Raw genomic sequence first — 56,262 nt, 5'->3', positions numbered from 1 at the left:
GATAAATCCTTGAGAGGCCCGATCAGCAGCAAGGAGAGACTGTATCAACCAGGATCCACTTCTGACTCCATGAGATCAGAACACAGTTGCTTAGCTGTGGACGTTTAGCTGTGTTTAGGGGTGAGATGTTTCTTATTTTTCCCCAGATCATCATTCAGCAAGGGTGGTGGAGGCCCCAGGGTGTGGCCACAGGGTCTCCACTCCCAGGTTCCTGCAGTTTGCTTTCAGCCTCACAACAGAGACCAGTTGTTCCTCCTCAGAGCTCATTTCTGTGTTCCAAGGAGGAAAGCAAAACATTCCCCCAGCTCCCCTAGAACTTGGTCACATGGCCACACCTGCCACAGGGAGGCCAGGAGTTCCAGCTGACACACTGTTGTTCCAAACACAACCAGGCTGTCACTCAGGACCGCGAGCCGTGGCTGCCTCGGAGGGAAAACACAAGTACAGCACATTAAGAAAGGAAAAAGAACACTAACCAAGCCTCAGGGAAGATTTTACAAACTTAGAAAACACCATGAATGTCAACTGCAAGGTCTGGAGAAACGGATGTATCAAGACTTAAACGATCAGAGTTGACCCGAGAAACGGGAGCAGACAAGAAGAGACCAATAGCACTGACTCTAAACTGCTAAAGGGGACACAGACTCTGACAGCCTATCCAGTCTATCCAGTCTGCAGACAGCACGTGTCGCCTGTCAAGGGATGTCGGTGTCCTTGACTCAGCTTGCCAGGCTAAAACGCCAAATCTGATGAAAAGAAACCACAAGACACCGTGGATGGGTTTCATCAACAAACGTAAGCTGCAGACTTTGTTGATGGCCTGACCCCATCCACGTGCCCCACCCATCATTGTCGTTGCCAAATCTCGTGTGACCACCTCGTTAGTGAAGCCACGTGCTCCACGGAAAGATGGCCAGTCTCAGCCCCAGAAGGTGTAGACCACTGGTGTATAGACGAAGGGTACTGGAACCATGGCGGTGGGGGAGACACTGTCAGAGGCTGGGGACGTTAAATGTCCTGCAATGCCTGTGCACACCAGTACAGACTCACTGTCCCAAATGCCAGAACATAGTGATCTGCAGAGGTCACCCTAGGACTTCAGCCAGTGATTGATCTGCGCCCATAGGCTTAGGATGCAGTTTTGCCCAGTTGGTCAAGAGGGGAGTCTTCAGGGTACTCCCTGGAGAGGCCCATAGGAGGAAGCTGTCATTACCGGGTGCAACGCCCAGAACCGTGTGGCCATCTTGCGACCGTATGTCCGCAGACATACTGAGGGTGGCAGAGAACTGGGGCCCTGAGACTCCTCTGGTTTCTGATTTGCTGAAATAACCAATCTTCTTTTCAACCCAGTTGCCGCAAGTTGGGCTTCTGGATATTTAAAGCCAAAGGTGTCCTAACTCAACACAGATATACAACTTGAATATAAATAACAGCACATCAGGTCTGGCAGTGTGTTCATGCTTAATGCTCCATGACCAAGTAGGTCCCACATTAGGAACCCACCAGCCGGGGTGATCTCACCAACAGATGAGCAGAAGAAAAGCTGTGCAGTAATCTCCATGTGGCCCCTTAAACATCTGAACAATTCAGCCACTACTCTACAAAAAATTCTAAGTAAAACGGGAATGAAAGGGACCGCCTAAATTTGATAGGCAATGCATCAAATGCAGATAATGAGTACATTACATATTGAAATCTTGAAACCATCGACATTTAAATCAGGAACAAGATATGAATGCCTGCTACTACCCCCATTCATCTGAGGTTTTTTGAGTTCTCAGTCAAGGAAATAATGCAGTAAAACAAAATCTTAGAGAAAGGAGACACAATTATCTTTATATTCAGAGAACATGGTTGTGTAATTTGAAATACCAAGAAAATCAACTAAAAGAACTATTAAAACTGATTAGAGAATTTGGTAAGGTGGCTAGTTTTTTAAATTTAAGTTTATTTATTTTGAGAGAGCGAGTGTGAGCACGGGAAGGGCAGAGAGAGAGAAAGAGAATCCCAAGTGGACTCGATCTCATGAACCTCGAGATCAGGACCTGGGCTGAAATCAGGGTCAATTGCTCGACTGACTGAGCCACCCAGGTGCCCCGGTGAGATATCTAGTTTTAAGCTAACTGTATGTTATGGACTGAATTGTGCCCCCCCCCCCCCATTCATATGTTGAGGCCTGAGCCCCAATGTGACAGTGTTTAGAAGAGGGGTTTGGGGGAGGTGATTAGGGTCAGGTGAGGTTGTGAGGGTGGGGTCCCACAGCAGGATAAGTGCCCTTATAAGAAGAGAGACCAGGGGTGCCTGGATGGCTCTGTCGGTTGAGTGTCTGACTTCGGCTCAGGTCATGATCTCACAGCTCGTGAGTTCGAGCCCCACGTCGGGCTCTGTGCTGACAGATCAGAGCCTGGAGCCTGCTTCGGATTCTGTGCCTCCCTCTCTTTCCCCCAACCCACTCGCATTCTGTCTCTGTGTCTCTCAAAAATAAACATTAAGAAGAGACACCAGAGTTTGCCCGCTTTCTCCAGAAGGCAGGCACACGGTGAGAAGGCAGTTGTGTGCAAACCAGGGAGAGAGCCCTCACCAGGAACTGAATCAGCCAGCACCTTGATCTCAGACTTCCAGCCTCCTCCAGAACTGTGAGAAAATAAACTTCTATTGTTTAAACCCCCCAGGTTGTGGTATTTTGTTATAGCAGCCTGAGCAGATTAAGACACTATATAAGGACCAATTGCTTAAAACACATACACACATACAAACACACGCAGCTAGAAATAGAAATCAGGAATATTTTCAGTCACAAATGTGACAAGACTATATGATGTCTAGGAACAAATTTAGTAAGAAAATTACATGATCTACAAGATGTATACAATTTTTACTCAGCAACTTAGAACCAGACTTCAATAGTGGTTGGACATACTGTGCACCTTGATGAAAATACGCACTACTGTAAAAATGTCCCTCTCCCTAAAGGTGGCTTAAAGATTCAGTGTGAACAAGTAAAGTACCAACGATGTTAGAAGAAAAGGGGGATAATTTTAATAATCTCAGGGTTGAAGGAACATTTTACATCAAAACAGAAAATCCAGATACCATAGAGGAGAAGATTCGAACATGGGACAATTTAAGACTTAATATTTCTATATAACAAAAGACATCAGGAAAAAGTGAACAAAGAAGAGATTTAAAAAAAAAAAAACGATCCACGTGTGACAAATGGAAGTGAGAGCCCCAAGTAAAACAGTTCCTAAAAACTGCTTCCGAAAGAGTCAAAGGTAACCGCAGGCAAAGTGAGGAAAGGTTATGCGTCCGTCCGTGTCCAAACAGGCGAGCGGACGCCACCCTGGGTATTTCAAAAAGAAGAGACTGAACACAGCCACCAGTCCGCAGCTATGGGACAGAGTGGGGGCGATGAGGTGGAAGGTGGGGCGCCCCAGAGCCCACAGGCCACGGGTTCCAGGACCCCATGTCCAGCCGATGACTCACCAAAACAAACCGCAGCGTAACACGTCTGTGGGGGGAAAACCCCACATTAGCATTTAAAAAAGAAAGACAAGGAAGAACGCTCCAAATACACCTCTTTGGGGAGCCGGCAGAATCGGCAGCTGAGTCTGGCTTCCTCAGGCCCCCGGGCTCAGGGAGATGATGGGTCTTCTCCTTACACACGTCTGTATTATTGGACTTCTCTCAGCAAGAATGTACTACTGTGCTTTTGAAGTTAAAAAAAAAAAGATGGGGCGCCTGGGTGGCTCAGTGGGTTAGTCGTCTTGACTTTAGCTGAGGTCATGATCTCATGGCTCATGAGTTCGAGCCCTGCGTCAGGCTCTGCACGGACAGCTGGGAGCCTGGAGCCTGCTTCGGATTCTGTGCCTCCCTCTCTCTCTGCCCCTCCCCTGCTCGCACTCCGTGTGTGTGTCTCTCTCTCTCTCAAAAATTTAAAAAAAAAAAAAAAAAAAAAAGACTAGAAGGTAAATGAAAGAATGGAAAGTGAGGAAGTGGAAACTTTTGGTGTGAAAAGGCAGGCAAATGGCGTTGGTCATTAGCGGAGGGGGACGCGGGCCACCACAGGGGTTTTCCACGGACGGGGGCAGGAAGTGCTGAGGGAGTCTGCCTCACACCCAGGTACAGATACTTGGCAAATACGAGCCCAGTGGACTCTTGATGTGAACATGAACGTTCGGACTCGCAGGCCGGGAGGAAACTCAGGCTCCTTCGCGAGCTTCTGCAAGTCCCAAATGAGGACCAGGCTGTCCAGAAACGCAACGGCCCTGCAGCAGGGAGTTGAAGGCTGGACCCTCGCAGGGTCTGGCACCTTCTGCACACACCAGCCCGTCTCCTGGGAGGGCCTGGCCATGGGAAATGCCGTAAGTGAACTACAAATGCGATCGGGATGTAGTGGAGAAATCAGCCAGCTTCGATGACTGTCTCTCCCCTAGCAGGTGCTGAAAATTTTGGGTTTGGGTTTTTTTGGTTCGATCTCGAATGACAAACAAGTGGTGGCACTTAAGTGACTTTCTTTCCTGTCCCCAAGTCTCAATTAGGTGGCAGTGCTGCCGCTGTTTGTTTACATTTGCATTTTTCCAGAATGGGAGGCGGAGGAGTCAGGCTTTGGAGGCACAGGATTAGGCAGAGCTGGATAGTTTAATTACGCGTGTATGTGTTCGCAGTCGTGGCCGAGACTCTGGAGTGTGGGTGCGCACCTGTACTCGGAGAGCACACGACATAAATTGAAAAACAAATAACAGTAAAGCACGAAAAGAACATGATATACTGCCGTGCGTGTGCCGCTTGTCTGTGACAAATGAAGTAACAGGCTGCGTGGGACCACAGGAAGCCTTAATCAATGGCAGTAATAGCCACCGATGCATCAGCGGTGGGGGGGTCGCCGAGGGAGGCTGGCGAAGAATCAACAGAACGTGAAAAATGAATTGTTTGTAAATACTATCAACAATTTTGTGTTTGTGAGAGAGCCATTCATCATTTGGAAACCACCCTTAGTAAAAGATGCACCTGGCTTCCTGGTGAGACGGTGCCATCAATCCCACCCGAGTCACGGGGCCAGCTCAGGGTTGTCAAAGGCCCCAGAGAACAGACACACGTATTTATTCTTATTTGAAGACACGTTGAGAGGCGGTGGAGGGGAGCGGGAAGAGCCACTGAGGACCGGCTTGCAGTGGGCACAGTATAAAAAGCCCTTTGGGAACCGAGAGAACTGAAAGTCCCCTTCTTCGGGGTGCCTTGGTGAGAGGGGGCTCTGTGGGCACTGAATGCCCACCACACTCTAGGATCTTCACAGGCCACGTCTCTGCCCTTTCCCTTCTGGACATAAAGGTGCTGGGCACGCACATGGGGAGGGAGGGAGAAGTCATGTTCTGGGCAAGGAAGGTGGCTTGCCTGCCGGCCTCTGAGGAACGGGCACTTTTGGGGGATGAGGCCCAAGGAAAGAGGGGCGACAAATTATTGTTCTCGTAAACTTGGCAGAGCGGCCTGGCTCCACGGGCATTGTTCTCACCACTGTGGGGAACTTTCGTCCTCAGAACAGCGCAAGCGAGACCCCCGGGGCTGGCCCCGAGCACTGCCGTAGGTAGTTGGCATTTACTGGTCTGACCACAGGCCGGCAGCGGGAAGCACCTGTAGGTCTCCCGCCACTGAGCCCTCGCCATAACCCTCTGCAGGGGATCCTACTGCTGAAGAGCCGCCTTGGGCCGGGAGGAGCTCTGGAGGGGCAGAGGACAGGAGGGGGGCAGGCTGCTGAGCTGGAGCCTGGGGGCGAGGCTGCGGGCAAGCCCCGTGTGGGCATCTGTGCCCACCAGAGAACAGTCCTGGGCAGAGGGCCGGCTGGTTCACCACAGGGTCAGCAAGAGGGGCTGCCGGGACCGAGCCCAAAGTCAGCCAGCGACGGACGCCTCGTCTCATGCGGGTTGAGGGATGAGGCCAGTGGAGACCTTGCCAGGAGACCTCCAAGAGGGGTGTGGACAAAAGGCTGCTCTGAGCGAGATCAAAAGCGAGCTGAAGGAGAGGAAGTGGACACAGGGAATGAACACATGTCCGGGAGTTCTACTGTAGCGGGAGCACAGGACTGGCGTGACACCGGGTCATAGGGTCGGGGTGGGCCATATGGCCGGCCGGCCTTTCCCACAAGCACCGACAGTCTAACCACAGCACAGAAGGCAGAGGAAAGGGGGACACAGGCCTGGCGTGTGCGGGGTTGGGAGGGTACAGGGGCTCCCCGTGGACTGTTTCTATGTGTTGCTGGTAGAGGGAGCAAGGTCCCCCACTGACCGTGGGCTGGGGCGGGGCGGGGGGAGGCAGAGGAGTAGCAGGGGGTAGGGCTCTGTGGGTGGGTGGTTTGCAGGGGTGAGAGGGCACGGGCCGGCCAAACGTTGCCCTGGATAATGACTGTGCCACACTGATAACTCGTGATAGGTAGGGAAAAAACCCTTAATTCCAAAAACCGTGATTCATTTTGTGACCTAAGCCAGAAAGATTCACATTCTAGACGGAGCTTACTCTCCTGTCACTGCTGAATACCTCATCGTCAGATAGTTTGGGAAATAATTTATACAATATTTTTGACATCTGCCCAGCCAGTCAACTGACAGCAAGGCGTTTACCCCAAACCTGGGACCACCGAGACATAGCTACCCTCAAAAATATTCATCATCAGAAAATATGCATCATTTATTTACCAAGCAAAAAAGGGGGCATTATTCAGTGGAACCAAAGCTTCCTTCTCCCTGAAAACCTGTTTCTATTTTCCACGTATGACTAATTTTTAATCTTAGTGACTGAGCGGTAATGCCATTGTCACTGATGCTGACAATGGGGTTTTTTAAGAAGCATATGATAGATGTTGCCTTCATGGTATCCTTTTTTGGTTATTGTTCCTGTGGCGCTCTGAATAGAATGAGTTCAGCCTCCGTGGGGCCCGAGCGAATCCAGGCACAATTGTCGATTAGATGCCATCTTTATGCAAAGCTTTGGGGGCACATACTCGGCCGGCAGCGTGAGGCCAGCTACACACGACAGAAGGCTTCTGTCTGGCCATTACTCACCAAAGCAGGAAAACAGCTATTTACTTAACGTCCATTTGTTCAGAAGGCAGGAAAACTGCATCTTTAATCATCTCAAACAAAGGCACTAGAACCTATAAAACAATCAAACTGTAACGCAAAAGAAACCTGTCCCAGCCTCCTCCGTATTTTTTCAGGTGGTTTCCCGTGACGGGGGTCTCAGGGTCAGAAGACCGCCCTAGTCTGCCAGCCGCGCAACCGGAACCCTGCGCAGCGCCCTCAGCTCCTAGTTTCCACCTCCTCCTTCCATCCTGGGCTGGCCACCTCGCTTCGGTCTCCCAGGGGACCTCAGCTTCCTGCAGGCCTCCCTGCCCGGTGCGCCGTCTGTCCACTAAGGCCCAGTGACCTCTCAAATGCTAACGTTAGGATACTGTTATATGCTCCCGGACCCGCTGGTGCGCCCATACTCCTACACAGACACACACGCCACCCCGCGCAACCCTTCCCCTGCAGGCACGTACAGGTGCACCCGCCCAGGCCGCGCATTTTTAGCACCGGCTGTTCCCCTGCGCGCCTTCCTTCCACAGTCACGTGTGAGCGCCTTCGCTAGGGCCCCTCTGGGCCCAGGAGTCCGTGCCCCATCGGAGGGTGAGTGGGGGCCAGCTAACCCTGGGGGCGTCGTCTCCGTCCTCCCCAAGCCCCCTGCACCGACCAGCTCGTCAATACCCCGGGGCCTGGCCTCGCCGCCTCCGGGGCTGCTCCCTTGCCCGTGCTTCCCGGGCCCACCTCCCAAACCAAGCATTTGCACAAAGGCCGTGCTCCTGAGGGAACCCGGCCTCCGCTTGCACGCCCGGCGCGTGGGCGCACCCACAAGAATCACCCCATCATCCGCCGGCCCTGGCTGTGCCCTGTGCACACAGCTCCCCGTCCGCCAGGCGTCCGCCGTCGCCTCTCCGGGCGGCCTCCCCACACTCAGTCGACCCCGCTGTGTGTTTGGGGTGCTCCCCTCCTCCCAAACCCCGCAGAACACGCTCATCTGCCTCCCCGCCCCAGCTGGAGGCCCGGCGCCCAGCACACCTCGCTCCTGTCACGCGCCCACCGCACCACGTGGGCCCTGGCCACCGACAGCGCCTCTGTGAGCTTTTCTCCAACACTTTCCCATTTGGCCTTCAATCGGCCAAAGCCCCGCGTCGTCTGCGCTCCTTGAGTGTCCGGAGCCGAGCGCGCCCGGGGCGGAAGGCGTGAGGCTCCACCGCAGGCCTCTCCCGTGCCGCCCACCGACGCGCGCATGCGCCCGCCCGCCTTCCCAGAGGCCCCCCGCGGCAGCGCGAGGCGTGGCACGTGGCGGCGGTAGGGGGCGGGGGATGGCAGCTGCGCACGCGCAGAGCTGAACGTCGTGGCTGCGCTGCCCCGGGAGTGTGTCCGGTCGTTTTGGGGGGCGGGGGGGGGGTGTCCGGGAACCCGGAAGAGCCGCAGGGGCGGTGGGACCCGGTCCGTGGGCGCAAAGGGGCCCAGAGGAGGCCCGGCCATGGCCTCAGCGAGCTGTTCCTGTTGCTGACCTCGTTCCTCTCGGTGACCCCGGCCGTGCCCTCCGTGACCGTGCTCCCCTCTCGCACGTGCTCCTTCTGTTCTGCGAGCTGCCCTGCCCGCCGGCCTCCTGCTCCGGCCCGGCCCTTGCCCCGCGCCACGCCCACCGCGCAGGGAAAGCGCCTGGGCCAGCCCTGGTGGGGTGGGGGGAGGGACATCCCGCTTGTCCCCAAGGGCTGTCCTCCCTCTTGGGGAGATGCTGTGGATGTGCTCACCCCTCCCCCCCCACCCCATTCCTCTACGCTAAAGGCTTCCTGCCCAGCTCCCGGCCTACCTTAGGGGGCTCCTCACCGCCTGCCTTCAGACCTGCCCTCCTCTTCGTCACTTTGCTGGTAACACCCCGTAATCTTGTAACACCTTGAGTTTACAGGGTTTTTTTCCCTTTTCTTTCAGTCTGATGCGTCTAAATCGGTAAGTTCTCCGCTAGAGTTGGCAAACGGGCTCTTCGCAGTGGAGTGTATGCCTGCGTTCCCAGGACTTGGTTGTAATATGTCTTTAAAAAAAAATTTTTTTTAAACATTCATTTTTGAGAGTGAGAGGGACAGAGCATGAGCGGGGGAGGGGCAGAGAGAGAGAGAGAGGGAGACAGAATCCGAAGCAGACTGCGGGCTCTGAGCTGTCAGTACAGAGCCCGGCGCGAGGCTTGAACTCACAGACTGTGAGAGCATGACCTGAGCTGAAGTCAGACACTTAACCGACTGAGCCACACAGGCTCCCCAAGACTTGGTTGCAATATTTAAAACTACAAGCGTGAGGGGGCCCTTGGGCGGCTGAGTCGGTTAAGCGTCCAACTTCGGCTCAGGTCATCAACTCGCTTTCGTGGGTTTGAGCCCCATTGGGCTCTGTGCTGACAGCTCAGAGCCTGGAGTCTGCTTGGGATTCTGTGTCTCCCTCTCTCTCTGCCCCTCCCCCACTCGCTGGCTCTTGCTCGCGCACTCTCTCTCTCTCTCCCAAAAATAAACGTTAAAAAATTTTAAGCAAAACATGAGCATGAAGACATATAACCCCCCAGGAAAATGCTCAGGACCTGTTAACTGAAACTGTTCCTAGAGAGATTAATGTAGTAACGGGGGTCAAGATCGAATGCCATCCGTGGACTGTCAGGTCCAATACAGACCTTGTGGGCGGCGTGTCTTTGCTCTTCTTTTGGCTGCGGGCCGACGTGAGGTTGCTGTTGCTGTGTTTTAGGTGTAAACTCAGCTGTACACACCATGGGCTCCGGGCATGACAGGTCATCGGACGTCAGGGCCACGTCAGCTGGCCCTCAGAGTCGACCTGTTGCTTGCCCTGGGGCCTTACACGATGCAGCCCAGCCTTGTGTGTTTTCTTACAGTTACAGATGAAGGCGGGGCCATGGGAGATGGTCACGATTCCAAGCTGTCCGGGTGAAAGATAAAGTTGCCCTCGTGAGATAACAGAATAGTTTTGGGAAGAAAAGGTGGCCTTTGCTGGGCAGGTTGTGATTTTTGTTCACAAGCTGGCTTGGCTCTGGTAGTAGTTTAGTCTGATCGACCCCCCCCCCCCCCCCCGCAGTGTTGAGAATGGGACCGGGGCAGCGTGTGCGCACAGACACGCACAGGCCGCCTGGAGCAAGGGCTTTGGTGTCAGACTGGAGAAGGAGCCGGAGGAGGTGATCTTATCGCTTCTCCGTGCAGTTTCAGTTTCTTCCCATCAAAGACATTGTTTCAACGTTGGCTTTGCGTTTCTCCCCCTGGGAGTCACGTTGAAAGATTTCTTTGATTAAAGGAAGGAGAGAATACTGAACAGATGAAGCTAGAAACTCAAAGAAGTAGAAAGAAAAGGAACCAAACCCCCCAAATCAGGGAAGATGGGGGGAACACCAGGTTTGAGTCTTTTATTTGCTGTTACTATTTCATTTTTAAAGGCACAGTCTTCAGTATGTTACATTTTTTTATTTGGGTAACCCCTGGGCCTTTCTTAGTTTGCATGTCATTTTGATCAATCTAAAACTAGGTACTTTGTGTTCGCTTAAAGTTCGTTTATTTCAAATTTCATAAGGTGCACTGCTTTTCTGTGTTGTGGGTTGGGATTGGAATCAGTCCTAGGAGGGGTGGGTGTGGTTATTTGCCAGTGTGAACCCTTTTGGTGAGTTCTGAGGACCGGCAGCCGCGGGCTGGGGGTGTCAGGGCCACCTGGACCTGATCTCACGTCCCAGGCGCCATATTTGGTCTTCCCAGGGGCCACATTGGTGATGGTCCGCTTAGTGTTTTAACAGAAGTTCTAACTATTTATCATGATCCGGAAATGTTCCCAGTAAATGAATGTTATCTGTGGCTTGTAGCAGTGCTTGGAAAAAAGTACATTCTAGGGGCGCCTGGGTGGCTCAGTCGGTTGAGCATCCGACTTCAGCTCAGGTCATGATCTCACGGTTTGTGAGTTTAAGCCCCTCATCGGGCTCTGTGCTGACAGCTCGGAGCCTGGAGCCTGCTTCGGATTCTGTGTCTCCCTCTCTCTGCCCCTACCCCACTAGTGCTCTCCTTCTCTCTGTCTCTCTTTCACTCTCTGTCTCGCTCTCTCAAAAATAAACATTAAAAATAAACTTTTTTTTAAACTAAAAAAAAGAAACTACGTTCTCCATTTGGAAAGAAAATCCAGGCCAAGAAAATGGTATTATCAGGTAGGGTTTGTTCTCAGTCCCTTTCCTCTGTGGAGGGGGGCTACAGGGATTGTGAGGGGAATGAGGTGGGTGCAGTCAAAGGGGTCCTCAGTGTGGCCTTGGCAATGGAGTTGAGACCTGCACTCCCTGAGTTTGCTGAGGCCTTGCTTTGACTCAAGCAGAAGTCAGAATCCAGTGGGATACAGAACAGTTGGTAAAGAGCACTGCTTGGGGACTGGGTGTCAGTGCCTTGCACATTCACGTGACAGCTGAGACAGAGGCCTGAGGTCCAGCCCTCTCTTGGCTGCCCTTGGCCCTTTGTAGGGTTTTTGTTTTAAATAAATGATGTTGTCACAGTTTAATTGTGAACTTGGCAACAATGTAGCCACATCTTTTTCAAGACTAAAACCAAAAATGGTTTAAAAGGCACTAGGTGTCCTTGTCGCTGGCTTTCCTTTACCTCTCCTATCTGTTTTCTCCCTCTTTCCTGTGTCGGATGATGGTGTAAATAGCTCCCTTTGTCCAGTGGAACAAAGAAAAAAACCTGATGGAAAAGACTGAGGTAGGTTTTGCTTTTGAAAAGCGTGGTGCTATAATGAATACAGGGCTCCGTGACGGGATTTGTGTATCGCTTCATGGGGAAGGGAGTGATGTTTTATATTTTTTATTTATTTTTTTAACGTTATTTTTGAGAGAGAGAGAGAGGGAGACAGAGAGAGAGACAGGCATGAGTGGGGGAGGGGCAGAGAGAGGGAGACACAGAATCCGAAGCAGGCTCCAAGCTCTGAGCTGTCAGCACAGAACCCGACACGGGGCTCGAACCCACAAACCATGAGATCATGACCTGAGCTGAAGTCTGACACTTAACTGACTGAGCCCTTCAGGCACCCCTGGAATGAAGTTTTAGAATCAGGTAGTTTGACTTGTGTTGTTCTAAATACATTTCCATTTTTTAAAAATCATTTTTATGATTTTTATGATTTTAAAATCATTTTAAATGATTTTAAATGTTTATTTTTTAGACAGAAGGAGACAGTGCGAGTGGGGGAGGGGCAGAGAGAGAGGGAGACACAGAGTCCAAAACAGGCTCCAGGCTCCGAGCTGTCAGCACAGAGCGGGGCTTCAACCCACGAACCGCGAGATCGTGACCTGAGCCGAAGTCGGACGCTTAGTCGACTGAGCCACCCGGGCGCCCCAATACATTTCCGTTTTTGAATGCAGCGCCAGGCCTTGGAGTTCAGGAGCTGTTTAACGTGATGTTCTCCCTGAGCAGTGTCAAGTTGCATCTCCTAGGTTTCTGTAATCTGTCCTGGGGAGGAGACGGGCCGTTCCCTTCATGGTCTGCCATTTGCTGCTTCAACCGTGTCCACGCCGTGAGCGGCCTGGCCACCTCTCAGAGGACATGCGGGTGTGGTGGCCCGCACGGCCAGGCTGCTGATTTGTCCAGGTTGCAGGAACTGGGATTGTTACGCTGAAATGATCCGAATGCTAAACATTGCTGAAATTGCACAAAGGTGCCTGGCTGGCCAAACAGAAATGCGTGTGGCCCACATGTAGCTCACGGGCCACGGTATTTGGCCGCTTGCTGCGCGTGGACGTGGGATTTCTCTCTGTGCCTCATGTTCTGTCCCGACTCTTCTTGTTCTCTCATGGAAAATGGCAGAAAGTTCTGGAAACCTTCATTTTGTGCTGCTTTTAATTGTGATAAAATTTACATAACAGAAAATTCATCATTTGAACCATCTGAAAGTCTCCAGTTCCGCGGCAGGAAGCACATCTGCAGTCTGGTGTCACGACTGCCTCCGCCTGGTTCCGGAACCCCGTGTTACCCGGAACAGAAACCCCACACTCCTCTCCCCCGCCACCAGCTCCTGACAACCACTTACCAGCTTTCTGTTTCTGTGAGTTTGCCTGTTCTGGATATTTTACAGAGTGGATCGTACGATACTTGTCCTTTCGTGTCCACGTTCTTTCGCTTGCCGTGTGTTCGCGATTCACCCACGGTGCAGCGTAGATCAGTACTCCGTTCCTTTTCGTGGCTGAGAATATACCACTTTTCACGTTCCCGTTCATGTGTTGAGGAGCGTCTGGATCGTTCGTCCTCTGGGCTCTTGTGGACGTTACTGCCGTGAACATTCACGTACAGGTGTTTATTTGGACACCACGAGGTGGAGTTGTGGGTCTCGTGGTGATTCTGCATTTGCCTCATGGAGGAGCTGCCCGGCTGTTTCCTAAAGTGGTTCCACCAGTTTTCATTCCTACCAGCGGTGTGCAAGGAACTGTTTTCTCTACACCCTTGACAGCACTTGTCACTTTCTGTCTTTTTTGTTCCCGCCATCCCACCGGATGTGTAGTTCGGGGAGCGGAGGAGTGGCTGCGTATGCGTGGCTCGTGTTTGGCGGGTGACCTGGTGCCGGGTCTCCCCCGACGCGGCCCCACTGGCGCGCGCGTTTGGGTGGCAGTGAGGTGATGCCCCGTCACCTGCGCAGGCCATTGCACCTGGTCCTCTCTCTGTCTGGTCTGGGGTCTGTTTCTGTATATATTTTCTCACTCTGATTATTTCTTTAAAAGTTACTTTTGAAGGAGCGTTTTCTAAACCGATGCTTTCCTGGCAGGCGTAGTGTTGATGGATCACTTTGCTGTCACTCCTCCTGAAGCCCCAGGAAGCTTTTGTGGCTTCCCTCTCTGTGCTTCGACTGGGGCTGTGCTCATAGATTTGCTCTTTACCAAACATTAGTAAAAAGAGAATAAAGTCCATTGGAAAGATTGGAGACTTCTACAAGATTTTGAATCTTTCCCTCTGGTTTTGAAACGGCAGCTTGCTGAGTGAGCAGCAGATCCATATATTTATGTATCAGTTTGTGTTTTGTTTTTACTTTTTATTTTTGAGAGAGAGAGAGCACGAGTGGGGGAGAGGGGCAGAGGGAGAAAAACAGAATCCCAAACAGGCGTGATGGGAGGCTTGATCCCATGACCCTGGTGCATCACGACCTGAGCCGAGATCAAGAGTCAGACGCTCAACTGAGCCACCCAGGCACCCTCAATTTGTGTTTTCGGTCGGCACAGACCACCAAGCCAGTGAAGATGAAAAGCCATCCGGGAAAAAAAGCCACGTGAGCATCCTGAAGCGTGATTCTCGTGGCCAGCTTTATAAGCGTCACACGGGGCGTGATGGTGATTCTTGCGAGTACGAGAAGGCAGGGGATGAACCTAGTAGAGACTTCTTCGTGAAGTAAATGGGTGGAGCCCGGATGGGGGTAAGGAACGGTGTTGGTGCCGGGGTGGCGGAGCCTGGGGGTGCCGTGCGGATGAAGCCGGAGGTTGGTCGGGCCACTCCTGGCAACGGCCACGGGGGCTCAGACACAAGCCATTTTCCGAGGCCGCAGCAACACACAGCCTCGGCTCGTGTGGCGCGCTGACGGGCGCTGTGTCCCGTCGCGTGCGGTGGGCACTGCGGGGGTGGCGTGTGCTCTCTGGACCCCTGTCCCTCCCTGTGAGCTCCAGCAGGTGGCCCGCCGGTGTGTTCCCTGTGTTCTGGGGCCGGGGTGCAGGAGGCCCTCAGTGGACATGAGGTGGTCCCCGAGGACGGAGCCCTGCAGGCAGTGCCGCACAGCCCCCACGGAGAGAGCACCACGGCAGGTAGACGCAAGGCAGGGATGGGGTGAAAATGAAAAGCAAATGAGAAATCATAGGCCAAGCATCGGGAAGGAAAGGGCCGCAAGGGCTTGAGGAGGAGCCCTGGATCAGGGCCTCGACCTGACGGAGCGGAGGGCAGGGCGGAGGAGGCGCGGTGCGGGGGGGCCTTCTCTGGGAGTGAGGAGCTGACCGCTGCCTGCCGGAAGAGCGTTAGAGATCGCGGGGAGGAGTGAGACAGGTGGGAGGAGGGCGGAGGAGGGGGGCAGGGGCGCTGGGAGGGGAGGTGGGGGCGTGGCGAGGGAGGAGCGCTGGGAGGGGGCGGGGTGGGGCGGTGCGGAGGAGAGGCAGAGCCCACGCCCACCTCAGGCCGTTGCGTGGGTGCGGAGCACTGTCAACGTCCAGTGGAGGGAACCCTACCTGCCGGCGGTAGGGCTGTGGGGAGGCGTGAGGGATAACTACAGAATGTTCTAGTGGAGGCGCAGCTCTTGAAATGAAGGTTTTGTGGCTCTGCTGGGTTGGGTCGGCCTGGTGGCGTGCACCGCCATCCCGCCGTGGCACGTGAGCTCGCAGGAGGGCGACAACAGCATCACCGGCCAGGCGAGGTACAAGGGGCTGTGGATGGACTGCGTCACGCAGGGCACCGGCGTGTTGAGCTGCAAGATCGGCCACACAGGCCACCTGATGGCGGCGTCCCGGGGGCTGGGCTTCCTGGCCACGCTCGGACACGATGGGCACGAGGTGTGCAAGCTGCAGGGGAGAGGACCAAGTGAAGAAGGCCCGGGTAGCCTTGACGGAGGCATTATTTTCATCGTGAAAGGCCCTGCTGCCTCCAACAGGACAACTTGTTCTGGCGTGGCCACCAGATTGTCACAGACTTTTTTTTTTTTTTTTTTTTTTTTTGAGAGAGAGAGAGGGCAGGGGAGGGGCAGAGGGAGAGGAAGAGAGAGAAGCTTAAGCAGGCCCCAAGGCTAACACAGGCTCGATCTCAGGACCATGAGATCATGACCTGAGCTGAAATCAAGAGGCAGGTGCTTAGGGGCACCTGGGTGGCTCAGTCGACTAAGCGTCTGACTTTGGCTCAGGTCATGATCTCGCATTCGAGTCCTGCGTCAGGCCCTGTGCTGACAGCTCAGAGCCTGGAGCCTGCTTCGGATTCTGTGTCTCCCTCTCTCTCTGCCCCTCCCCCCACCCACACTCTGTCTCTCTCTCTCTCAAAAATAAGTAAACACCAAGAAAACCCTTATTTAAAAAAGAGATGATTAAGTGAGTCACCCGAGCACCCCTGTCACAGACTTTTATAAACCGGTGCCCCCCATGAATGTTAGGTACAAGCTTCGTCCCGCTGTCTTCATTGGCTGGGTGGGGTCTGCCCTGGTCATTCTGGGAGGTGCGCTGCTCACTTGCTCCTGTTCCGGGAGTGACAGCAAAGATGGGTACCGGGTACCCCGCTCCTACCCTAAACACAACTCTGCCACGCAGTATGTGTGAGCTGGGACCCCTGGCCCGGCCCGGCAGCCTATGGTGTGCCCAGCGGGTACCTGAAATGACCTGGGGCAGAGCTCAGCCCGTGGGCAGGGTGCGGAGCAGAAGCCTCGTCACCCCTGCCCTGCACACCACGTATAGTGCCCCGGGGGGGTTGGGTGAGGGAGACACAAAGAGGAGAGGCTGTGCTTTTTATACAGGAATAAAAAGGTATGTTTTGGGGGGAAAATGGAGTGTAGGCACCGGCGAACCACCACTGATGCACTTGTTCCGTGGCTGCATTGCCTCTGGCCAGTCCTTGATGAGCTCCGTCCTGTTACGATCTTTCAGTGAGGAAAGCACAGGACACAATTCACAATACAAGAAGAAGGGACTTGCTGAAGGTCACATGGCCACTAAGCAGAGGATCAGACAGTGGCTGCCAGCAGCCACGTGTGGCTTTGAACCCGAGATGTGGCCGGTCCCCATGGAGCTGCGTTGTGGGCGTAAAATGCATGCTGACTTCGAAGACTCACTAGGATACAAAGTATGAACTAATGCATCAGTTTTTTATGTTGATGACACATTGAGATGACATTGTTTTGGGTATATTGTTTAAAGTTAAGCATGTTTTAAAAGTCCCATTCACATTCTTTTGGCTTCTAGACCATTTAGAATCCACATATGGCTTCACGTTTGTGCTGGGCGCACCGACTCACACCCCGTGAAGGTGGGCGGGGGGCCCTAGTGCAGCCGTGGCCTTCGGGGTCCCAGCAGTCTCCGTGTCTCTTGGTATGGGTTCTCGCCTTCAGCAGCTGTTTGGGGGACGTGACGTAAATATCCTGAGCCTTGTTTCTTTCATCTGCGGAGCAGGGTCAAGCGTGAGGGTGCATGTGAAGGGCTGTGGGGGGTGAAGGGTGTCTTTCGGTGTGCGATCGCTTGCCTTTCCCTGACGGCTGAAGACGTTGATCTTTTCGTGAGCTTGTTGGCCATTTGTACATCTTCTTTGGAGAAATGTCTGTTCAGATTCTTTGCCCATTTTTCATCGGCTTATTTGTCATTGTGGAGACGTAATAGTTACATGTTTTGGACGCTAGACTCTTGCCAGATAAGGGATTTGCAAACAAAAGCTCTGTGAGTTCGTTCCTGGACTCAGTTTTACTCCGTTGATCTGTGTGTGTGTGTGTGTCCTGATGTCAGCACCACGCTGCCTCGACTACCGAAGCCTTGTAGTGTGTTGCGAGGTCAGAATGTGTGGGTCCTCCGACTTTTTTTCTCTCAAGATTAGTTTGGCTCTTCTGGGCATCTTGTATCTGGGTTGTCAGTTTCTTCAACGATTTGGGGATTTGGGTGAGGACTGGGTCACATCTGCAGATTGCTTTGGGGAGTGCCGCCCTCTTAGCACAATGAAGTCCTTTCACCCCACGAACGTGGGATGAGTTTCCATTTGTTTAGACCTTCTTTGGTTTCTTTCGCCAGTGTTCTGTAGCTCTCAGTGTGTAAGTCTTTTGCTTCCTTGGTTAAATTGATTCCATTCATAGATATTTTCTTGTTTGGTGATATTGGAAGTTGAACTGGTTCCTAATTTTCTAGTTGGGTTGTTTGTTATAGGCGTAAACAGACAAAACCGACTTTCTTGTGTTGACCTTGTACCCTGAAACTCGGTTGAATTCACTTACTAGCTCTAATAATGTTCTGGTAGATGTTTTTGGGTTTTCCATCATGCCACCTGCAGAGAGAGTTTACTTCTTCCTTTCCAACTTGGATACCTTTTATATCATTGTCTTGCCTATGTGCTCTTTGGTGAGTGTGATTGTTTTTTTATCACGAGTGTGTGGGATTTTGGCAGGTGCCTTTTCTGCGTCTGTTTAGAGATCTTACGGCTTTTGTCCTGCCACACTGTCATTCGTAGTCTGAACTTGAAAGCACAGTGACCTCAGCATTCTGATGATGGAATGGTGGGCCTTTGCTAGAACTGACTTCCGGGTTTTAGAAGGACGGCAGGGGAGAATGTGTGCCAACCTTAAATACGCCTGGCACACGGTGGGCTTGCGTGTCCAGCCAGTGGCTGCATGGCTCCTTCTGAATGGTGACCGCCACCAGGGCCTGCCTAGGTGCTGAGAGGCAGCTGCACAGCCGTGTGCCACAGCTTCCAGCCGATAGGTGTCCATGGGGACGGCAGAGCTGGAGGTCGCTGAGGGTGTGCAGGTAGCCTCGCGTCCACGGTGAGACCGGGCGTGCCGTGCGCTCTTGGCATGGACACCCGCACGTGTGCTCTCGCTGAGGTCAGCTGCCCGGGAGGCTACCGCGCTTTATGGGAAAGCATTGGACCGTGAATGTACAACCAAAGAAGTTTCCCGAAATAACTTCTTCAGCACCTGGCCGAAGGAGGTGGTGCAGGTGGCCGTGGCAGCCGTCCTGGACCCACCGCACCAGGGCTGGGTGCCATCGGCTGCCGCCTCTCGCAGCCTCTTGACCTCTGAGGCCGCCCGGTTTTCTCAGGAAGGCCTAGTGCTCTTTCGACATCCCCCTGCCTGGCCACTGTTTTTCAGGGGCGCTGGAGAGGCAGTCAGAGGGCGTGGGGCCACCTTGCTTCAGGTGCACCTGTGAGGGTGGCCATGGCTGCCACAGAGCGGGGGATCGCAGGAGCCCAGGAGGGGCACTTTCTGGCCCCCGGAAAACGGGAAGCTTTGGTGGGAAGCTCTTTGAAGATAAGGTGCTACGTTAGGGTTTTATTTCTTTTCTCATTAAAAAATATTGAGTTACGCGTGGGTCAGCACTAACCTGGGCATCCAGCTGAATCACATTTTCCATACGTGCTCGCCCATGGGACTCCCCCAGAGAAAGAACATTCCGGGCCTGTTCCCAGGCTTCCTTCGGCAGGACACCTGTGTGGCTCTGTCCCTGGATTGCTGACCACTGCATGGTGGTGTCCTCCGCCGCATGGACACACGTGACTCCGTTTCCCTGTTGGCATTCAGACCACCAGCCTGAACGAGCACCTCAGGACACGGTGGACAGACAGCCTGACCGCCAAAGAGCTCCGTATCCGCAGGGCCAGCGTCTCTCTGCAGGAGCAGCTGTGGGCGCTGAGCAGAGGGGAGCACGTCCCCGCCCGTCAAAGGAGAAGGTGTCCTGGCCGTGCGCTGGTGCACGGCCGCTTGGTCCGGGGGAGGATGCTGCACGGCCGGCGTCCAGGGAAGGAGCGGAGCCTGTCTGGCCTGAGGGGACCGTCCACGATAGAGCCGAGTAGGAAGGGTTGGGATGTGCCTGTCTCAGCTGAGTGGCCAGCGGGACCCTGGGCCCGGTCGCCATGCCTCCCTTGCGGGGCCTGCTGCTCCCGGGCGCCTCTGCTCAGCAGCCCCTCCCTCATCGTGTCAGTCTTGCAGCCGCACAACCTCGCCTCTCAGCACTGTTGTTTCTGAAGCGCTGCCACCCCCTCTGCGCGTCCTTCCCGAGCGCCAGCCGTAATCCAAAGAAGACGGGGCGGCGGGAAGTCCGGGAACGCGTTGGAGAGGACGCAGAGTGCTGGCCTGATGGGTGTGAGGCGGTGTCTCACTGTGGGTTCGATTCGCACCTCCCTGGTGGTTAATGATGCTGGGCATCTTTTCTGTGCCTATTGGCCATTTGTCGGTCTTTTTGGAGAAATGTCTCTTCAGGTTCTTTGTGCATTTTTTTTTTAAGTGTATTTTTTGAGAGAGAGCAGGAGCAGGAGAGGGGCGGAGAGAGAGGGGGACAGAGTTTCTGAAACAGGCTCCAGGCTCCACACTGACAACAGAGAGCCCGACACGGGGCTTGAACCCATGAACCGCGAGATCATGACCTGAGCCGAAGTCAGACGCTTAACCGACTGAGCCCCCCGGGTGCCCCATTTTTGTGCACTTTTCAGCTGGGATGTCATTTCACTGTTGATCTGTAAGGGCTCATTCTTCATTCTGGGTACAAGTCTCTTATCAAACGTATGATTTGAAAATACTTTCTCCCATTCTGTGGGTTGCCTTTTCACTTCCTTGATAGTATCCTTTGGAAGCACAAATTTTTAAAATTTTGATGAGGCCAATTAATCTTTTTTTGTTGTTGCTTATTCTTTTAGGTGTGGTGCTTAATAGCTTTGCCTAACCCAGGGCCGTGAAGATATATCCCCAGTTCCTTACAAGTTTTATAGTTGCAATGCTTACGTGGAAGTTATTGATACATTTCGAGTTAACTTCTGTACGTGGTGTGAGGTAAGGCTCCAGCTCCGTTCTTTTGCACGTGCACGTGCAGCTGTCTCAACTCTGTTTGCCGGAAACACTCTCCTCTCTCCACTGAGGGTCGTGGCCCCTGCTGAGGGCCAGGTGGCTACACGTAGGTGTTTGGGTCACTTCCGGACCCTAGTCCTGTGCATGTTTATCCGTGTGTGTGTCCTCATGCCGGTGCCACAATGTCTTGATTCTTGTAAGTTTTGAAGTCAGTAAGTGTGAGTTCTCCAACTTTGCTTTTCTCTTTAAAGGTTCTTTTGGCTCTTCGGGGTCGCTGAAGTGTCACCTGAACTTGAGGGTTCAGCCAGCTGGGATTCTGATAGGGATTGCCTTGAATCTGATCGATTCGGGAAGTATCGTTAAGTATTTTCATTTTTGCTGCTGTTGTAAATGGAATTGTTTTCTTGATTTCATTTTTTGGGATGTTTGTTGCCAGCTCTGTCGGGGTCCCCAAGACCACCCTAGTTCAGTGACTCACTAGGAGGCCTCCCGGGACCTGGCGCCACTAAGATGGGTTGCGGCGAAAGGAAAAAGGCACGGAGCTCGGAGAGCCCAGCTGTGAGCTTCCGGGGCCCTGGGTTCGCGGGCCGGCCCAGATAACTCCGGTGTAGCTGTTTGGTTTCCGAGATGGTCACGGCCCCCACCCCACGTTCGCTTTCATTGCTACAGGTTTGGAGCTCGTGTTCAGTCATCATGACTTGGCATTTCCTCAGTCACCCTTGTTTCTCCCCCAGACCCTTTCGTCTGGGTTTTGTGCACGGGGGACAAAAGCGTGTCCACAGAAAAACGTTTCCAGGGCTTGGGCAGGACAGAGTGCTCAATTTCCACAGAAGTTCTTTTTTTAAAAATATTTTTTTTTCAACGTTTTTATTTATTTTTGGGACAGAGAGAGACAGAGCATGAACGGGGGAGCGGCAGAGAGAGAGGGAGACACAGAATCGGAAACAGGCTCCAGGCTCTGAGCCATCAGCCCAGAGCCCGACGCGGGGCTCGAACTCACGGACCGTGAGATCGTGACCTGGCTGAAGTCGGATGCTTAACCGACTGCGCCACCCAGGCGCCCCAATTTCCACAGAAGTTCTAAACGTGCATGGGTCTCTTCTTCTGCTGACCCAGGGAGCGGCCGCATCTGACAGTCCCCCGCCCGACTGCGTGTGTGCGGCAGCAGGGGCAGCTGAGATGGAGGCCAGTGCTCCCTCCCCCTCTGCACAGTGCACTTACCTGCAAAGTCCAAGGTCGAAAGGCGAGACGTGTGGAGGCCGTGCCCACCTGCTCTGGCAGATGTGCAAGACTCTGGTGGGGATGCACTCGGGCTGTGTCCTGAGCACACAGCCCGTCACACTTGATCCCTGTTGGCCCCTCCAGAACGCAGGCCTTCTCCTGTGGGCTTGTCCAGCCGCAGCCCTGACGTTTGTGCAGTTTAGCACCCCACGCGCCCGTGGCCTGAATCTGCATCGTCCCCGGGTCTGAGGCCCGCCTGGGGCCTTCTGTCAGCCCTGTCCTGCTGAGGCTGAAACTCCCACAGCCACTAGTGTCTGGTCTCTGCTTGGGGGCCAATCCGGACAAGACCTTTGAATAAGGATCCCAAGCGGACGGGTAGCTTGCCTTCCGCGGCCGCACAGCAGAGACCCTGTGAGTCCAAGCGCAAGGCTTTCCCTGGCCCTCGTTAGCGTCTGTCCTCCGGGTCAGAACCCGCCTGCTCACAGAGACACGCCTCAGGCCAGAGAGTCACCGCCAAGGGCTCATCAGCCGCCCCACCAGCTTGTCAGACTCCAGTGTGTCTCCGTTTGCAGGGAGCACCTGTGTCCCCAGAGGCTCCAGTAGAGGAAACGATGGTAAAAAGCCACCATTTAGGGAGACTCGAGTTTCCAATACTCAGCTTAAATTCTGACCCTCCCAGTGGCTGCACGACACAAGGCTGTGGGGTTCCACTAGTGTTTTTTCTTGGCACTTTTTCTGAGTGGGACGATCCCTTTAGCATTTATGAAGTTACCAGCATTTAACGTTTTGTATCGATATTTTACTACACAGGTGGATGCAGTAGCCACAAAACAAAGCCATTACAAAAATTCCATTTTTTTTCTTTTTTTTTTAACGTTTGTTTATTTTTGAGAGAGAGAGGGAGAGGGCGTGAGCAGGGGAGGGGCAGAGAGAGAGGGAGGCACAGAATCCGAAGCAGGCTCCAGGCTCTGAGCCGTCAGCACAGAGCCCGACGCGGGGCTCGAACTCGGGAATGGCACGATCATGACGTGAGCCGAAGTCGGCATTTAACTGAATGAGCCACCCAGATGCCCCAAAATTCCATTTTTTTCTTACTGAAAATTTCCTCACGCCCCTAACAGTTACGGTCTTTCCAGGGCTAACCCTACGGCTTCTGGGAAGATCCCAGCTGAAATAGGAGGTGGGGGGTGGGTACGCAGCAGCAGTCTTATCTAAGACTTTGTTCCAGGCCAGGGACCTGATCTAACATTCCTTCTCCCACTCGGAGAGAAGGGCAGTGCACACTTTGAACATTTTCGGCCCACGCGAGCCCCACTCTTGCGATTCAGACGCTTCCTCCCACCCACCTGGAGAAGAGGAGCCCAAGCATCACCTGCGTGGCGCTGTCCCCCTCCCGGTAGCCAGGGGACCCAAGCCCGCTCTCCTGGGACTGGATCTGTCATTTCCGGGTCCCACAGGTAACTTGTACCCTCACTACAGACAGCAGCTCAGCTGGTGTTTCACGCCACGGACGATTTCACGGCCACCCGGGCACCAGGGGTACGTCACGCCTCACCCCCTCCTCCTTCCTCCGCAAAATAAGGCTCTCACACGAGTCGGTGCGTCTGAGCGCTAGGGAATCCCGCTTTTACAGCCACCCTGTCAAGGGTCCCCGGGAGCACTTCTCACTGTGCTGATTCTGTAGGAGCCCGGGACTCGGCACAGAGTCACAGCCGTGACTTCACGCAGCGAAACGATACAAAGCAAGCTCAGCAACGGGAAGAGATGTGCCAGCTTGCGGAGTCGCACGGGACGTGCTCTGCAACGACACGCGTGGGACACCGTCCGCCAGGACGCTCGCTAGACGCTCGGCCCCCGGAGCGTTCGCAGGGCGGGGCACATAGGCGCCCTCCGCCTGGCACGCACCCAACTTCCGGACGCCCGGAAGGAAAGCGGGTGTTCGGCGTAAAGTGCGCGCGCGTGGACACTCCGGGCCCGGGGAGCCCCCTTACCAGCCAGGGCGGGGGCGGGGGGGGGGTGCAGCCCTGGGGGCACGGCCTCTCCAGGGCGGTCAGGCCAGCCGTGCTGCCCCCCTGCCCGCCTCGCGGGTCCGGCGGCTGGCAGCGCTGCTTCTCTCCCTTGTTGGCGCTGGTGCTGTTCTAGCGGGTTCCTCGGGACTTAGAAGCACGTCACCTGCGAACGGTTACTTCTTCCTTTCCAGTCTGGTGCCTTTATTCCTTTCTCTCATCTGAGCGCTCTGGCTGGGCCTCCTGCTCGGTGTCCACCCAGGCGGCCGAGTCCCGTTCCGGAGGCCGGTGCCAGCGCTGGCTCTCTCAGGTGATGTTTACCGAGTGGAGGGCGTCCCTTTCTGTTCCTAGTTTGCCCAGATTTAGGATTTCGCGGAAGGGGGCTGGATTTTGGCAGATGTTTTTTGTGCATCTCCTGAGGTGCCGCGTATTTCTCTTTCCCATTGGTAGGGTGCGTTCCGTTTACTGCCTGTCAGGGGCTAAGTCATTCTCGCGTCCTCGGGATGAGTCCTATTTGGTCGTGGTGTGGCCTTTCTTACATAGTGTTGGATTTGGTTTACTAGTGTTGTGTGGAGAATTTTTGCTTCTTATTTACAGCGGATACTGGCCCACGGTTTTCTTGTGATGTCTTTGGTTTTAGTATCAGGGTAATGCTGGTCTCTGAGTTGGGAAGTGTTCTCTCCTTTTCTGTTTCGTGAAAATTTGTGAAGCATTAGTGTTCATTCTTAAAAAATTTTTTAAATGTTTATTTTTGAGAGAGAGAGAGAGAGAGAGAGAGAGCATGCACACAAGTAGGAGAGGGGCAGAGAGAGGGGAAGACACAGAATACGAAGCAGGCTCCAGGCTCCGAGCTGTCAGCACAGAGCCCGATGTGGGGCTTGAACCCACGAACCGCGAGATGATGACCTGAGTTGAAGTTGGATGCCTACCCGACTGAGCCCCCAGGGGTCCTGGTGTTGCTTCTTCTTTAACGTGTTTTGTAGAATTCACCAGTGAAGCCATCTGGGCCTGGGCTTTTCTTCGTGGGAAGTTTCTAAATGGCCGATTCATTCTCCTTACTTGTGATAGGCCTTTTGGATTTTCCATTTCTTCCTGCATCAGTCTTGGTGGTTCGCATCTGTTCAGCTAGTCCCTCTCTCCTGGACCATCTAACTTGTCGGCATACTTGCTCCTGGTTTGCCCTTCTCACCCTTCCTGTTTCTGTACCGAAGTGTTCCCTTTATTCTCCGTTGCCATGGCTGTGGTTCTAGAAGCTTTCTCACTGTGACGAGTGTCCTCACAGGCAGAGGGGAGTTTCTCCTAGTGGGATGTGTGTAAGGGATGCCAAGTGATTAGACCACAGGACATTCATCCGAATAAGGCTGCATGCGCTCCTGACCTCCGGATCCCCAGAGGCAGCTGCTGGAGGCTTCCGGCCTGCCCCCTCCTCGCTCTGTTCTCCCCCCAAAGCCTTCTGTCCTCCCTCTGCCCTCGGGCACCTTGGCATTTTCACCTGTGCTGTCCTGGCAGTCGTCCCAGAGCAGCCCCTGGACACGGAGCCCACACTCCTCGACTGCCTGGGGACAGATGCCCACTTTCCAAGCTGCTCTGCCGCAGCGTCTCTTCACACCGCTCCGGCAGCACGTCCACTCGTACCCACGTCCAGGCGCACTTGAATGTGAGTTCCTGGAAGGAGGACTGGGGTTGAAGCCCGTGTGCACCGCTGTCGTCTGCCCTGTGCCATCCCAGGGCCGCGTGTACCCAGCATCTCTCAAGGAGTGTGGAGCAGGGTAAGGGGGCCTTAGTTGCCACACGTTTGATTTTCTTATAGAAGGTGGAACAGGGTGGGGGGGGTGCCTGGGCGGCTCAGTCGGTTGAGCTCAGGTCACGATTTCGGGGTTCATGTGTTCATGCCCACATCGGGCTGGCTGCTGTCAGTGCAGAGCCTGCTTCAGATTCTCTGTCTCTGTCTCTCTGCACCTCCCCCGCTCAGACTCTCTCTCTCTCTCTCTCAAAAATCACACACACACACACACACACACACACAAGGTGGAAGGGGGCTGAGCATCTTCTCAAGCGTGGAAAGGCTTTTCTGTTTGCCCCTTTGCCTGTCGTGTTTCAGATGCCTGCACTGTCCCTTTCTGTGAAGTCAAGTCTGGAATGACTCTCCCTCCATCCTGTGGAGGGCTCTTTGGTGGCGCAGGCAGTGGCCCTGCGGCCCCGGGGCTTCACCCTCCACTCTGGGAGGGCGGCAGCGAGGGAGGTGCGTGGGCCGACGCCTTACCTGGCCGGTGGGCGGGCCAGGGGCCAGTTTGGGAAGTGTGGCCCTTCTTTCGCCAGATTCCTACAGAAGCTGGGGGAGCGGCTCACAAGACTGAGCGTGCAGGCCACAGACAAGGAGGGAAAGCAGGTGGCCTGGGTCGGCGTCGTCTGGGTTCCTGGGCCCCCACGGTCAGCACAGGCCCTTCGTAGGATGGGCACCTCTCTGACTAGCATGCCTGTGACACCAAGTCCCCTGTCACCTGTTTTCCTTCCCCGAGAACTGTGGAACAGTATAAGGCCAGAAGGGGGACAGGGAGCCCCGTGTGGTGTGGTGACCCCGAGCATCAGGCTGCCTGTGTCCACCCACCCACGAGGCGCTCAGCCCGCTCGCCAGGTGTGAGCATGGCCGGGTCGCCCATGAGGCCCGCATGGTGGATACTTGGGCTGTGTCTGGGGAGGCTGGCCCCAGTAGGCCCCTGTGCACCCCTGGAGGGGTGGCTGTGCTGTAGTGGAGACAGGGAGAGAGAAGTGGGGCTCATCCCATGCAGGGCTCGAACTCACGAACCCTGAGATCATGACCTGAGCTGAAGTCAGACACCCAAACGACTGAACCACCCAGGTGCTTCTATTTATTTATTTTTAAAGTTTATTTTGAGAGAAACAGAGATAGCACAAATGGGGAAGAGTCAGAGAGAGGGGGAGAGAATCCCAAGCAGGCTCTGCACTGTCAGCACAGAGCCTGACGCAGGGCTCGAACTCATGAACCGTGAGATCGTGGCCTGAGCCGAAACCAAGAGTTGGACACTTAACTGACTGAGCCCCCAGGAACCCCTATATTACACATATTTATCAAATATTAGAGTCTTACATCCCTTCCCAACTGTAGGAGGATCTGAGAGCATTTACACCCCCTTCTAGCAGACGTGCTTTGTTGTTTAGTGTTTCAGTCGACATCCCTCTTCGAAACATGTGGTGCTTGGACCTAGTTCATATCAGTCATTTTGTCTGCTCACCGCTCCACCTCGTGTCGAAGACCATTATTCTATCATTTGCCTTCGTTTTGCAGGGTAAACTGGAGAGGCTGTTTCAGTCAAAGCCCCAGTGATAAACTGTCTTATATTTTATGTGTCTGTGAATGTCCATGTTCACCTTCTTTATGAACAATAATTTTGCCGGGCATGCAGTTGTAGGGGTTTCCTCCCAGCACGTCAAAGGCACCAACCGACTGCTGCCTCTGTTGCTTTGAGAACTCGACCGATGGTGTGACCATGGCTGCTTTGTGGGTGATTGAGTCTCTTGGACATAAAGATCTCTTCTTGCTGGTCTGTGCTTTCACGGTGTTGTGTTTAGGTGTGGATTTCTCTTTATTTTGCTGCTTCCTCTACATCATGCTTCCCAGACCTGGGAATTTATGTTTTTCATTAAATAAAGAAAAGCTCATAGGAATACTGTAAATGGGGTTCCAAAACAGTTCAGTCCTGTGAAGCACAGCATCTCGTCCTCATGAAGAATGGAGCGAGCCTGCACACATGCCAGCCCCCTCCAGGCTCTCAGCTGTGGATTGGCACTACTTGTTTGCAGTTGCCTTTTATGACTTAACTATCGAAGGTGATGGTTTTGGGTCTTGAGGGTGGCTGGAACTTCCAGGCTGTTGGTAATGATTTCAATGTCCTTTTCCTATCGTTGATTATTTTGCTGGCCCAATTATGGGGAGACTGGACTGGTTAAAATTGGGAGTGGAAACACTCATCTTCCCCTGGTGGGGTTGGATGACGTCTCCCTGCCTGACCTACCTTCACCTCCATCCTTAACCTTGCACAATATGAGAGCTTGAGCTTGGATGGAGCAGAGGGACCGGGTGGGCTGTGGCAGCCAGCCGCTGATGAAGTTGGAATTTGCCTAATCGTGAGGCTTGTCACTGCAGGCCCTCACTGGGTGTCCTCTCCTTCACTCTCTCCTCCTGGGGCTCCTGTCAGGTCCATGCCAGACCTTCTTATTCTGCTTTACAAATCCTTTAACATTTCCTTTATATTTTCCATCTCCTTGTGTGTGTGGTATTCTGGATTTCCTTGGATGTATCTTCCATTACACTAATGCTTTCTTCAGCAGTGTCTAATCTGATATTTAACCTACCTAGTGAATTCTATCAACAATTATACTTTTAATTTCTAAAAGTTGTCTTTTAAAAACTGTGCCTGCTCATACCTGATAGCCTTTTATTGCTTTCTCATTCCTGTACACACTTCATACAGAACTACTCCCTTGCCTGCATTATCTGGTAATTTCATTATCTGAGTTCTGAGGTTGATGTGCACCGTTTGCTGTTTTCTTTGACCCTCATTCAGTGAGAGCTTTCTGTGTGCCTGCTGATCTCTGTAAGCTCACCGCCTGACTTTATAAACAGGAACACCACAGATCTAAGTAGGGGAAGCTTTCCTCCACTGGTATCTGAGAGGCACCATGAACCTGGGACCCTTCAGCCTATCTGAGGATCTTGGCTCAGCATGGGAGTCCCACGCTCGGTTTCCCACCTCACTGGCCCAAGAGCCAGCAGCTCAATAGCTGTGGTGCCACTGAATACACTCTGAGGGCAATTCTGCCCCTACAGGCTGCACACCCCTGGGCCAAAACTCACATCTTTTTTTTTTTTTAATTTTTTAACATTTATTTATTATATTACTGAGAGAGAGAGACAGAGACAGACAGAGCATGAGTGCGGGAGGGGCAGAGAAAGAGGGAGACACAGAATCCGAAGCAGGCCCCAGGCTCTGAGCTGTCAGCACAGAGCCCAACGTGGGGCTCAAACTCACAAACCAGGAGATCATGACCGGAGCCAAAGTCAGATGCTCAACCGACTGAGCCACCCAGGTGCCCCTAAAACTCACACCTTAAAAGAAATAGGTGGAGGGGCGCCTGGGTGGCTCAGTTGGCTAAGTGACCAACTCAATTTCAGCTCAGGTCACGATCCCACAGTTCATGAGGCTGAGCTCCCTATCGGGCTCTGTGCTGACAGCACAGAGCATGCTTGGGATTTTCTCTCTCTTTCCCCCTCTCTCTGCCCCTCCCCAACTGGCACATGCACACTCTCTCTCTCAAAGAATTCAATAGGTGCCTCAAGAGCCCTAGACTTGTGCGATTTTTGAGGTCCCAGCCAGTAACAGGACCCCAAATGATTCACCATCAGTAGTTAAAGCAGAGCAGACAATTACCATGAGGTGGCACCAAACCACAGCCTGACCAGGATAGATTTGGATCATGAAGCTGGACCCCAGAACTCATGGCCAGGTGACTGCTCAGATTTATCTTCCACGATAAACTTTCAACAACAGGACCTCACTCAATTCATTACGGCAGAGTTCTAGGACATGTGACAAAGACATCTCACCATTCTTACCTGGCAGGTGACACATATATCCACGACGCTGTCACAGTGTGATATGAAAGGTTAAGTCAACAACAGTGAATTCACTTAAATTTTACTTCCTGCCTTTTCTGACTGCAGATTGCGAGGTCCTGTGGGTGAGCACATTTCTCACACCCCTTCACACCCCCTAGTGCACCCTGACCTGCTTTGAACACATTTAGCCCATTTGTTGATTAAAACTCCTGAAGAACCAGCTCAGGCGTCACCTCTCCTGGGAGCCCTTCCCGGCGTCTTCACCTTGTCCCGTCATGGGTGTGTACCTCTGTCCTGTGCTTCGTCCCCTGGAGGAACTTCTGTTCCTGGACTTTTTGTTGGACACCACATGGCTTGTTACCCTGGTCTGTAACCTCTCTAACCTGCGAAGCCCCTGCGTGCAGAGGTCACACGAATCTGTCTCTCCCAGCAGAGTGGCCACAAAGCCTGGACAGGTGTGTGCTGGGGAAACATTTGTTGAAAGTACCGGTATCTTAAACTCCCTTTTCTTGCACTGTGTTTCCGAGGCTGAGCAGAGAGAGCTCTCCAAGCTGCGCCCACCGAAAGCAGAGTTGTGTTCTCGCCGCCTCCCGCCAGCCTGCGCTCTCCTCCGTGTGCCATCTTTCACACACTCCCCTACACGTTTCCCTCTTCCGTGGAGTCTGTTCTGCTTTGGCATTTTCTGTACCAAGGGCTGTACTTGGGTGGAGACACACAGACATAAACACAGCGTTGATACAAAGTCGACAGTGACTCCTGCCTTTTAAAAGAACTAAACAAGAACAAAAACAAACCAAAACACTGATAGACGGATCTCAAAAACCTGGAGTAGAGGGAAAGAAGGAAGACAGAAAAGTAAATATTAAATCATTCTATTTACATCAAGTTCTAGACCGAGCAGAACCATAGTGACAGAAACGAGGTCGCTGCTCGCCTCTGACGCTGACGGCTGAAGGGGGCGACGGAAATGGTCTAGAATCTGGACAGAATGATGGTTCTAAAGGTCAGATCAGATGGTTTGTCCAGTCTCCGGAAACCCGCACGCGAGATCCGTGCGTTTCACCGTACGCGAATCACACCTCCGCAAGAGGCGTGTGGACGCGGGATTAGTTCCGGAGGACCCCCCCACCCCCACCCCCCGCCCCGTCCCCATCGGAGCCCCGTCTTCGGGGAGGCCTGCGTCCCCTCCGGGAAGACCAGCCTCCCCGAAGGCTCCCTTCCTCTTCCGAGCGCGGGCCAGGGTGGCCGCGGGCACAGCACGGAAAGCCCGGAGGCCGCCCCCGCCTCCCCGGCCCGCGGTCTCCCGGCGCTGCGCCCTCCCCCCCCCCCCCCCCCTCCCCGGGCCGCGGCGGGGCGGGGCTCACTCGGCGCCGTGCACGCGCCGGTGCTGGATCAGGTGCGAGCTCAGGCGGAAGGCGCGGCCGCACTCGCCGCAGCGGAAGGGCTTCTCGCCGCTGTGCACCCGCCGGTGCCGGAAGAAGCCGGACAGGGCCCTGAAGGCGCGGCCGCACTCGCCGCAGGCGTACGGCTTCTCGCCGGTGTGGATGCGCCGGTGCTCGCTGAGGAAGGAGCTGCGGCTGAAGGCGCGGCCGCACTCGGGGCAGCCGAAGGGCCTCTCGCCCGTGTGCACGCGCCGGTGCTGCAGCAGGTTGGAGCTCTGGCCGAAGGCCTGGCCGCACTCCCTGCACACGTAGGGGCTGTCCCCGCGGTGCGTGCGCCGGTGGCGGGCCACGTTGGAGCTGTGGACGAAGGCCTTCCCGCACTCGCCGCAGGCGTACGGCCGCTCGCCCGTGTGCGTCCTCCGGTGCTTGGCGGCGTCCGACCTCTGGCCGAAGGCCTTGCCGCACTCGGCGCAGCCGAACGGCTTCTCCCCCGTGTGCGTGCGCCGGTGGCGCACCAGGTTGAAGCTCTGGCCGAAGGCGCGGCCGCACTCCTCGCACACGTAGGGCCGCTCGCCGTGGTGCGTGCGCTGGTGGCGGACCACGTGCGAGCTGTGGATGAAGGCCTTCCCGCAGTCGCTGCAGGCGAACGGCTTCGCCCCGGAGTGAATGCTCCGGTGCTTCGCCGCGTCCGAGTGGCACTGGAAGCTGCGGTCGCACGCGCCGCACTGGTAAGGCCGCCCTTTCCGGGGGCCTCTCCCCCCCGCCGCGGAGCCTGCGTCGGGGGCGGCGACGCCGCCGCTGCTGTCCCGGCCGGCCCCCCCTCCGGGTTTCTCGGAGACGGCTGGTGGCCCGGGGGAGCCTCCGGCCTCCTCGTCCCCACGACCGTCCGGAAGCCGCGGCGCCCGGGCAGGCCCCCGGGCCGGCCCCGGACCGCTCTCCCCGCGGCACCCCCCTTCTTCGGAAGCCTCCTGCTTCGGCGCTGGCACCGTGCTCGGAGCCCCCCGCTCCGCCACTGAAGCGGCACGGCCGCCGGCCGCCGGCGCCAGGGACGCTGGAAAAGAGGGTCAGAGACGTGTGACTTGAGGCCCAAGGAAGCTCTAGGACAGCGCACATGCACGCGAGGGGCGCGGTCACAGCGCAGAGCAGACACCTGCGCGCTGCCGGCGCGGTTCCTGCCAGCTCTCCCCTTCCTTAACAGCCGTGCTCCTAGTAGTGGGCAAGGCCACGAGAGGGCAGATCGGGACCCTCCGCTGTGACTCCAGGGTGGCCTGAGCCTCTACCCACAGTCTCAGGAGGGCAGGGGACAGACGCCTGGGCTCTGCCGTATGGCCTGGGAGGCAGACTAAACGGGCAGCAAGCCAGATCACCAAAGTAGAGATACCGGGAGGAGCGGGCTAAGAGCGCCTGGTGGCCCACGTCCTGGTCCCAGCTCACTTCTACAACCCCAGACTCCCCACAACCCACAGGGCCTCTGGCCCGCACAAGCAACAGAAGGCTTACTCAGAAATCAGTGCCAAGAGTAAGCAACAGCGACGGGGGACAGAGCCGCTGGGCTGAGGAAACCCGCTCCCGCTCCCACTCGGGGCCCGGCTGCCCAGCGGGAGGCTGCTGCCAGCTCTAGGCCCTGCTGGCTCCCGGGCACAGACCATGCACCCACTTAGACAAATGCCTTTAGGGACGTGGTCGCAGAACACCGGGAGGTCACAATGCGGGGCGGTTCTTGCCACCTTCGCAGGGCCTGGAGGGGGTACCTGGGAAGGGGGACAAGGATGCTTCCCTGCAGGTGGCCCAGTGGAGGGCAGTCCCCAGGACAAGCCCATCAGCCTGCAGACCAGCTTTCCGAAGAAAGCTGTGCCTGTATTGCCGGACTGGGGCACTTCCCTTCTCCGCTCTGCCCCCAGAGCTGGGCACAGGTGATAAAGCCCCCTGCGTAGCTGGGGCGGGGGCAAGGCAGGTTAGGGCCCATGGGCACCCACAGCCATTCCCCATGGGTTCCCTAACGAGGGAGCTGTCCAGCTGAGCAAGGGCAGTGGGGCCAGGCCCAAGCACACGGCTAAGAAACAGGAGGCCCCTGGGAAGGCCCCGCCTGACCTGTGGTTTGGCAGACTTAGAAATTCAAGAAAGAGTCTCATAGGCACTGGTTATGAGGCAAGGGTCATTCAGAATTAGAATTGGAGGGAGGGGGCATGAATACCCTTTCCGGTTCCACTTGGTCAGGCCTCCGGTCCTGTGACCTGCTGGCCTCCTGGGGCAGCCCTGTGCAGGGGGCCCTCCCAGTGACAACCTCCCAGGGGTCCCTGAGGACCCCTGAACACAGAGCATTTGTTCTCGCCGGGGGCGGCTTTGCCCCCGGGGCACATCTGGCTTTGTCAGAAAACATCTCTGGTTGTCAAAACTGGGAGGGGGTCATCCTGGCATCCTGTGGGGAGAGGCCAGGGGTGCTGGGGCGTAGCCTAGAACGCACGAACACCCCTACAGAAGGCGTCTTCTGTCCCAGAATGTCTACATGCCAGAGCTGACAGACCCTGCCGGAAGGAAGTCTTCCCGAATGGTTGTAACTGGAGAACTGTCCCCAGCTTGACATGCACGAGGCCCATCCGGGCGGCGCTGGCCTCACGCTCGCCCATATCCCACTCGCAGGCCAGAGATCTCACGGCCTGCGCTCAGGGCCAGCAACCAACACAGGGTGCTCTTTATTCCCTGAAAATGTGTGTTCTGCTGTAACCCGTTTCTCTTCCGCCACTCTGTGTGCGTGGGCATTTGCTAAAATCATTTCATCCCAAAGCGAGGGACTGTGAAGAGCCCTGTGTGGACCGGATCTGGCCAGGGTTAAGGTCAGGTGGGGGAGGGAGAGGCCCAGCCTGGACGTCCGGGACTTGAAGGGCAGCTTCAAGGCAGGGCCCAAAGAAGGGGTGAGTGTTTGTTCGTGGACACTGGGGTTCTTTGATCTCAAGGGAGAATAGAAGCAGGTGTGTGGGGTTCTGCAGAATGCTCTGGCAGCCGTGGCCACACTCCACCCAGGCCCCGCCCCCGACGCAGCAGACAGCGTATGTGGTGGCAGAGCCCGAGGCAGCGCGTGTGTCTGCACGGAGGGGAGACGGTGCTGTCCCGAGCGCCACTTGTCCCACACCGCAGCAACAGCAGTAAACTGGATAGGAGTCCTCAGCTTCGACAGCCCTCAAGCATGGCCTTAAGTCTTCAGGACAGAGGGAGCCCGGAGCCCGAGAGGGCAGTGGGCGGGAGGCTAGCCAGATTCTCCCTCGTCATACTCTTCCGGCCACCTGGTCTGGGCCCAAGCTAGCCTAGCCGGGGTGCTGAGAAACAGGGCCAGAATTAAGAGTCTCATTCTCAGAAGTCTCCAGGCGGGGGGGGGGGGGGGGAAAAACGGGGGGGGGCAGAGCTGGGCCAGGAGAGCAAAGGGATACAGCAGGCAGTGGCGAGGATAGCAGGCAGCGGGGTGGGAACCGGGCCGGGCAGAGGGGATGGGGTGCTGCTGCCCCATCCCAGCTACATCCCTAGCCGCTGGGCAGGTGGCCTCTGGGGGCCCCGATTCCTAAGCTGTCCCCCCCCCCCAGCCCCACCTGCCTGTCCACCCCTCACCTGTGTGTGTGTCCATCAGGGTGGCCGTCTCATTGGTGTGCTGGAGACCAGACCTGGGGGCGCGCCTCGCTGTGCCTTGTGGGAACGCCAGCAGCGGGTACACCTGCCTGAGTAAGAAAGAAGACACGGGGCGGAAAATGCCAGTTTGGAAAGTGGGGACGAGCCCAGAATGCCTTCCGAGAGGTCAGCGCTGCTCCTGGAGACCCTGAAGGAGCCACCTCATGCACTGTGCCTGTTTCTGCCACGAGAAATCAAAGTCGTGACACCCCAGGAACTAGTGTCCCGGAGGATACCCCCTGGGAATGCTGTCTGGACCACGCTGGCTCCCCCGTCCTGTCCCCAGCAGACGGAGAGCGCAGCTGGGTGTGGCAGCCCCTGCTCGCTCGCTCGCTGCCTGCGGTGGCTTCGCTCCATGAGGAACAAGCCCACAAGGCCTCCGGTCAGCGCTCAAACGTCTGGAGACGTGTCTAGGGAATTACTTTTTTCTTGATAATCGTAAAGATTTGAATATAAAAATATGAACCCCCCCAAAATAAAAAGTCATTTGAGGGGCGCCTGGGTGACTCAGGCGGTTAGGCATCCGACTCTGGAGTTCAACTCCGGCCATGATTTCATGGTTCGTGGAATCGAGCCCCACATCAGGCTCTGTGCTGACCGCGCAGAGCCTGCTTGGGATTCTCTCTCTCTCTCTCTCTCTCTCTCTCTCTCTCTCTCTCTCTCTGTGCCCTTCCCACTCTCACATGCTCAACTAAATAAACTTACAAATGTTATTTGACTGGTGCACTTTTGGATTGAGAAGTGACTTTGCTATGCTTGATACTAAAGTCTGACAGATTTAACTACACAAAGAAATTTAGGATAAACAAAGAAATGAAAAAAAAAAAAAAACTGGGTGGGGGTATGTTTGTAACATAAAGATTCATATCCTTAATGTATAAAGACCACTACGTATTAATGAGAAAACGTGAAAATTGGTAAAAGTCACAAACAAGTAACCACAAAAAGAAAGCAGACAAGTGGCCAATATATTTTTTAATATAAGTCCCTCATTTGTCCCACCTCATTTGCAATTGAGAAATGTAATTTAGGAGCGCCTGGGTGGCTCAGTCGGTTCGGCGTCCGACTTCGGCTCAAGTCGTGATCCTGCGGTTTGTGAGTTCGAGCCCCTGCGTCCGGCTCTGTGCTGACAGCTCAAAGCTTGGAACCTGCTTCGGATTCTGTGTCTCCCTCTCTCTCTGCCCCTCCCCTGCTCAAATTCTGTCTCTTAAAAATGAATAAACGTTAAAAAATTTTTTTGAAGAAATAGAATTTAAAATATCACTTTTGACTCTAATGTGGCAGCACCTTGGGGGCGAGGAGAAGGTTGGGGGAGACAGGCACGGTCCTCCACCAACGCTGGAGAGTAAGTGCCCCGCTGGGGGGGGGGGGGGGCGCGCTGGACAACTTACAAAGCAGTCCTACTGTGACTTCGCTTCTGGGGAGTCACCCCAACAGTGAGATCACGGGTGCTGGCAGAGACCTGCCTGTACGGACATTTCGTCTCCAACTTGCTCGGGAAGAAACCTTGGACATGACGCCATTTCGACTAAAAACAAGGGAAGGTTCAAGTGCGTGAGCAGCTGGTAACGAAGCGACCCCTGAGGCCATCTCACTGGTCAGGGGGCTCCCGAGGCCGTCACGCCGGTCCGGGGAGACGCCCCTGAGGCTGTCACTCCCCACGGCGCACGTGCAGCTCCTTCCAAACGAGAGCCCGGCAGACACGCACGTACCCGCCCGGGCGCCAGGTTCCCGCCCCGGCACAGCCCGTAGCCGCCCACCGCCACTCACCTGCAGCCCCGCCGTCCGCCGGAAGCGCCGCCGTCCCCAGCGCCGCGGCGCGGGCACTTCCGGTGACGCTCTAGGCCGCGGGAGGACTGTGCGCTCGGCTGCCCGGGAGGCCGCGGCGCGGGCGGCTCTCGGTGACGCTCTAGGCCGCGGGGCGGGGTGGGGGGACTGTGCGCCCCGGCTGCTCCCCGCGTGGGCTGCGCGCGCAGGACGCTGGCTCCGCTCGCGGCGGTGTCCGGGGGACCTCGCCCGCCCCGCCCGCCTCCCGGAGCCGCGACCCCCTGCGAGCCCTGCCTCCCTCGCCTGCAGCCGGGCCCGGGTGAGGCCAGACGGTGGCCGAGGCGGCCGCGGGGCGAACGAACGAGCCGACGAGGCGCGTGCGGGTGGAGAGCGGTGGCGGCGCCGCGGGGGCAGAGGGCCGTCCGAGGGAGGCCCGGGGGTCCGCTCCCCGGAGAGGGGCCGGGAGCGCCCGCGGCGGGGCGGCTTCGCGATCGCGGCCCTCCTCCCGGCTGCGGAGACCCCCTCTGGCTCCCGGTCTCCCTCGCCAGCGGCTTGCAGTGGGGGCTTCACATTGACGGCGGCGGGCGCCGCCCGAGGACCCACGGGAGGGTCCGCAGGACCGGCCGAGGGGGCTCTAGGCTTCACGCAGGACCGAAATCAAACGCGAGCCGGAGAGAAGTGCAAACGGTGCATTGAGCAGAGGTAGACGGTAGCCGCGAAGCGTCTGGGGGACCCGGGAAGGAGAGGGGTTCTCCCCGTCGCGTGGGGTGAGGGGCTCACACTGGAAAGGGGCCCAGGGCACTGTTGCTTCGGGAATCTAGGCTAGGGTCCGACCAAAGGCCAGGTGGACAACGGGTGTTACTCTATAAATCATCAATACGGATGGCGAACGGTTTTCTTCTTCAGGCGTGTCCGGGTCGCTTCCTGTCCTGCGTGTGCTGCTCCCACAACCGGGTGCCAGAAGAGGGCTTTTTCTTTGCCGGCTAGAACGGTGACTTCATCCTGGGCTGCGGGTTATCTTTCTTTTCCAGCAGGTTCAGGGGTGCATCTGAGGGTGGCTGTTGTTTGTTTCGGCTCAGGATCCCTTCCCTCCTGCGTTCTGATGAGAGCGCAGCACCTTTCCTTCTGGGGAGTGCTCCTCTTCCCTCCGATCCCCCCTAGATCATTCTGGAGCCGAGGCCACACCGAGCCCTGTAGGATGAGAAGTGGAAAGGCGACGGGGGGTCGGGCGCCTGCGTGGCTCAGTCGATTAAGCGTCGGGCTCCTGATATGCTGGGGCCATGATCTCATGGCTCGTGGGATGGAACCCTGATCTCATGGCTCGTAGGATTCTCTCTCCTTTTCTCTCTGCCACCTCCCCCTCCCCTCAAAGATAAATAAACATTTCTTAAAAAGAAGAGGAAAGTGACAGACCTGGTCACATCAAGGGTCTGGTCCCGGCCAGGAAGCCTGGATTCCCTGGGTTGCTGAAGCCGCTCCTGACCGCGTGGGCTGCCCCAGGCCCTTCGAAGCCTGTGCGTGCCCCCGGTGGTGCCAAAGAGCTCCTGCTGCCGACGCTGTTGCTTTGGCGGTTGTCCACTTGACTTCAAGGGTCCAGGCCCTGGGCCCCCAAGAGCTGGCAAGTGCCCTGAGGAGCCAAGGGGCTTCTTCAGTAGGACCGGGCAGGTGCTGAGGGAATGGGCCCAAGCTCACGCCGACTGGCCTGTGGCCCCAGCCAGTGCATGCGACCTGTCCCTCCACTGATGCGGCCCGTCTGTAGCCCCGACTGTGCCAACCACCTCTTCGAGTATTAAGAACCCTGAGAGAGACGCCACTTTGCAGACAAGGAAATCTGGATTCCCAGAGCAAGCTGGCGCACAGAAAAAGGAAGTGACCCGCCTCGCTTGGCCGGGATAATCCCGGCTACTTTCCACCAGCAGACAGGCACCCAGGCTCTGTGGCTGGAAACCATGGCGGCCCACGCGCGTTGCTAGCAGGTGGGCTCTGCTCTGTCGGTCGTTGTCATTCCGGGGCTGGGCCCCCAGCACGGGCGCTGCTGGAACACGGCGGGTCACTAGACGGAGGGCAGAAAGAATTCGGGGGAGGCCTGCGGGCTCTTCGTGGTTCCCTTTTAACGTTTATTTATTTTTTGGGACAGAGAGAGACAGAGCATGAACGGGGGAGGGGCAGAGAGAGAGGGAGACACAGAATCGGAAACAGGCTCCAGGCTCTGAGCCGTCAGCCCAGAGCCCGACGCGGGGCTCGAACTCACAGACCGCGAGATCGTGACCTGGCTGAAGTCGGACGCTCAACCGACTGCGCCACCCAGGCGCCCCTCGTGGTTCCCTTTTAGCACAGGCCTTAGGCACAGCCAGGTCCAGGTGAACTGGGCTGTGCGATCCTACCGTGGCCTGAAGAAAAAATGGCAGTCAAGACCACAGAGGACAGGACTGGCCGGTGGCCAACAGTGGTGCCAGGAGGGAATGAGCCCCGGTGGTCTGAACCCACACTCCCTGCCAGGACAGTTGCCTCTTTTGGCCCCAGAGGAGCTTCAGAATGCAAGAGAAGAGGGCAGGATGGAGATCCCAGGCGGGGAGACCCAGAAGCTCCCTCAGTACCCTGCAGCCCCCCACCTTCCCGCCTCTGGCCTCCCCCAGACTCCGGCTCCCTCGGGCGCCTCTCCTACAAGCCCCAAGTGCAGCAGCCGGCCAGCCCACCCCCCACGTCCTCTGTGCAGAAGCTTTTTCAGGGCAGGCGGCATCGGTAAACACCCACTATATGTTGTGTATATATGTTGTATTATTTATTTGTAAATAATTATTTAAAAAAAACATGTAAAAATTAAAACATTTAAAAGGATGATCTCAATGGAGAAACAGGTTTCCCTCTGCCTTCCAAGGAAATACCTCGGGTGTTCTGGAGAGCTGCTCCTCCCACAGGCGACTTTGCTAACGGCAAGTCCTGCCTCCTGCCCGCGAGCCTTGGCTCCCACCGCCCGCTGGACAGTCCAGCTCGGGCCCCGCCCCGCACACGCCCCTCGCTGTCCCCAGCCTTTCGGGTTCCATCCCGCCTCCCGGCAGGGACTGGGACCGGACGGTAGGGGGCTGAGCCACCCCGACCTAGAGGCCGCCCGGCCCTCACTCCCGCCCTCCCCGCGGCCAAGGGCTACCGAGCTGCCTAGTGGCGGTCCCCGCAGCCATGCCGATGGAGGGACGGGACTGTGTGGGGGACAGGCCCCGGAGCTCAATCCCGCACACTTGGCGTAAGGGGCCAGATGGTACCAGCGATTTGTAATAATCCTTTAAACCTCTTGTAATAATCCTGTAAAGACATCGGTGGCCCGGTGGCCGTACAAAAGCGCCCGTGGGCGCCGGGCCGGCCGGCTGAGCCTCGGTCGAGGGTTCGGCCAGGGGTGGGGAGGAGGGGGCGCCTGTCCGGAGGACCCCAAGCCCCGCGCGGCCGCACTCGGGGCAGCGGGCTCCCGGCCGCCGGCGGCGGGAAGTGCGAGCCGGCACGAAGGCTTTCCCGCACCCGTGCGGATGCTCCACCGCGGCCGGCCTCGGCCCAAAGCCCTCCCGCGCTCAGCGCGCTCGGGAGGCTTCTCCCCGCCGGGAAGCTTCCGGTGCTGGGGGCCGGGTGGGGGGTGGGGGCGCCGGGAGGCCCGGGGGGCGCTCAGCCTGGCGGATCGCTTGATCGCTCAGCTGGATCACCTGCCGGGTTCCGAGGGGCGCCTCCAGCTGGGGTCACAGCTCCGGGGGCTCGCGCCTGTCCAATCTTCTGCGTGGGTCACCAGGTTCGCGGTGAGCCTGGCTTTGCTTCTAGGCTCCTGTCGGTGGTTCCTTTCCTCCCTGGGGGTTGTCTGAGGCCCGCAGGTCTTGTGTGGCAGCCCTGCCCGCCCCTGTGCACCCCCATGGCCTCTGCAGGACCCGGTGGCCCAGGCCTTGGGAGCTCTGCCCCCAGACACCCTGCGGCTCAGTCCCCTCCAGGGTTTCTTGAAGGCGAATCTGCTCCTCATTCTGGGTTCTGTGCTCACGGTCTGAAACCAGAAAGGGAGAAGGCAGATGTCACCAGACTCTAAGCCACAGCACAGAGAGACTTTGGGGACAGCACCATCATCTCATTAGAGACAGTGGGGAGGGAGGAAGGAAGCATGGACAGATTCCCAGGGTGGGAAGGGGTGTGTGGTGGGTGATGCAGGGATTGAGGTGAGGGCGGGGAGGCCAGGCCAGAGGCAGGCGGGGAAGGGCACAGGGCCAGGTGGCAGGGCACGGGAAAGGGCTGGCGGTGCGCATCTGAACATCCCGACTCCCACACGGAAGTCAGTGCAGCTTTAGCATCCCGGAGTTTGGCCTCCCTCCCAGATGCGCCTCCCGTGGGAGATCCATGAGCTGGACGCATGGGTTCCTGCAGGGCTGTGGCAAGAGAGCCGACCCGCCAGGGCTGACCGGCGCGGTCAGGTTGCCAGTGAGAAGGTGCAGCACCCCCTGGAGGCAAGACAAGGAAGCCGCAGAAACAGCTCTGCGCGGCCGGAACGAGGGCCCGCTCCCTGCGCGGCGTGGAGCCCGGCTCTGGGCCCGGCCCAGGGCGCCGGGCAGAACGGCCTGTGTCCCGCGTGCAGACTGAAGAGATGCCCGTGCGGCTTTGTGTTTCGGTGTCTGTCTCTGGCCCTCTCTGTGCTGATGCGACAAAGCAACATCACTAAGAGTATCTAGAATCGGCGTACTTTTCCTAAAATAAACCAGGACTTCTGTTCAAAGATAACTGTGTAGAGACCTTTTACTTCCTTTCCCCCCTCAATCCTAAAGGGATAGTAAAGAATGGGGAGCAGCGAGAGGAAGCCCAGAACCACGGCCCGAGAGGCCCCGCCTCTGGCAGGACTGGCTGAGCGCCGCCCCCCCGAAGTCCCCCCGCCGCGAGGGGCCCAGGGCGCGTGCGTGCGCCAGCATGTGCCTGCGGGCTGCGGGGGACTTCCCCAGGTGAGGGGGGCACAGTATTTCAGATCTGAGGTCACTCCCCCTTGGAGGACAGGTGCCTCCAGCAGGGACACGGCGGAGCAGGCGACAGAGCGATGAGCTGAAGTCAGGGTGGGTTTGACCCAGCTGCCTGATGCCCCTCACCCCTGCCTTCCCCCAGGGCAGACCTAAGGGACTTGGGATGCCCTGAGATCGCTCCTCAAACGAGAATGAAGAAATCACAAGTGGCATCACTAACGAAAATGAAGAGCCCACGCAAAGGAACCTGGTGGCACAGAAGGCGCTGAGTCAGCAGAACGCAGAAAGAAATGGAAGGAGAGGCATCACCAGTGTCCTGGAGGAAGCAGCAGAAGAGGGGAACCCCGGCGAGCTGCCTCCAGGGGCCGAGGGATCAGCCCCACAGCCCCAAGGACCTGAATCCTTCGAGCACCCGAAGAGGTTAGAGCAGGGCTGCAGGTGAGGACGTGCGGCCAGCGGGAAGCCCCAGGCAGCCCCCACCGGACTTCCCACCCGGAGTCTGAGCGATAACAAATGGGCTGGGAGAGAGCTGGGGCGGGGCGTGGGGTGGGGAGACACCCTGGAGGCTTTACAGCAGAAAATTCCAGTTCAGCCGGGGGGCGGGGAGCAGGGGGAGGATTTGCAGCACATTGAGACCTAGCAGCTGCCCAGGCTCATCTCCACCCGCTTGATGCCTGTGGGATCCCGGGGAACCTGCCCCGAGGACTGCTGGGGCAGCTCAACGCCCACCCCTGGGGGCTCACGAAGAAGGGAGACCGTCGGAGGCACAGCGGTGCGTGGAGCCGGTGCCCGGCAGCGGTGCGCAGAGCGCTTCCCCGGCCGCGGAGGCAACGGAGCCACCGACTCCGCAGGGAGAGCCGCCTGCGGGCACCGCCAGAGCGGGTCCTGAAGCGCCCGCAGGAGGTGGCGCTCCGCTGCAGAAGAGAACGTGGGGAAGGGCCCGGGCCTGGTCCCCCAGGGGCGGCCAGCGGGTTCCAGCAAAGAAACCACCTGGAGAAGTAAAAAGGGGTCAAAGCAAACAGGTGTGTGTTGAGAAGCTGTTTAGGATGTAAAGTCCTCTTTGAAGCAGGAGCCAGAATAGCTTCCGGGGCTTCCGTTGCTCCTTGTTAATTTCTTGGCCGTTCTTCCTTTAGACCGCTTTGTGGAAAGGGAAGATGTATTTGATTACTTAATGTCTATTCCTATGAAACGAAAAGGCAGCATCGCAAGTAAAAGCCACGCGAGAAGAAGGAGAGGTTGAATGAACACAACAGAAGGCCAGGCCAGGGGCGTGGACGACGGATCTAAGGAGCCTCGCAAAGTGAGGTGGCAAAGAACAGAAGGACAGCTGGAGAAGACGGGAAGGTGAGGGAGGCAGAGGCGCGCAAGCGGCCTACTTCCACATGGCTTTTCTGAAGAAGACCAGCAAAGGGACCGTGAGACAGCCCTTCCAACACAGAAAGGGAGCCGTGAAGCCGTCTGCCGCAGGCAGGAGCTGCCAGAGGGGTCCTGCCGGGGGGACAAGTGGATCAGAGTCCGGGGAAGCGGTCTGGCCTTTGTGCCAACACGTCGCTCCATCTTGTTCTCGGGCGCTGTTCACCACCCACCATCCTCCGGCCGGTTGCTGCCCTGTAAACCCGTGGGGCACCCTGGGGTCAGGTGTAACAGAGAGGGACAGCCGTGCAGTGGTGCTGCACACGGAATGCAGGGTGGCAGGGGAGGAAGGCCCGAACCCGGGGTCAGGAACACCTGGGTCAGATGCCGGCACCGGCAGGTACTAGCTGCATAATGTGGGCGAATGACTTCACCTGCCCGAGACCTAAGACGGGGCTGAAGCCCTCAGTTACTGTGCCACGGGCACGTACGGACACCTGTCCTCTCTCACTGCCCCGTGCTGTGGGCGGCTGACGAGCCATCAGCACTGTGTGCCAGGCCCCAGGATGGAAAGCTGTGCTCTCTGCCTGGGAGGAGAGCCTACCTGTGATTCTCTCTCTCTGCTTCTCTCTCAAAATAAATAGACATTAAAAAAAATAAATAAATAAAGGCAATTTGAAAAGCGTAGGAAGAATAGAACACCCTCTGCCCCCAAAGAAATCGGTCATCAGCAACCCTAGGGAGCGTTTGCCCAGATTGGCAGCCGCTCATTTAGGCTCTGGGCGGCGGCTTACTGTTACAGCAAACTGTGTGAGGGAGAAGCAGGGCGGGCAGCTGGAAGCACAGTGGGAGAGCGGGGCCTCAGAGTCCCAGATCTGGGTTCAAACTGAGCCTGTGGTGACTCTTCTCTGAGCCTTGGCTTCCTGCCTGTAAATGAGGGCCGCCGGTGCCCGAGACGAAGTGAGGGGGGTGGTGATAGGGTGCATAGGGCTTCTAGCACCGCTCCCGGCCAACCAGAGCGCTTCAAGATGTGAATGTTACTCTAGGATGAGGTTAAGCATTTGGCTCAATTGTTTAAAGAGCTGTAACAGTAAGTCACCACCCCACAGCCTAAATGAGCGGCTGACAATCCATGCAAACCCTCCCTAGATTTGCTGATGACTGATTTCTTTGGGGGCAGAGAGTGTTCTATTCTTCCTACGCTTTCCAAATTGTCTTTATTTATTTAAAAAAAGTTTACTTTGAGAGAGAAAGAGACGTGAGAGCGGGGGGGGAAAAGCAAAGATAGAGAATCACAAGTAGGGCGCTGACAGCACAGAGCCTGACGCAGGGCTCGAACCCAGGAACTGTGAGAACATGACCTGAGCCCAAAACAAGAGTCAGCTGCCTAAACGACTGTGCCCCTCCCCGCCCCCCGCACCACTCCAAATTGTCTTTAAAGAGCAGAAATGACTCTCACCATGAAAACAAACTCCCAAAGGTTATTTAAGAAAAAGAATATTAAAATCTGTGCTCCTTGAAGACTAGACTTAAATTTCCCTTAGATGTGGGGCCTGGCTGACTTCTGGGGTGAGGCGGACAGCCAGGGGACAGGGTGGCTGGGGGCCTCACGGTGAGCACCTGTGGCCCCAGCGACAAGGACTGGTACTTGAGAGGGAAGCATCGCCCCCCACCCCACCCCGGATCCCAGGTTCTGGGAGAGGAGGGCCTGGCCGTGTCTCCTGGGCAGGGGACGCAGGAGCCGAGGTCCCGGAGGCCGCCAGAGAAGCCATCGCGGACGAAGCGGGCCCGCCTGTCCCGAGGTCCCGGCGGGACGGGGACGGCGCCCAGAGCCCTCGGGCTCTCCCTGGGTCGCACCAGCCGGGACTCTGGCAGCTCGCTGCCAGCGCTCCTGGGTGGGGGTGAGGCAGCTCGGTGCCCCCGGGGGCGCGCGGACGGGACTCGGGCAGCTCTGTGCCAGCGCTCCCGGGCGCGCGCTCCCGGAGGGACCCGGCCTGGCCGCGAGTGTCAAGTCCTCCAGCGGAAGAACGCCTTAAAGTGCGCAGGCTGCGGAGCACAGGGCCTTGGGAATCGGCCCGCCCCGGGCTGCGGCTGCGCGGACGCCCCGCCGCGGCTCCAGCCCGGCGGGATCCTGCGGCCCAGCGGCTGCACCGGGCGGTACCGGCGCTGGGGCGTCCGGTCCGAGGAGGCTGCGCGCGCCGCCTCGGAACCACGCCCCCATAGCGCCCCCGACCCCGACGCGGCCGAACCGCGGGCGCGCGCGGCGTTCCCCGGAAGCTCCGCCCCACGCCGCCGGCACTTCCGGGCGCTCTAGGAAGCTCGGAGGACTCGCCCGGGGACCGGCGCGAGGCGGGCTGGCGTCCCTGCAGCGGTCCGAGGGGCAGGGTGCGCGGGGCGAGGGAGCCTCTGGAAGTGGTCGGGGAGGCCGGCGCCAGAAGGGGATGGGCGAGGGGACCTGGCGTGGAGGGGCCTGAAGGCCGTCGGAAGGGCTCTGTGAAGCGAGTGAGGGAGCCCATCCGGCGTGGGACTTCAGAGGACCTCTCGGGTGTGGGGGTGGCTGGGGGTGGGACGCGGAGCGTGTCCTGGGTGGTGGGAGTGGCCTGCGGCGGGGTGGCGAGGGCAGCAGGAAGGGCCTGCAGAGGACGGTGCCTCGCTGCAGCCCGGACTGACACCCGGGTGACCACGAGGTCTTACCGCAGGAGCAGAAGAGGGGCGCGGCGAGGCTGGGCAGAGGGCGGGGCCGGAGCCGCCGCGGGCGTGAGGGCAGGCTCCGCTCCAGGGGCCTGGCCGCCAGGGTCTCCCCTGGACAGCTGCCTGTGTCGGTGCTCCTCCTTTGAGGGCTGATGAGAGCAGAGGTTCCCAACCCTGGGGCGCCGTCACTGGCACTGAGGGTGATGGGACTGAGCCCGGATTCCCAGCTTTACCCCAGGCCCTAGTCTCTCTCCGCTGGGATGGGGCCTGGGCGCCTGTGCTTTTCCGCAGGTTCTCCAGGTGATGTAACTGGTACCTTAGTGGGTTCGCACACCCATGAAAATGCAAGGCAGGGGGTCTCGTGTGAGGCCAGTGCCTCGTAAGAATTTGCTCAGCTCAGCACGAGAGCCCCAAAGCCAAGACAGGCCGTGTATGAAGCCGCTCCAAGGAAGAGGTACAGCTTGAGCAAAAAGGAGGGCGAGGCGGTGAAAGATGGTTGGAAGTGTATCCATTGTCTCAAAAGACTCTGCAAAGAAGCCTCCTTCTCTTGGACTTCTTGGCGGGGCGTGTGGCAGCTACAGGAGACAGTTCTCAGCCCCTCCAAACAAGGTTTACTGGACTCAGCACATGGGTCCGGCACATGGCACTTTCAGGGTGTGAGGATGGAACGGGCTCCATTCTCGATCTTGAGTCCCCGAAATGGGTTTTCCCCGCAATGGGCACACTTGCAGGCTGCGTGCGTGTGGAGATCTCTGTGACCTTGTCAACGCACTGTGTGCACACGATGTCTCAGAAGCTGCTCCAAAAACACCCTACAGACCCAAGTGTCCAAGGAATGTGCCCCCTTTCTAGACCATGACCCCAAGGAAACCCTCTGGCCTGCAGAGTCCTCTCCCACCGGCTCACTGTGGAGTGAACGCCCTGGCTGTGGCTTTGGTGTGAACAGAGAGAAGGAGAGTTTCCCCTCCTGCTGCCCGCCTGGTGAAGGTGCTGTTTCCGAGGAAGCTCTCTGCCTCAGGGCTTTGCTGTGCCGCTGCACTGCAGCGGGGTGGGGTCCTGTCGGTGGTATTTCTCGGATGCTGAACGTGCTCAGTGACAGTGGTATCCTGCATGGTGACCGTGACAAGGTACCTCTCCAGCCCGGATTATATGATGTGTCCACCTGGCCTGCCTCCATAATCCCCTCCTGACTCCGGTGTGCGCCCAGCGGGCTTTTCCACACTCACTACATTCACAGGGTCTCTCTCCATGTGAACTCTGACCTCGACAACTTGACCCTCTACCCAAGGCTGCGCCAGGTCTAGTCCACTCATTGGCTTCTCTGCAGTGTAGATTCTCCGATGCTGAACCTGGCCTGACTGTGCCCGAACCCCTCCCACAGTCACGACGTTCCAGAGGTCTTCGCCCCCCAGCTCTAACGTTTCGTTACATCGAAGGTTCCATCCACCTTGGTTACACGTGCTTACATAGTGCTTCATGACACCAGAGCTCCGCCCGTGCCCTCCACGGTCACCGCATCCCCTTGTCGAGCGCCCCACGGTTTCCAGCTCTGAGCGACGGGCTGTCTGCATCCACGGCCCCGGGTCTTATGAACACCGGCGGGACTTGTGAAACGCTGGCTGCGTGTGGGTGAGCATTTGCCGCAAAATCTTGCCTGAGGCCATCTGAGCACTGAGTGGATTGTGGCCTTTAGAATCTATCTTGTGAATAACACTCAAATGCAGGAGGCCTCTATGCCCTGTGGCACCAGACGTTAGAGTTGGTCCCTCAGCTCCACCCGAGCTCCCCAAACGAGCCCCCTCCACCCGCCTCGGTCCCGCACGCCCCGGTTCCTCTCGCCGGTGCCGCCCTGCGAGGCTCCGCCGCTAGGGGCGCCGGACGCGGCGGGCGGCGCGGGGAGGAGGTAGGGACGCGCTCCTTCCGGTGCACTTCCGGCTTGCTCTTCGCGACTTCCGGTTCGGTGGCGTCCGGGCGCCGCTTTTTGGCTTGGCGGAGGCGCTCCTCTCCGCAACTGCCTGTCTGGCTTGCAGTTTTTCCAGCGTCGCAACTAGTATAATGGAGACCCCGCGAGGGGGTCTGGGCCCAGCCCGGCCCTTCCCCAGCTCCCGAGACCCCGGCCGGAGAAACCCTCTCGGCGGGGTCTGTACCCAGCTCGGCCCTCCTCCAGCCCCCAGATCCCGGCCAGAAGTACTCCTCTACAGGGGTCTCCGGAAGAACAGTTTGCCTGGTTTTTACTAACGTCGGGATCCTGCCAGATGTGCTTTAGTGGAGAGCCTTGGGTTTAGGAGATAGAGCCGGGGGATCCGACCGCTGACACACTTGGGTGACTCCTAGTGACTGTTCAGTCGTGCAGCAGAGGCACACAGCCACCACTGTGCTGCTGCACCCTGAGGACCGAGTTGGATGAAACTTGCCATGTCGTACTCAGTCTCCTAGGTGGGGACACACCCAGCACAGTGCAGGGGCCCAAGAAAGGTTTCTTGAATGAATGAATCAGGAACGCAATGCAACAAACCATCATGGGAGGGAAGATAATTATTTTGCAGATGGTAGGCCATGAGGGTTAGGAACCCATACTTGTTAACTTCTGACTCTGGCCTGTGTCTGCCGGTTCTTCACACAATCTCATTTAGTGCTCACAGAAACCTTGTGATGTGGAGTCACCCCCAATAGACCTGTGCGACCCATATGTACCTTGCCCAAGATGGCCCAGGGCGAGTGGCAGAACTGGGCTACAAAGTAGATCAAATGTTCTTAGAAGCTGGATGCTGGGAGATCCCTCCCCGCCTGCTGAGGGGCACGTGGCACACAGCAGATGGCTCCACAGACCACGTGTTGGTTTTGCCTCTGGGCTCTCCACCATGAACCAGGGTCTCTCAGACTGAAACCCCAGGGGATCTGAGGTAGCCCAATACGGGATGTTGCAGATCAACCGAAAAAGACAAGTGTCTGGATGACACTGGCATTGGAAACGTCCAGGGGACGCTTCTGGTTCCCTCTGCCCATCCCGGCAGCTCTGCCCAGGCAGGTGGCGTGACTGAGGAGTCAGGCTGAAGGCAGTGTCTAAGGCCCATCTCCCTGGTCACAGCCACTGGCCCGGGGATGGATGGTGAATGGCAGGGCCCCCAGCAGAGCCCCCTCCTCAGGATGGTTCCAAGGTGCCTGGGGCTGGGAATAGCCCTTGCCCCTCTGGGAAGGAGTTGGATCTGGGCCTGCTTTAAGCTCTGCTCTGTGTCCTGGTGAGAGAGCACACCTGCAGCAGGAGGCATTGGGCCAACGCTATGGCATCAGGTGCAGTTCTAATCCTTGCTTGTGGCGGTGAGTTCTGTGTGTCAACTTGACTAAGCCACGGGGTGCTTAGAAATTTGGTCAAACGTTATTCTGGGTATGTCTGTGAAGCTGTTTCTGGATGAGATTAACATTTCATTTAGTAGACTGAGTAAAACAGGCTGCCTCTCAGTGTGGGTGGGCCTCATTTAATCAGTTGAAAGACTGACTAGAACAAAAAGGTCCGGTTTGACTCATGCAGGCGCTGCCCCATCCAGTCCTTCTAGACAGGTGTGCAGGGCACAGGCGTCTGTGGGACAGTCTAGGGTGGTGTGGAGGACCGCCAGGCTCTGCTCTTGGGGGCTGTCTGCCGGGTCGGGTCCTGGTGCTGGTGTCCAAGTGCATTCTCCACGTAGAGGCTGCAGGATGACCCTTCCAGCGCTCGGCCTGATGCCTGATGCCACTGCTCCCCGGGACACCCTGGGGTCTATGCGTGCAGGCTCTGCGGCCCGGTTGCTGGAGGGCAGAGGCCCCGCAAACCCTTGCGGTATTAGGGAGGGCAAAGAGTGCGAAGAAGGTCGCCGTCCCTCCTCTCAGGCCACAGCGCCACCAGCAGAGGTGCCTCAGCTGATGTCCTGAGACTGACGTCTACTCCTCTCCCCTAGAGCTGCTCTCACCTGGAGCGGGGGCTCATGGCGAGAGTCCAAAGTGCTTGGTGGCCACGGGGCCCTGGGAGTGGGGCCCAGAGAGGTGAGGCAGCCCAACCGCAGGGCCCTCAGGACAGGGTCCCGGCAGAAAGGCTTGGAGCTGGGGAGGTGAGGCTCGGAGTTGAGCTGGGGGAAGGGCCAGGCAGCCCCTCAGTGTGGGGATGGAGCGGGGTCGCAAGTGGTCAGGAGGGGGCAGGTGCCTGCTTCCCCACCCGGCTGAGCTCTGTCCCTACTGGAAGTCCGAAGGCAAGGCCCGGCTGCCGCTGCAGAGGCCTAGGCCTGTCTGGAGGCGCACGGTCCGGGCCCCACCTTCTGGTGTCTGGAGCACTTGGCGGGTGGCTGCGGCTGCGGGGAACCGACAGGAGGCACCCCGCCTGGGGCAGAGGCAGGGTGAGCCCCGACCTCGCCCGCCCCGCCTTGGCTCTCTGCGTCTGGAAACACCCGGCTGTGGCTCCAGGTCAGTCATGAGGCCTCCAGGCCCGGGTCAGTTAGGACCGCCAGGACGTCCCAGGAGACCAGACGCGGGACTCTCCTCTCCAGGGACAGGCAGGGGCGACTCCTACTTCCGTCAATCAAAAAGCATTTATTCGGGCCACTCGGCCCGCGGGGCTGCCGGTGCCGAGCAGGACGGGGGCAGGAGGCGGGGGCCCTCTCTCCGGAGCCTCCCCCTCCATCGGGGGCCGACCCGCCGCCCCCCACCCCCACCCCCACCCGGGGCCGCAGGCCGCCTGCCGCGCGCTACTCCCGGTAGTGCACCCGCTGGTGCTGGATGAGCTGCGAGCTCTGGCCGAAGGCCTTGCCGCAGGCGCCGCAGGCAAAGGGCTTCTCGCCCGTGTGGGTCCGCAGGTGCCGAAAGAAGTGCGAGCGGCCGCGGAAGGCCTTGCCGCAGTCGGGGCACTCGTACGGCTTCTCGCCCGTGTGGATGCGCTGGTGCTCGATGAGCACGGAGCTCCAGATGAAGGCCTTGCCGCACTGGCTGCAGGCGTACGGCTTCTCGCCCGTGTGCAGCCGCTGGTGCCGCACCAGGTTGGAGCTCTGGCTGAAGGCCTGGCCGCACTCGCCGCACTCGTAGGGCTTCTCGCCGTTGTGGACGCGCAGGTGCTGCGTGAAGTGCGAGCTGTGGCTGAAGGCGCGGCCGCACTGGCCGCACTCGTACGGCTTCTCGCCCGTGTGGATGCGGTGGTGCTGGATGAAGCCCGACCAGCCGCGGAAGCGCTTGCCGCACTCGTGGCAGGCGTACGGCTTCTCGCCCGTGTGGATGCGCTGGTGCTTGAGCAGCAGCGACTTGTACTTGAAGCTCTTGCCGCAGGCCTCGCACCTGTGCGGCTTCCCGGCCCGCGGGCCGCCCTGCCGGACCCCGGGGCCCGGGCCCCTGCCGAAGCCGCCCTCCGGCTCGGCGGCCCGCTCGGGGTCCCCCTCGGTCCCGGAGGCTCCCTGCGGCGGCGGCGTCACGCGCCAGGTGCCCCTCTTCTGGGGGCAGGGCGCGGTCCCCGGCGGCTGGCCCGTGGGCCGCTCCGAGCTGGACTCCTGCCCAAAGCTGTCCCCACACTTGGGTCTACGGGGAAGGCTCCTCAGGGGCCCCCTGTCCTGGTGCACCTCCTCTTCAGGGTCGCGGGGGTGGGGAGAGGAGGGAGCCGGCTCCGACTCCGCCTCGGAATCTGGAATCAGAAACGGAGAGCGGGATGGCACCAGCAGGGGGCGCCACAGTGCTGGGGACCGGGGCGAGGGCAGACCCGGAGTGAGGCAGCCAAGCCCCACCCCCCCCCCCTCCCCCGCTCCCAAAAGTGCTGCCCAGGCTCCTGGCAGAAATGCGGGGTTCGCCCCCTCCCGAGGCTCCGCAGGCCCGTGCCCCTCCGGAGCACTTCCGGGGGCAGCTGTCTCCTGGCCTGGCTCCTCCACGCCCCTCCTGACACTGAGGCAGGGAGGGTCGGCTTCCCAGGGATCCAAGCTCTGAAGCCCCCGGCGTCTCCGGAGAGCTCAGTGTTCGGGACCCAGCCCCCGAAGAGGCATTTTGCCAGCTTCACACGGGGTGGGGGGTGGCAAAGGGCTGAGGGACCAGAGCAGCGGACAAGTGGAGGCCGAGGGCACTACACAGGGGAAAGAGGGGGCCCAGGGCGACACCCCGGCTGCTGGCAGGGGGATGGGAGCGCAGCTGAGCGGAAGACGCCGACTGACTACGGGCTCCGGACCGCACTCACAACCTGGGGAAACGTCAGCGACACGCCGGGACGGAACGGGGTAGGGGCCACTGGGGACAGAAGTGAACGCCGAGCCAGGGACAGGTGGGACCCAGTGTCCTGGCGGCGACGGGTGCGGCACGGAGCCCGGCACGGGGCAGCCGTGGGGAGACGCACCCGTGGGCAGGGCCCGGGTCGGGGTTCTGCTCACCCACCCGGCCAGCAGGTACCTCGGCCATTCCGGACCTCCTCCACATCTCGGAGATCCAGGTGGGACCGCTCCTCCTCCTCCTGCGGTGGCTGGGAGAGCACCTCAGGGCTGCAGCCAGGGGAGTCTGGGGGCACAGGGGACGGGGCTCATCTCCCCCTCCTCTCCAATCTAGCCCAGGCCTCGATCAGCTGCCTGCAGGTGCCACCCGCTCCTGGGTGGTGCCCCCGTGGAGCTGGTGCTCTCCAAGAGCCATTTGGGTAGATGCTGCAGCCACGTGACACCCCCTCCCAAGCGTGAGGGTCCCGAGGCACTGCTTGGTTGCTCTGGAGTAGGGGCAAGGGTGTGTGCCCTAAGCAAAGCCGCCTGGGCCTTCCTGGGGTGCAACCGGCACACGGTCCCCTCCCTGGGCCCCCAACTGCCCCCCACCCTCCGTGAAGGGCCCGGGCCCTGGCCGGGCTGCGTCCCACCAGGTGGACATGCTGGTTCCTGCTCATGGGGCCCCATCCTGAAGCACCCTCCCACGCTGCTCAGTGCCGTGTCCCCCGACACCGGCCGCCTCTGGGGAGGCTGTGACACGGCACCTGCACCAGGGAGAGGCTTGCTCTACCTCAGCGGAGGCGCCCAGGCCTGGGGCCGGCCTTCCGGGGGCGGGAGGCTGTGGGTGGGGTTCTGGGGCCACGGAGCAACAGGAACTTTTCTAGAAGGAAGGGGTGCTCCTTGTTCATAAAGTGGTACAGGAAGTCCATGCTCGGGTGTGGACGAGGGGAGGAGTGAGTGGGGTGGGGGGTAGCCAGAGTTCAGGTCTCAGGTGCCAAAGCCAGGGGCCTGGTCTGGAAGGCCAGCCCCTGGCTGGGGGTGGGGGGGTGGCGCTGCCCCCCGCTACACAGCTCGTCCCGCCCACCCTGGGGCCACGTGTCTTTCTCTGTCACTTGCTCCTGCCCACGGACTGTCCCTCCAGCTGCAGGGCTCCAGACCATACCTTCCAGAACACATTCTGGAAGCACAGCCTTGTTGTGGCAGGCCCCTTGGCTGGTTCAGCACAGATCTGGCTCCTAATGTGTCTGCATCCCTCCTGCCCAGCTCCCTGCTCTGGAGGCACAGGGAGGGGCAGCCTCGGCGACTTTATGCCCACACCACCCCCAGGGCCCAGCCAAGTGCCCTGTGCGCATGTGGCTGCCTTCACCTGCTCTGGCGGACCAACGGCTTGCCCGACACCCTCACAACCCGCCAGCACTGTGCTCAGCCAGAGTTAGAAACTGGCTCTTGTGTAAGGAGGACGTGGGAGACTAATGGGATCCAGTCCCGTGGGGGGGGGGGGGGGGGAGTGTGAGGGGCCCCAGGCTTCACAGGGTGGACCCCACCCCCAATGTGCTTTCTGGCCCACCTCACCAACTCTGGCCTGGGAGTTGGGAAGCTGGGGCTCCAGAAGTCCCAGCCCCCCTGGCTGGAGGGCCCTGGGCAGGTTCCTGAAATGCTGGGGTCTCTCCAGGGAAGACACTGGAGCACCGAGGAACCGCCCCAACAGAGGAAATGAGCTCGAGACCGCGAGGGGTAGATCCTACCCCGGGTAACCGACTGGTGGCGGGGCCCAGTTCTCGACGACGCTGGGTCAGTTTCCAGGAGGGACGAAAGCATCGCCTCTCCTCCCTCCGCGCCCTCCAGCCACGCCCCCTCCTTCAGTGACCACACCCCTCAGAGCCTGCAAGGAGGGCCTGCTGGAGGCCCCGCCTCTCTCTTCTTTAGGGTCAACCCCGGTTCGTTCCCTGGCCGGCAGGCCCTGCCCACTTGCCCCTGGACAGTCCAGGGAGCGCTGAGGCTGCTGTTTGCGGCCAACACTGCCTCTCACTGGGCAAAGTCCCAGGCACACAAGGCACTTGGATGTGATTCAGGGGGCCAAGCCGGGCCCCTCCGGGCTCTTGCTATCTGGAGACTGGACCAGGGGCAGCCCCAAGCCGCGGGGGCTCGAGGGCCTGCATCCTGGGCACCAGCCTTCTCATCCCGCAGAGCCAATGTGGTCAGCATGGCTTCCAGGACAGCCCCGCCCCGGTCCCGCGTCCATGCCACTTAGGAGTTGTGAGCCATGAGCCGTGAGCCGTGGCTTGCTGGGCCCGGTCAGGGGAGGGAGGTGAGGGCATGGGCTTGAGTCAGCCTGATGTGTTCTCAGTCCCACTGGCCTCCACTGGCTCCCGTCTGGGCCCCCATGTCCCTGTCCGGAACATGGGGATAGGTCCTGCCTTGCAGGCGGTGGTGAGGGTGGCGGGAAAATGTGGAGGTTAAGGGTGGGCCTCAGAGTCCCGACCGCAGGGGGCAGGAGCACAGCCACGGGGGAGCCCTGGCCAAGGCCCTGAACCATCGTGCGGGGGGAGGCGGCCGCCCCGGCGAAGGCCTGCGGCGCATGTGCTGGGTGCCGTCCCGGCTCCTTCTGCGCAGCACCTAGCTCCGTACCCACCCCACACCCCCAGTCCGGCCCACCCCAGGGATGGGCAGGTGCCAGGAGGGCTCCCGGAGCCGGGAACAGCGTGGGGCCAGCTAGGCGCTGCTGCCCTTCCGGCCTTGGACCGACCTGGGGGGTGAATGACACGTTCCCTAGCTGTGTGTGACCTCATGCCATCCCGTGACCTCTGTGGACCTCACTGTCCTTATGTTAATGGCCACCAGAGAGTGTGGTCACTGGACCTCGAGATGACCCACAGCCCTTGGCACAGAGCCTGGCATGTCTCAACCGTCATCCCATTGCTCACTGTGACGCTGAGACCCGACAAGGAGGGCTCCAGGTACGCGGCAAGCCATGCCCCAAGCCACGCCCCTGGGCTCAGTGCCCGCACTCTAGGACAGAGGTGGGATGAAACGCATGCTGACCCCTGACCTGGCTGTCATCAGCTCATGTGTGTCCTGAGCTGTAAGGCCAGGCCTCCTGTGGAACATGGGCGCGGACAGAACCCCAGGACTTCTGACGGCTGAGCAGGAGCAAGACCCAGGGGGCACCGCATGCCACGGGGCGTGGACACCCCCTCAGCACCGGCCGCCTGACTAGTCATTGGCTACTTCCGTGACTTTGATATCCCGAGACTCCGCCAGGAGGGTAGCACAAGGCTGGCAGCTGCATCCCTGCAGGTCCCTGGGGGCCCCAACCCAGACCAGCCGGCCCGGAACTCAGGGTGCTCTATTTTCTTGGTGTGGGAGCAAAGGCTCATAAAGGGAGACAAGAGGACACAGGGCCCTGCCTGCCCAACATGGCCCTGGGGGACTGTCCCCTAGGGAGCCGTTGCTCACAAGGCTCAGTCTCCGGCCTCGACCTCGGCTGCCCATGTCCCGACCCAAGTGCAAGGTTGCAGGAGCCCCAGCAGCCGTGAGCTGCCTTGTTTCTGGCCGCGCTGTCAGTGGTGCAGGGAGGTGGAGGGAGCGCAGCGCAGGGTGAGTACCGTGTTGATGACCGTGGAGGTGAAGCCGGGCCTCGAGGCGGTGGGTTCCAGGTGTCCCTGGTGACGCAAGATTGACAGGGGACGGGACACGAGGGGGCTCCTGACCGTCCCCCAGGGTCGCCATCTTCCCCAAGGCCTGCTGAAGGTATGCACACCTGGGACCTGGGAAATGAAAACCATGGCAGGATGACGGGGGTCGGAGGAGTGTGTGCAGGGCGGGGGCGATGCCAGCTGCCGATCAGCCATGGGGAGTGGGGGGCTCCTTCGCTGGCGGAGAGGGGCAAGGATGTCAAGAGGTGCCAAGTGGGACCTGGGGTGAGAGGCAGCTGGGCCCCCGGTTCGTCTATCCCACCGCGGGGCGGCACCAGCACACGTGTGGGGACCTGAGCCCTCATCCCAGCAATGGCCTCGGTGTCCTCCCAGCCCACACCCTAAGGCAGGCTGCACCTCCCTGAAAACCTCCCACACTACAGCAGCGGGCTGCGGGTGTACTGAACCGCAGGAGGAGGAGGAGGGTGGGAAACTGAACTCTGCCTGCTGGAGCACAAACATGCTAGATTAAATCTTCACACAATTCCTGGGAGGAAAACCGTCCTCCTCAGACCCTGAAGAGCCCTCAGAGGCTGCAGGCTGCCAACCACATCTGACTGCCCAGCCTCCTTTGCGGGGGAAGGGACTCTGCTTTGATGTGGTTTGCAAGAGTGGTTCGGTCCCACGTGAGAAGAACTTCTCTTTCACACTGTGGTGGAGCAGGACTGCTTACTGGGGTGTGAAGAGGGCGTGGGAATAACAAAAGTTAAAGTACATTAAGCAATGGTTGCCAACAGTATCGGCTTCGAGGAAGTGGGGAGGCAGCCCCAACAGGGCTCCTCAGTGGCGCCTGGGCCATCCCGGCCAGCCCCCACCTCCTGGGCAGCCCTCGGTCCCTGGCGATGGGAAGGGTCACAGACACTCAGGGAAGTGGACATAAGCGGACACAGGGTGGGGCTGCAGGCATGACATCTGGGTGCAGGTCCCCACGCTCCTAACTCTCATCTTGTTACTCGGCTAACCTGCTGGGACTCGTCTGGGACAGGGCACGCACCCCCCACCCCCCTCCGCTCCAGGCCGTCTGCTCGGAGGTGGCGCTCACACAGGGACGCCCACCGGGACGCGAGCACAAACTCTGGGGCCACACTGCTGCAACCGACTGGAGGCGGAGGGGACAGAGATGCCCCGGCCAGCGGCTGACCTTCCCC

General features: G+C 58.2%; 2 protein-coding genes and 2 long non-coding RNA genes across 16 annotated transcripts in view; 1 reads left to right on the top strand and 3 right to left on the bottom strand.

Moving 5' to 3' along the window:
* The first annotated feature begins 11,120 nt into the window (after positions 1–11,120).
* Positions 11,121–23,111, top strand: LOC121043087 (uncharacterized). Of its 5 annotated transcripts, none has more exons than XR_005796683.1 (4): positions 11,121–11,779; positions 12,940–13,118; positions 20,408–20,913; positions 23,005–23,111. It is a non-coding gene; the product is annotated as an uncharacterized LOC121043087 (long non-coding RNA). The 5 variants fall into 5 exon arrangements; XR_005796684.1 differs by lacking the exon at positions 11,121–11,779 and having other exon boundaries at positions 12,343–13,118; positions 20,408–20,540; positions 20,807–20,913; XR_005796680.1 differs by lacking the exon at positions 11,121–11,779 and having other exon boundaries at positions 12,343–13,118.
* A 6,357-nt stretch (positions 23,112–29,468) lies between these two features.
* Positions 29,469–36,492, bottom strand: ZNF696 (zinc finger protein 696). The gene is made up of 4 exons (XM_040494613.1): positions 36,230–36,492; positions 35,851–35,987; positions 34,403–34,509; positions 29,469–31,853 (listed from the first exon to the last, which is right to left on the bottom strand). The coding sequence occupies exons 3-4, from the start codon at positions 34,416–34,418 to the stop codon at positions 30,781–30,783; spliced, it is 1,089 nt and encodes a 362-aa protein (XP_040350547.1). The 5' UTR covers positions 34,419–34,509; positions 35,851–35,987; positions 36,230–36,492; the 3' UTR covers positions 29,469–30,780.
* A 409-nt stretch (positions 36,493–36,901) lies between these two features.
* Positions 36,902–38,014, bottom strand: LOC121043088 (uncharacterized). Its single transcript, XR_005796685.1, has 2 exons — positions 37,640–38,014; positions 36,902–37,417 (listed from the first exon to the last, which is right to left on the bottom strand). It is a non-coding gene; the product is annotated as an uncharacterized LOC121043088 (long non-coding RNA).
* A 10,682-nt stretch (positions 38,015–48,696) lies between these two features.
* The window catches only part of GLI4 (GLI family zinc finger 4), a 13,719-nt gene continuing 6,153 nt past the window's right edge, over positions 48,697–56,262 (bottom strand). For 3 of the 9 annotated variants that reach the window (XM_040494608.1, XM_040494607.1, XM_040494605.1), the window contains 4 exons: positions 55,025–55,186; positions 52,210–52,299; positions 51,607–51,726; positions 48,697–50,864 (listed from right to left, as the gene is read on the bottom strand). In XM_040494608.1, the coding sequence (XP_040350542.1) occupies positions 49,953–50,864; positions 51,607–51,726; positions 52,210–52,299; positions 55,025–55,186 (1,284 nt within the window). In that variant the 3' untranslated portion in view covers positions 48,697–49,952. Of the gene's footprint in view, positions 50,873–51,606; positions 51,727–52,209; positions 52,300–55,024; positions 56,236–56,262 lie in introns of those variants that run through there. The other 6 variants (XM_040494609.1, XM_040494611.1, XM_040494603.1 and 3 more) reach the window with 5 other exon arrangements.

This window comes from Herpailurus yagouaroundi, unplaced genomic scaffold (genome assembly GCF_014898765.1).
Source record: "Herpailurus yagouaroundi ecotype Mexico unplaced genomic scaffold, PumYag 186, whole genome shotgun sequence".
Taxonomy (NCBI): Eukaryota; Metazoa; Chordata; class Mammalia; order Carnivora; family Felidae; genus Herpailurus; species Herpailurus yagouaroundi.
Note: the sequence above shows the minus strand (reverse complement) of the source record. Positions and strands in the feature narration are given on the sequence as shown.